The following is a 72,089-nucleotide window of genomic DNA, read 5'->3' as shown; positions in this document are numbered from 1 at the left end:
CTGAAAATCACGTTTTGGCCAAGTATCATAGTTTTCCCTATAACTTAATTTCTAGCACTTAGAATGATGCCAAATGCAAAACTTACTTGGAATGGACGATTTTACACTATATACACAGTAACTATGTGCCTCTGACAGTTTGTTTCGCAGCAGGGGAACATTTCAGTTTTTATTGCCTTAACGTGCGTTTCATGCGCTGAAAATCACGTTTTGGCCAAGTATCATAATTTTCACTATAACTTAATTTCTATCACTTAGAATGATGCCAAATGAAAAACTTACTTGAATTGGACAATTATACACTATATACACAGTAACTATGTGTTGCTGACAGTTTGTTTCGCAGCAGGGGAACATTTCAGTTTTTATTCTTAACGTGCGTTTCAGGCGCTGAAAATCACGTTTTGGCCAAGTATCATAGTTTTCACTATAACTTAATTTCTATCACTTAGAATGATACTAAATGCAAAACTTACTTGAATTGCACGATTTTACATTACATACACAGTAACTATGTGTCTCTGACAGTTTGTTTCGCAGCAGGGGAACATTTCAGTTTTTATTGCCTTAACGTGCGTTTCAGGCGCTGAAAATCACGTTTTGGCCAAGTATCATAGTTTTCACTATAACTTAATTTCTATCACTTAGAATGATGCTAAATGCAAAACTTACTTGAATTGGACGATTTTACACTATATACACAGTAACTATGTGTCTCTGACAGTTTGTTTCGCAGCAGGGGAACATTTCAGTTTTTATTGCCTTAACGTGCGTTTCATGCGCTGAAAATCACGTTTTGGCCAAGTATCATAGTTTTCACTATAACTTAATTTCTAGCACTTAGAAGGATGCCAAATACAAAACTTACTTGAATTGGACTATTTTACACTATATACACAGTAACTATGTGCCTCTGACAGTTTGTTTCGCAGCAGGGGAACATTTCAGTTTTTATTGCCTTAACGTGCGTTTCATGCGCTGAAAATCACGTTTTGGCCAAGTATCATAATTATCACTATAACTTAATTTCTATCACTTAGAATGATGCCAAATGAAAAACTCACTTGAATTGGACAATTATACACTATATACACAGTAACTATGTGTATTTGACAGTTTGTTTCGCAGCAGGGGAACATTTCAGTTTTTATTGCCTTAACGTGCGTTTCAGGCGCTGAAAATCACGTTTTGGCCAAGTATCATAGTTTTCACTATAACTTAATTTCTAACACTTAGAATGATGCTAAATGCAAAACTTACTTGAATTGGACAATTTTACACTATATACACAGTAACTATGTGTCTCTGACAGTTTGTTTCGCAGCAGGGGAACATTTCAGTTTTTATTGCCTTAACGTGCGTTTCATGCGCTGAAAATCACGTTTTGGCCAAGTATCATAGTTTTCCCTATAACTTAATTTCTAGCACTTAGAATGATGCCAAATGCAAAACTTACTTGAATTGGACGATTTTACACTATATACACAGTAACTATGTGCCTCTGACAGTTTGTTTCGCAGCAGGGGAACATTTCAGTTTTTATTGCCTTAACGTGCGTTTCATGCGCTAAAAATCACGTTTTGGCCAAGTATCATAATTTTCAATATAACTTAATTTCTATCACTTAGAATGATGCCAAATGAAAAACTTACTTGAATTGGACAATTATACACTATATACACAGTAACTATGTGTATTTGACAGTTTGTTTCGCAGCAGGGGAACATTTCAGTTTTTATTGCCTTAACGTGCGTTTCATGGGCTGAAAATCACGTTTTGGCCAAGTATCATAGTTTTCACTATAACTTAATTTCTATCACTTAGAATGATGCTAAATGCAAAACTTACTTGAATTGGACAATTATACACTATATACACAGTAACTATGTGTATTTGACAGTTTGTTTCGCAGCGGGGGGACATTTCAGTTTTTAATGCCTTAATGTGCATTTCATGCGCTGAAAATCACGTTTTGGCCAAGTATCATAATTTTACCTATAACTTAATTTCTATCACTTAGAATGATGCCAAATGAAAAACTTACTTGAATTGGACAATTATACACTATATACACAGTAACTATGTGTTGCTGACAGTTTGTTTCGCAGCAGGGGAACATTTCAGTTTTTATTGCCTTAACGTGCGTTTCATGCGCTGAAAATCACGTTTTGGCCAAGTATCATAGTTTTCACTATAACTTAATTTTTATCACTTAGAATGATGCTAAATGCAAAACTTACTTGAATTGGACGATTTTACACTATATACACAGTAACTATGTGTCTCTGACAGTTTGTTTCGCAGCAGGGGAACATTTCAGTTTTTATTGCCTTAACGTGCGTTTCATGCGCTGAAAATCACGTTTTGGCCAAGTATCATAGTTTTCACTATAACTTAATTTCTAGCACTTAGAAGGATGCCAAATGCAAAACTTACTTGAATTGGACGATTTTACACTATATACACAGTAACTATGTGCCTCTGACAGTTTGTTTCGCAGCAGGGGAACATTTCAGTTTTTATTGCCTTAACGTGCGTTTCATGCGCTGAAAATCACGTTTTGGCCAAGTATCATAGTTTTCCCTAATACTTAATTTCTAGCACTTAGAATGATGCCAAATGCAAAACTTACTTGAATTGGACGATTTTACACTATATACACAGTAACTATGTGCCTCTGACAGTTTGTTTCGCAGCAGGGGAACATTTCAGTTTTTATTGCCTTAACGTGCGTTTCATGCGCTGAAAATCACGTTTTGGCCAAGTATCATAATTATCACTATAACTTAATTTCTATCACTTAGAATGATGCCAAATGAAAAACTCACTTGAATTGGACAATTATACACTATATACACAGTAACTATGTGTATTTGACAGTTTGTTTCGCAGCAGGGGAACATTTCAGTTTTTATTGCCTTAACGTGCGTTTCAGGCGCTGAAAATCACGTTTTGGCCAAGTATCATAGTTTTCACTATAACTTAATTTCTAACACTTAGAATGATGCTAAATGCAAAACTTACTTGAATTGGACAATTTTACACTATATACACAGTAACTATGTGTCGCTGACAGTTTGTTTCGCAGCAGGGGAACATTTCAGTTTTTATTGCCTTAACGTGCGTTTCATGCGCTGAAAATCACGTTTTGGCCAAGTATCATAGTTTTCCCTATAACTTAATTTCTAGCACTTAGAATGATGCCAAATGCAAAACTTACTTGAATTGGACGATTTTACACTATATACACAGTAACTATGTGCCTCTGACAATTTGTTTCGCAGCAGGGGAACATTTCAGTTTTTATTGCCTTAACGTGCGTTTCATGCGCTAAAAATCACGTTTTGGCCAAGTATCATAATTTTCAATATAACTTAATTTCTATCACTTAGAATGATGCCAAATGAAAAACTTACTTGAATTGGACAATTATACACTATATACACAGTAACTATGTGTATTTGACAGTTTGTTTCGCAGCAGGGGAACATTTCAGTTTTTATTGCCTTAACGTGCGTTTCATGCGCTGAAAATCACGTTTTGGCCAAGTATCATAGTTTTCACTATAACTTAATTTCTATCACTTAGAATGATGCTAAATGCAAAACTTACTTGAATTGGACAATTATACACTATATACACAGTAACTATGTGTATTTGACAGTTTGTTTCGCAGCGGGGGGACATTTCAGTTTTTAATGCCTTAATGTGCATTTCATGCGCTGAAAATCACGTTTTGGCCAAGTATCATAATTTTACCTATAACTTAATTTCTATCACTTAGAATGATGCCAAATGAAAAACTTACTTGAATTGGACAATTATACACTATATACACAGTAACTATGTGTTGCTGACAGTTTGTTTCGCAGCAGGGGAACATTTCAGTTTTTATTGCCTTAACGTGCGTTTCATGCGCTGAAAATCACGTTTTGGCCAAGTATCATAGTTTTCACTATAACTTAATTTTTATCACTTAGAATGATGCTAAATGCAAAACTTACTTGAATTGGACGATTTTACACTATATACACAGTAACTATGTGTCTCTGACAGTTTGTTTCGCAGCAGGGGAACATTTCAGTTTTTATTGCCTTAACGTGCGTTTCATGCGCTGAAAATCACGTTTTGGCCAAGTATCATAGTTTTCACTATAACTTAATTTCTAGCACTTAGAAGGATGCCAAATGCAAAACTTACTTGAATTGGACGATTTTACACTATATACACAGTAACTATGTGCCTCTGACAGTTTGTTTCGCAGCAGGGGAACATTTCAGTTTTTATTGCCTTAACGTGCGTTTCATGCGCTGAAAATCACGTTTTGGCCAAGTATCATAGTTTTCCCTAATACTTAATTTCTAGCACTTAGAATGATGCCAAATGCAAAACTTACTTGAATTGGACGATTTTACACTATATACACAGTAACTATGTGCCTCTGACAGTTTGTTTCGCAGCAGGGGAACATTTCAGTTTTTATTGCCTTAACGTGCGTTTCATGCGCTGAAAATCAAGTTTTGGCCAAGTATCATAATTTTCAATATAACTTAATTTCTATCACTTAGAATGATGCCAAATGAAAAACTTACTTGAATTGGACAATTATACACTATATACACAGTAACTATGTGTATTTGACAGTTTGTTTCGCAGCAGGGGAACATTTCAGTTTTTATTGCCTTAACGTGCGTTTCATGCGCTGAAAATCACGTTTTGGCCAACTATCATAGTTTTCACTATAACTTAATTTTTATCACTTAGAATGATGCCAAATGCAAAACTTACTCGAATTGGACAATTTTACACTACATACACAGTAACTATGTGTCGTTGACAGTTTGTTTCGCAGCAGGGGAACATTTCAATTTTTATTGCCTTAACGTGCGTTTCAGGCGCTGAAAATCACGTTTTGGCCAAGTATCATAGTTTTCACTATAACTTAATTTCTAGCACTTAGAAGGATGCCAAATGCAAAACTTACTTGAATTGGACGATTTTACACTATATACACAGTAACTATGTGCCTCTGACAGTTTGTTTCGCAGCAGGGGAACATTTCAGTTTTTATTGCCTTAACGTGCGTTTCATGCGCTGAAAATCACGTTTTGGCCAAGTATCATAATTATCACTATAACTTAATTTCTATCACTTAGAATGATGCCAAATGAAAAACTTACTTGAATTGGACAATTATACACTATATACACAGTAACTATGTGTATTTGACAGTTTTTTTCGCAGCAGGGGAACATTTCAGTTTTTATTGCCTTAACGTGCGTTTCATGCGCTGAAAATCACGTTTTGGCCAAGTATCATAGTTTTCCCTATAACTTAATTTCTAGCACTTAGAATGATGCCAAATGCAAAACTTACTTGGAATGGACGATTTTACACTATATACACAGTAACTATGTGCCTCTGACAGTTTGTTTCGCAGCAGGGGAACATTTCAGTTTTTATTGCCTTAACGTGCGTTTCATGCGCTGAAAATCACGTTTTGGCCAAGTATCATAATTTTCACTATAACTTAATTTCTATCACTTAGAATGATGCCAAATGAAAAACTTACTTGAATTGGACAATTATACACTATATACACAGTAACTATGTGTTGCTGACAGTTTGTTTCGCAGCAGGGGAACATTTCAGTTTTTATTGCCTTAACGTGCGTTTCAGGCGCTGAAAATCACGTTTTGGCCAAGTATCATAGTTTTCACTATAACTTAATTTCTATCACTTAGAATGATGCTAAATGCAAAACTTACTTGAATTGGACAATTATACACTATATACACAGTAACTATGTGTATTTGACAGTTTGTTTCGCAGCGGGGGGGACATTTCAGTTTTTAATGCCTTAATGTGCATTTCATGCGCTGAAAATCACGTTTTGGCCAAGTATCATAATTTTACCTATAACTTAATTTCTATCACTTAGAATGATGCCAAATGAAAAACTTACTTGAATTGGACAATTATACACTATATACACAGTAACTATGTGTTGCTGACAGTTTGTTTCGCAGCAGGGGAACATTTCAGTTTTTATTGCCTTAACGTGCGTTTCAGGCGCTGAAAATCACGTTTTGGCCAAGTATCATAGTTTTCACTATAACTTAATTTCTATCACTTAGAATGATACTAAATGCAAAACTTACTTGAATTGCACGATTTTACATTACATACACAGTAACTATGTGTCTCTGACAGTTTGTTTCGCAGCAGGGGAACATTTCAGTTTTTATTGCCTTAACGTGCGTTTCATGCGCTGAAAATCACGTTTTGGCCAAGTATCATAGTTTTCACTATAACTTAATTTCTAGCACTTAGAATGATGCCAAATGAAAAACTTACTTGAATTGGACAATTTTACACTACATACACAGTAACTATGTGTCGCTGACAGTTTGTTTCGCAGCAGGGGAACATTTCAGTTTTTATTGCCTTAACGTGCGTTTCAGGCGCTGAAAATCACGTTTTGGCCAAGTATCATAGTTTTCACTATAACTTAATTTCTATCACTTAGAATGATGCTAAATGCAAAACTTACTTGAATTGGACGATTTTACACTATATACACAGTAACTATGTGTCTCTGACAGTTTGTTTCGCAGCAGGGGAACATTTCAGTTTTTATTGCCTTAACGTGCGTTTCATGCGCTGAAAATCACGTTTTGGCCAAGTATCATAGTTTTCACTATAACTTAATTTCTAGCACTTAGAAGGATGCCAAATACAAAACTTACTTGAATTGGACTATTTTACACTATATACACAGTAACTATGTGCCTCTGACAGTTTGTTTCGCAGCAGGGGAACATTTCAGTTTTTATTGCCTTAACGTGCGTTTCATGCGCTGAAAATCACGTTTTGGCCAAGTATCATAATTATCACTATAACTTAATTTCTATCACTTAGAATGATGCCAAATGAAAAACTCACTTGAATTGGACAATTATACACTATATACACAGTAACTTTGTGTATTTGACAGTTTGTTTCGCAGCAGGGGAACATTTCAGTTTTTATTGCCTTAACGTGCGTTTCAGGCGCTGAAAATCACGTTTTGGCCAAGTATCATAGTTTTCACTATAACTTAATTTCTAACACTTAGAATGATGCTAAATGCAAAACTTACTTGAATTGGACAATTTTACACTATATACACAGTAACTATGTGTCGCTGACAGTTTGTTTCGCAGCAGGGGAACATTTCAGTTTTTATTGCCTTAACGTGCGTTTCATGCGCTGAAAATCACGTTTTGGCCAAGTATCATAGTTTTCCCTATAACTTAATTTCTAGCACTTAGAATGATGCCAAATGCAAAACTTACTTGAATTGGACGATTTTACACTATATACACAGTAACTATGTGCCTCTGACAATTTGTTTCGCAGCAGGGGAACATTTCAGTTTTTATTGCCTTAACGTGCGTTTCATGCGCTAAAAATCACGTTTTGGCCAAGTATCATAATTTTCAATATAACTTAATTTCTATCACTTAGAATGATGCCAAATGAAAAACTTACTTGAATTGGACAATTATACACTATATACACAGTAACTATGTGTATTTGACAGTTTGTTTCGCAGCAGGGGAACATTTCAGTTTTTATTGCCTTAACGTGCGTTTCATGCGCTGAAAATCACGTTTTGGCCAAGTATCATAGTTTTCACTATAACTTAATTTCTATCACTTAGAATGATGCTAAATGCAAAACTTACTTGAATTGGACAATTATACACTATATACACAGTAACTATGTGTATTTGACAGTTTGTTTCGCAGCGGGGGGACATTTCAGTTTTTAATGCCTTAATGTGCATTTCATGCGCTGAAAATCACGTTTTGGCCAAGTATCATAATTTTACCTATAACTTAATTTCTATCACTTAGAATGATGCCAAATGAAAAACTTACTTGAATTGGACAATTATACACTATATACACAGTAACTATGTGTTGCTGACAGTTTGTTTCGCAGCAGGGGAACATTTCAGTTTTTATTGCCTTAACGTGCGTTTCATGCGCTGAAAATCACGTTTTGGCCAAGTATCATAGTTTTCACTATAACTTAATTTTTATCACTTAGAATGATGCTAAATGCAAAACTTACTTGAATTGGACGATTTTACACTATATACACAGTAACTATGTGTCTCTGACAGTTTGTTTCGCAGCAAGGGAACATTTCAGTTTTTATTGCCTTAACGTGCGTTTCATGCGCTGAAAATCACGTTTTGGCCAAGTATCATAGTTTTCACTATAACTTAATTTCTAGCACTTAGAAGGATGCCAAATGCAAAACTTACTTGAATTGGACGATTTTACACTATATACACAGTAACTATGTGCCTCTGACAGTTTGTTTCGCAGCAGGGGAACATTTCAGTTTTTATTGCCTTAACGTGCGTTTCATGCGCTGAAAATCAAGTTTTGGCCAAGTATCATAATTTTCAATATAACTTAATTTCTATCACTTAGAATGATGCCAAATGAAAAACTTACTTGAATTGGACAATTATACACTATATACACAGTAACTATGTGTATTTGACAGTTTGTTTCGCAGCAGGGGAACATTTCAGTTTTTATTGCCTTAACGTGCGTTTCATGCGCTGAAAATCACGTTTTGGCCAACTATCATAGTTTTCACTATAACTTAATTTTTATCACTTAGAATGATGCCAAATGCAAAACTTACTCGAATTGGACAATTTTACACTATATACACAGTAACTATGTGTCGTTGACAGTTTGTTTCGCAGCAGGGGAACATTTCAATTTTTATTGCCTTAACGTGCGTTTCAGGCGCTGAAAATCACGTTTTGGCCAAGTATCATAGTTTTCACTATAACTTAATTTCTAGCACTTAGAAGGATGCCAAATGCAAAACTTACTTGAATTGGACGATTTTACACTATATACACAGTAACTATGTGCCTCTGACAGTTTGTTTCGCAGCAGGGGAACATTTCAGTTTTTATTGCCTTAACGTGCGTTTCATGCGCTGAAAATCACGTTTTGGCCAAGTATCATAATTATCACTATAACTTAATTTCTATCACTTAGAATGATGCCAAATGAAAAACTTACTTGAATTGGACAATTATACACTATATACACAGTAACTATGTGTATTTGACAGTTTTTTTCGCAGCAGGGGATCATTTCAGTTTTTATTGCCTTAACGTGCGTTTCATGCGCTGAAAATCACGTTTTGGCCAAGTATCATAGTTTTCCCTATAACTTAATTTCTAGCACTTAGAATGATGCCAAATGCAAAACTTACTTGGAATGGACGATTTTACACTATATACACAGTAACTATGTGCCTCTGACAGTTTGTTTCGCAGCAGGGGAACATTTCAGTTTTTATTGCCTTAACGTGCGTTTCATGCGCTGAAAATCACGTTTTGGCCAAGTATCATAATTTTCACTATAACTTAATTTCTATCACTTAGAATGATGCCAAATGAAAAACTTACTTGAATTGGACAATTATACACTATATACACAGTAACTATGTGTTGCTGACAGTTTGTTTCGCAGCAGGGGAACATTTCAGTTTTTATTCTTAACGTGCGTTTCAGGCGCTGAAAATCACGTTTTGGCCAAGTATCATAGTTTTCACTATAACTTAATTTCTATCACTTAGAATGATACTAAATGCAAAACTTACTTGAATTGCACGATTTTACATTACATACACAGTAACTATGTGTCTCTGACAGTTTGTTTCGCAGCAGGGGAACATTTCAGTTTTTATTGCCTTAACGTGCGTTTCAGGCGCTGAAAATCACGTTTTGGCCAAGTATCATAGTTTTCACTATAACTTAATTTCTATCACTTAGAATGATGCTAAATGCAAAACTTACTTGAATTGGACGATTTTACACTATATACACAGTAACTATGTGTCTCTGACAGTTTGTTTCGCAGCAGGGGAACATTTCAGTTTTTATTGCCTTAACGTGCGTTTCATGCGCTGAAAATCACGTTTTGGCCAAGTATCATAGTTTTCACTATAACTTAATTTCTAGCACTTAGAAGGATGCCAAATACAAAACTTACTTGAATTGGACTATTTTACACTATATACACAGTAACTATGTGCCTCTGACAGTTTGTTTCGCAGCAGGGGAACATTTCAGTTTTTATTGCCTTAACGTGCGTTTCATGCGCTGAAAATCACGTTTTGGCCAAGTATCATAATTATCACTATAACTTAATTTCTATCACTTAGAATGATGCCAAATGAAAAACTCACTTGAATTGGACAATTATACACTATATACACAGTAACTATGTGTATTTGACAGTTTGTTTCGCAGCAGGGGAACATTTCAGTTTTTATTGCCTTAACGTGCGTTTCAGGCGCTGAAAATCACGTTTTGGCCAAGTATCATAGTTTTCACTATAACTTAATTTCTAACACTTAGAATGATGCTAAATGCAAAACTTACTTGAATTGGACAATTTTACACTATATACACAGTAACTATGTGTCTCTGACAGTTTGTTTCGCAGCAGGGGAACATTTCAGTTTTTATTGCCTTAACGTGCGTTTCATGCGCTGAAAATCACGTTTTGGCCAAGTATCATAGTTTTCCCTATAACTTAATTTCTAGCACTTAGAATGATGCCAAATGCAAAACTTACTTGAATTGGACGATTTTACACTATATACACAGTAACTATGTGCCTCTGACAGTTTGTTTCGCAGCAGGGGAACATTTCAGTTTTTATTGCCTTAACGTGCGTTTCATGCGCTAAAAATCACGTTTTGGCCAAGTATCATAATTTTCAATATAACTTAATTTCTATCACTTAGAATGATGCCAAATGAAAAACTTACTTGAATTGGACAATTATACACTATATACACAGTAACTATGTGTATTTGACAGTTTGTTTCGCAGCAGGGGAACATTTCAGTTTTTATTGCCTTAACGTGCGTTTCATGGGCTGAAAATCACGTTTTGGCCAAGTATCATAGTTTTCACTATAACTTAATTTCTATCACTTAGAATGATGCTAAATGCAAAACTTACTTGAATTGGACAATTATACACTATATACACAGTAACTATGTGTATTTGACAGTTTGTTTCGCAGCGGGGGGACATTTCAGTTTTTAATGCCTTAATGTGCATTTCATGCGCTGAAAATCACGTTTTGGCCAAGTATCATAATTTTACCTATAACTTAATTTCTATCACTTAGAATGATGCCAAATGAAAAACTTACTTGAATTGGACAATTATACACTATATACACAGTAACTATGTGTTGCTGACAGTTTGTTTCGCAGCAGGGGAACATTTCAGTTTTTATTGCCTTAACGTGCGTTTCATGCGCTGAAAATCACGTTTTGGCCAAGTATCATAGTTTTCACTATAACTTAATTTTTATCACTTAGAATGATGCTAAATGCAAAACTTACTTGAATTGGACGATTTTACACTATATACACAGTAACTATGTGTCTCTGACAGTTTGTTTCGCAGCAGGGGAACATTTCAGTTTTTATTGCCTTAACGTGCGTTTCATGCGCTGAAAATCACGTTTTGGCCAAGTATCATAGTTTTCACTATAACTTAATTTCTAGCACTTAGAAGGATGCCAAATGCAAAACTTACTTGAATTGGACGATTTTACACTATATACACAGTAACTATGTGCCTCTGACAGTTTGTTTCGCAGCAGGGGAACATTTCAGTTTTTATTGCCTTAACGTGCGTTTCATGCGCTGAAAATCACGTTTTGGCCAAGTATCATAGTTTTCCCTAATACTTAATTTCTAGCACTTAGAATGATGCCAAATGCAAAACTTACTTGAATTGGACGATTTTACACTATATACACAGTAACTATGTGCCTCTGACAGTTTGTTTCGCAGCAGGGGAACATTTCAGTTTTTATTGCCTTAACGTGCGTTTCATGCGCTGAAAATCAAGTTTTGGCCAAGTATCATAATTTTCAATATAACTTAATTTCTATCACTTAGAATGATGCCAAATGAAAAACTTACTTGAATTGGACAATTATACACTATATACACAGTAACTATGTGTATTTGACAGTTTGTTTCGCAGCAGGGGAACATTTCAGTTTTTATTGCCTTAACGTGCGTTTCATGCGCTGAAAATCACGTTTTGGCCAACTATCATAGTTTTCACTATAACTTAATTTCTATCACTTAGAATGATGCCAAATGCAAAACTTACTCGAATTGGACAATTTTACACTATATACACAGTAACTATGTGTCGTTGACAGTTTGTTTCGCAGCAGGGGAACATTTCAATTTTTATTGCCTTAACGTGCGTTTCAGGCGCTGAAAATCACGTTTTGGCCAAGTATCATAGTTTTCACTATAACTTAATTTCTAGCACTTAGAAGGATGCCAAATGCAAAACTTACTTGAATTGGACGATTTTACACTATATACACAGTAACTATGTGCCTCTGACAGTTTGTTTCGCAGCAGGGGAACATTTCAGTTTTTATTGCCTTAACGTGCGTTTCATGCGCTGAAAATCACGTTTTGGCCAAGTATCATAATTATCACTATAACTTAATTTCTATCACTTAGAATGATGCCAAATGAAAAACTTACTTGAATTGGACAATTATACACTATATACACAGTAACTATGTGTATTTGACAGTTTTTTTCGCAGCAGGGGAACATTTCAGTTTTTATTGCCTTAACGTGCGTTTCATGCGCTGAAAATCACGTTTTGGCCAAGTATCATAGTTTTCCCTATAACTTAATTTCTAGCACTTAAAATGATGCCAAATGCAAAACTTACTTGGAATGGACGATTTTACACTATATACACAGTAACTATGTGCCTCTGACAGTTTGTTTCGCAGCAGGGGAACATTTCAGTTTTTATTGCCTTAACGTGCGTTTCATGCGCTAAAAATCACGTTTTGGCCAAGTATCATAATTTTCAATATAACTTAATTTCTATCACTTAGAATGATGCCAAATGAAAAACTTACTTGAATTGGACAATTATACACTATATACACAGTAACTATGTGTATTTGACAGTTTGTTTCGCAGCAGGGGAACATTTCAGTTTTTATTGCCTTAACGTGCGTTTCATGCGCTGAAAATCACGTTTTGGCCAAGTATCATAGTTTTCACTATAACTTAATTTCTATCACTTAGAATGATGCTAAATGCAAAACTTACTTGAATTGGACAATTATACACTATATACACAGTAACTATGTGTATTTGACAGTTTGTTTCGCAGCGGGGGGGACATTTCAGTTTTTAATGCCTTAATGTGCATTTCATGCGCTGAAAATCACGTTTTGGCCAAGTATCATAATTTTACCTATAACTTAATTTCTATCACTTAGAATGATGCCAAATGAAAAACTTACTTGAATTGGACAATTATACACTATATACACAGTAACTATGTGTTGCTGACAGTTTGTTTCGCAGCAGGGGAACATTTCAGTTTTTATTGCCTTAACGTGCGTTTCAGGCGCTGAAAATCACGTTTTGGCCAAGTATCATAGTTTTCACTATAACTTAATTTCTATCACTTAGAATGATACTAAATGCAAAACTTACTTGAATTGCACGATTTTACATTACATACACAGTAACTATGTGTCGCTGACAGTTTGTTTCGCAGCAGGGGAACATTTCAGTTTTTATTGCCTTAACGTGCGTTTCAGGCGCTGAAAATCACGTTTTGGCCAAGTATCATAGTTTTCACTATAACTTAATTTCTATCACTTAGAATGATGCTAAATGCAAAACTTACTTGAATTGGACGATTTTACACTATATACACAGTAACTATGTGTCTCTGACAGTTTGTTTCGCAGCAGGGGAACATTTCAGTTTTTATTGCCTTAACGTGCGTTTCATGCGCTGAAAATCACGTTTTGGCCAAGTATCATAGTTTTCACTATAACTTAATTTCTAGCACTTAGAAGGATGCCAAATACAAAACTTACTTGAATTGGACTATTTGACACTATATACACAGTAACTATGTGCCTCTGACAGTTTGTTTCGCAGCAGGGGAACATTTCAGTTTTTATTGCCTTAACGTGCGTTTCATGCGCTGAAAATCACGTTTTGGCCAAGTATCATAATTATCACTATAACTTAATTTCTATCACTTAGAATGATGCCAAATGAAAAACTCACTTGAATTGGACAATTATACACTATATACACAGTAACTATGTGTATTTGACAATTTGTTTCGCAGCAGGGGAACATTTCAGTTTTTATTGCCTTAACGTGTGTTTCAGGCGCTGAAAATCACGTTTTGGCCAAGTATCATAGTTTTCACTATAACTTAATTTCTAACACTTAGAATGATGCTAAATGCAAAACTTACTTGAATTGGACAATTTTACACTATATACACAGTAACTATGTGTCGCTGACAGTTTGTTTCGCAGCAGGGGAACATTTCAGTTTTTATTGCCTTAACGTGCGTTTCATGCGCTGAAAATCACGTTTTGGCCAAGTATCATAGTTTTCCCTATAACTTAATTTCTAGCACTTAGAATGATGCCAAATGCAAAACTTACTTGAATTGGACGATTTTACACTATATACACAGTAACTATGTGCCTCTGACAGTTTGTTTCGCAGCAGGGGAACATTTCAGTTTTTATTGCCTTAACGTGCGTTTCATGCGCTAAAAATCACGTTTTGGCCAAGTATCATAATTTTCAATATATCTTAATTTCTATCACTTAGAATGATGCCAAATGAAAAACTTACTTTAATTGGACAATTATACACTATATACACAGTAACTATGTGTATTTGACAGTTTGTTTCGCAGCAGGGGAACATTTCAGTTTTTATTGCCTTAACGTGCGTTTCATGCGCTGAAAATCACGTTTTGGCCAAGTATCATAGTTTTCACTATAACTTAATTTCTATCACTTAGATTGATGCTAAATGCAAAACTTACTTGAATTGGACAATTATACACTATATACACAGTAACTATGTGTATTTGACAGTTTGTTTTGCAGCGGGGGGACATTTCAGTTTTTATTGCCTTAACGTGCGTTTCATGCGCTGAAAATCCCGTTTTGGCCAAGTATCATAGTTTTCACTATAACTTAATTTCTAGCACTTAGAAGGATGCCAAATGCAAAACTTACTTGAATTGGACGATTTTACACTATATACACAGTAACTATGTGCCTCTGACAGTTTGTTTCGCAGCAGGGGAACATTTCAGTTTTTATTGCCTTAACGTGCGTTTCATGCGCTGAAAATCACGTTTTGGCCAAGTATCATAGTTTTCACTATAACTTAATTTCTATCACTTAGAATGATGCTAAATGCAAAACTTACTTGAATTGGACAATTATACACTATATACACAGTAACTATGTGTATTTGACAGTTTGTTTCGCAGCGGGGGGGACATTTCAGTTTTTAATGCCTTAATGTGCATTTCATGCGCTGAAAATCACGTTTTGGCCAAGTATCATAATTTTACCTATAACTTAATTTCTATCACTTAGAATGATGCCAAATGAAAAACTTACTTGAATTGGACAATTATACACTATATACACAGTAACTATGTGTTGCTGACAGTTTGTTTCGCAGCAGGGGAACATTTCAGTTTTTATTGCCTTAACGTGCGTTTCAGGCGCTGAAAATCACGTTTTGGCCAAGTATCATAGTTTTCACTATAACTTAATTTCTATCACTTAGAATGATACTAAATGCAAAACTTACTTGAATTGCACGATTTTACATTACATACACAGTAACTATGTGTCTCTGACAGTTTGTTTCGCAGCAGGGGAACATTTCAGTTTTTATTGCCTTAACGTGCGTTTCATGCGCTGAAAATCACGTTTTGGCCAAGTATCATAGTTTTCACTATAACTTAATTTCTAGCACTTAGAATGATGCCAAATGAAAAACTTACTTGAATTGGACAATTTTACACTACATACACAGTAACTATGTGTCGCTGACAGTTTGTTTCGCAGCAGGGGAACATTTCAGTTTTTATTGCCTTAACGTGCGTTCAGGCGCTGAAAATCACGTTTTGGCCAAGTATCATAGTTTTCACTATAACTTAATTTCTATCACTTAGAATGATGCTAAATGCAAAACTTACTTGAATTGGACGATTTTACACTATATACACAGTAACTATGTGTCTCTGACAGTTTGTTTCGCAGCAGGGGAACATTTCAGTTTTTATTGCCTTAACGTGCGTTTCATGCGCTGAAAATCACGTTTTGGCCAAGTATCATAGTTTTCACTATAACTTAATTTCTAGCACTTAGAAGGATGCCAAATACAAAACTTACTTGAATTGGACTATTTTACACTATATACACAGTAACTATGTGCCTCTGACAGTTTGTTTCGCAGCAGGGGAACATTTCAGTTTTTATTGCCTTAACGTGCGTTTCATGCGCTGAAAATCACGTTTTGGCCAAGTATCATAATTATCACTATAACTTAATTTCTATCACTTAGAATGATGCCAAATGAAAAACTCACTTGAATTGGACAATTATACACTATATACACAGTAACTATGTGTTTTTGACAGTTTGTTTCGCAGCAGGGGAACATTTCAGTTTTTATTGCCTTAACGTGCGTTTCAGGCGCTGAAAATCACGTTTTGGCCAAGTATCATAGTTTTCACTATAACTTAATTTCTAACACTTAGAATGATGCTAAATGCAAAACTTACTTGAATTGGACAATTTTACACTATATACACAGTAACTATGTGTCGCTGACAGTTTGTTTCGCAGCAGGGGAACATTTCAGTTTTTATTGCCTTAACGTGCGTTTCATGCGCTGAAAATCACGTTTTGGCCAAGTATCATAGTTTTCCCTATAACTTAATTTCTAGCACTTAGAATGATGCCAAATGCAAAACTTACTTGAATTGGACGATTTTACACTATATACACAGTAACTATGTGCCTCTGACAATTTGTTTCGCAGCAGGGGAACATTTCAGTTTTTATTGCCTTAACGTGCGTTTCATGCGCTAAAAATCACGTTTTGGCCAAGTATCATAATTTTCAATATAACTTAATTTCTATCACTTAGAATGATGCCAAATGAAAAACTTACTTGAATTGGACAATTATACACTATATACACAGTAACTATGTGTATTTGACAGTTTGTTTCGCAGCAGGGGAACATTTCAGTTTTTATTGCCTTAACGTGCGTTTCATGCGCTGAAAATCACGTTTTGGCCAAGTATCATAGTTTTCACTATAACTTAATTTCTATCACTTAGAATGATGCTAAATGCAAAACTTACTTGAATTGGACAATTATACACTATATACACAGTAACTATGTGTATTTGACAGTTTGTTTCGCAGCGGGGGGACATTTCAGTTTTTAATGCCTTAATGTGCATTTCATGCGCTGAAAATCACGTTTTGGCCAAGTATCATAATTTTACCTATAACTTAATTTCTATCACTTAGAATGATGCCAAATGAAAAACTTACTTGAATTGGACAATTATACACTATATACACAGTAACTATGTGTTGCTGACAGTTTGTTTCGCAGCAGGGGAACATTTCAGTTTTTATTGCCTTAACGTGCGTTTCATGCGCTGAAAATCACGTTTTGGCCAAGTATCATAGTTTTCACTATAACTTAATTTTTATCACTTAGAATGATGCTAAATGCAAAACTTACTTGAATTGGACGATTTTACACTATATACACAGTAACTATGTGTCTCTGACAGTTTGTTTCGCAGCAGGGGAACATTTCAGTTTTTATTGCCTTAACGTGCGTTTCATGCGCTGAAAATCACGTTTTGGCCAAGTATCATAGTTTTCACTATAACTTAATTTCTAGCACTTAGAAGGATGCCAAATGCAAAACTTACTTGAATTGGACGATTTTACACTATATACACAGTAACTATGTGCCTCTGACAGTTTGTTTCGCAGCAGGGGAACATTTCAGTTTTTATTGCCTTAACGTGCGTTTCATGCGCTGAAAATCACGTTTTGGCCAAGTATCATAGTTTTCCCTAATACTTAATTTCTAGCACTTAGAATGATGCCAAATGCAAAACTTACTTGAATTGGACGATTTTACACTATATACACAGTAACTATGTGCCTCTGACAGTTTGTTTCGCAGCAGGGGAACATTTCAGTTTTTATTGCCTTAACGTGCGTTTCATGCGCTGAAAATCAAGTTTTGGCCAAGTATCATAATTTTCAATATAACTTAATTTCTATCACTTAGAATGATGCCAAATGAAAAACTTACTTGAATTGGACAATTATACACTATATACACAGTAACTATGTGTATTTGACAGTTTGTTTCGCAGCAGGGGAACATTTCAGTTTTTATTGCCTTAACGTGCGTTTCATGCGCTGAAAATCACGTTTTGGCCAACTATCATAGTTTTCACTATAACTTAATTTTTATCACTTAGAATGATGCCAAATGCAAAACTTACTCGAATTGGACAATTTTACACTATATACACAGTAACTATGTGTCGTTGACAGTTTGTTTCGCAGCAGGGGAACATTTCAATTTTTATTGCCTTAACGTGCGTTTCAGGCGCTGAAAATCACGTTTTGGCCAAGTATCATAGTTTTCACTATAACTTAATTTCTAGCACTTAGAAGGATGCCAAATGCAAAACTTACTTGAATTGGACGATTTTACACTATATACACAGTAACTATGTGCCTCTGACAGTTTGTTTCGCAGCAGGGGAACATTTCAGTTTTTATTGCCTTAACGTGCGTTTCATGCGCTGAAAATCACGTTTTGGCCAAGTATCATAATTATCACTATAACTTAATTTCTATCACTTAGAATGATGCCAAATGAAAAACTTACTTGAATTGGACAATTATACACTATATACACAGTAACTATGTGTATTTGACAGTTTTTTTCGCAGCAGGGGAACATTTCAGTTTTTATTGCCTTAACGTGCGTTTCATGCGCTGAAAATCACGTTTTGGCCAAGTATCATAGTTTTCCCTATAACTTAATTTCTAGCACTTAGAATGATGCCAAATGCAAAACTTACTTGGAATGGACGATTTTACACTATATACACAGTAACTATGTGCCTCTGACAGTTTGTTTCGCAGCAGGGGAACATTTCAGTTTTTATTGCCTTAACGTGCGTTTCATGCGCTGAAAATCACGTTTTGGCCAAGTATCATAATTTTCACTATAACTTAATTTCTATCACTTAGAATGATGCCAAATGAAAAACTTACTTGAATTGGACAATTATACACTATATACACAGTAACTATGTGTTGCTGACAGTTTGTTTCGCAGCAGGGGAACATTTCAGTTTTTATTGCCTTAACGTGCGTTTCAGGCGCTGAAAATCACGTTTTGGCCAAGTATCATAGTTTTCACTATAACTTAATTTCTATCACTTAGAATGATGCTAAATGCAAAACTTACTTGAATTGGACAATTATACACTATATACACAGTAACTATGTGTATTTGACAGTTTGTTTCGCAGCGGGGGAGACATTTCAGTTTTTAATGCCTTAATGTGCATTTCATGCGCTGAAAATCACGTTTTGGCCAAGTATCATAATTTTACCTATAACTTAATTTCTATCACTTAGAATGATGCCAAATGAAAAACTTACTTGAATTGGACAATTATACACTATATACACAGTAACTATGTGTTGCTGACAGTTTGTTTCGCAGCAGGGGAACATTTCAGTTTTTATTGCCTTAACGTGCGTTTCAGGCGCTGAAAATCACGTTTTGGCCAAGTATCATAGTTTTCACTATAACTTAATTTCTATCACTTAGAATGATACTAAATGCAAAACTTACTTGAATTGCACGATTTTACATTACATACACAGTAACTATGTGTCTCTGACAGTTTGTTTCGCAGCAGGGGAACATTTCAGTTTTTATTGCCTTAACGTGCGTTTCATGCGCTGAAAATCACGTTTTGGCCAAGTATCATAGTTTTCACTATAACTTAATTTCTAGCACTTAGAATGATGCCAAATGAAAAACTTACTTGAATTGGACAATTTTACACTACATACACAGTAACTATGTGTCGCTGACAGTTTGTTTCGCAGCAGGGGAACATTTCAGTTTTTATTGCCTTAACGTGCGTTTCAGGCGCTGAAAATCACGTTTTGGCCAAGTATCATAGTTTTCACTATAACTTAATTTCTATCACTTAGAATGATGCTAAATGCAAAACTTACTTGAATTGGACGATTTTACACTATATACACAGTAACTATGTGTCTCTGACAGTTTGTTTCGCAGCAGGGGAACATTTCAGTTTTTATTGCCTTAACGTGCGTTTCATGCGCTGAAAATCACGTTTTGGCCAAGTATCATAGTTTTCACTATAACTTAATTTCTAGCACTTAGAAGGATGCCAAATACAAAACTTACTTGAATTGGACTATTTTACACTATATACACAGTAACTATGTGCCTCTGACAGTTTGTTTCGCAGCAGGGGAACATTTCAGTTTTTATTGCCTTAACGTGCGTTTCATGCGCTGAAAATCACGTTTTGGCCAAGTATCATAATTATCACTATAACTTAATTTCTATCACTTAGAATGATGCCAAATGAAAAACTCACTTGAATTGGACAATTATACACTATATACACAGTAACTATGTGTATTTGACAGTTTGTTTCGCAGCAGGGGAACATTTCAGTTTTTATTGCCTTAACGTGCGTTTCAGGCGCTGAAAATCACGTTTTGGCCAAGTATCATAGTTTTCACTATAACTTAATTTCTAACACTTAGAATGATGCTAAATGCAAAACTTACTTGAATTGGACAATTTTACACTATATACACAGTAACTATGTGTCGCTGACAGTTTGTTTCGCAGCAGGGGAACATTTCAGTTTTTATTGCCTTAACGTGCGTTTCATGCGCTGAAAATCACGTTTTGGCCAAGTATCATAGTTTTTCCTATAACTTAATTTCTAGCACTTAGAATGATGCCAAATGCAAAACTTACTTGAATTGGACGATTTTACACTATATACACAGTAACTATGTGCCTCTGACAATTTGTTTCGCAGCAGGGGAACATTTCAGTTTTTATTGCCTTAACGTGCGTTTCATGCGCTAAAAATCACGTTTTGGCCAAGTATCATAATTTTCAATATAACTTAATTTCTATCACTTAGAATGATGCCAAATGAAAAACTTACTTGAATTGGACAATTATACACTATATACACAGTAACTATGTGTATTTGACAGTTTGTTTCGCAGCAGGGGAACATTTCAGTTTTTATTGCCTTAACGTGCGTTTCATGCGCTGAAAATCACGTTTTGGCCAAGTATCATAGTTTTCACTATAACTTAATTTCTATCACTTAGAATGATGCTAAATGCAAAACTTACTTGAATTGGACAATTATACACTATATACACAGTAACTATGTGTATTTGACAGTTTGTTTCGCAGCGGGGGGACATTTCAGTTTTTAATGCCTTAATGTGCATTTCATGCGCTGAAAATCACGTTTTGGCCAAGTATCATAATTTTACCTATAACTTAATTTCTATCACTTAGAATGATGCCAAATGAAAAACTTACTTGAATTGGACAATTATACACTATATACACAGTAACTATGTGTTGCTGACAGTTTGTTTCGCAGCAGGGGAACATTTCAGTTTTTATTGCCTTAACGTGCGTTTCATGCGCTGAAAATCACGTTTTGGCCAAGTATCATAGTTTTCACTATAACTTAATTTTTATCACTTAGAATGATGCTAAATGCAAAACTTACTTGAATTGGACGATTTTACACTATATACACAGTAACTATGTGTCTCTGACAGTTTGTTTCGCAGCAGGGGAACATTTCAGTTTTTATTGCCTTAACGTGCGTTTCATGCGCTGAAAATCACGTTTTGGCCAAGTATCATAGTGTTCACTATAACTTAATTTCTAGCACTTAGAAGGATGCCAAATGCAAAACTTACTTGAAATGGACGATTTTACACTATATACACAGTAACTATGTGCCTCTGACAGTTTGTTTCGCAGCAGGGGAACATTTCAGTTTTTATTGCCTTAACGTGCGTTTCATGCGCTGAAAATCACGTTTTGGCCAAGTATCATAGTTTTCCCTAATACTTAATTTCTAGCACTTAGAATGATGCCAAATGCAAAACTTACTTGAATTGGACGATTTTACACTATATACACAGTAACTATGTGCCTCTGACAGTTTGTTTCGCAGCAGGGGAACATTTCAGTTTTTATTGCCTTAACGTGCGTTTCATGCGCTGAAAATCAAGTTTTGGCCAAGTATCATAATTTTCAATATAACTTAATTTCTATCACTTAGAATGATGCCAAATGAAAAACTTACTTGAATTGGACAATTATACACTATATACACAGTAACTATGTGTATTTGACAGTTTGTTTCGCAGCAGGGGAACATTTCAGTTTTTATTGCCTTAACGTGCGTTTCATGCGCTGAAAATCACGTTTTGGCCAACTATCATAGTTTTCACTATAACTTAATTTTTATCACTTAGAATGATGCCAAATGCAAAACTTACTCGAATTGGACAATTTTACACTATATACACAGTAACTATGTGTCGTTGACAGTTTGTTTCGCAGCAGGGGAACATTTCAATTTTTATTGCCTTAACGTGCGTTTCAGGCGCTGAAAATCACGTTTTGGCCAAGTATCATAGTTTTCACTATAACTTAATTTCTAGCACTTAGAAGGATGCCAAATGCAAAACTTACTTGAATTGGACGATTTTACACTATATACACAGTAACTATGTGCCTCTGACAGTTTGTTTCGCAGCAGGGGAACATTTCAGTTTTTATTGCCTTAACGTGCGTTTCATGCGCTGAAAATCACGTTTTGGCCAAGTATCATAATTATCACTATAACTTAATTTCTATCACTTAGAATGATGCCAAATGAAAAACTTACTTGAATTGGACAATTATACACTATATACACAGTAACTATGTGTATTTGACAGTTTTTTTCGCAGCAGGGGAACATTTCAGTTTTTATTGCCTTAACGTGCGTTTCATGCGCTGAAAATCACGTTTTGGCCAAGTATCATAGTTTTCCCTATAACTTAATTTCTAGCACTTAGAATGATGCCAAATGCAAAACTTACTTGGAATGGACGATTTTACACTATATACACAGTAACTATGTGCCTCTGACAGTTTGTTTCGCAGCAGGGGAACATTTCAGTTTTTATTGCCTTAACGTGCGTTTCATGCGCTGAAAATCACGTTTTGGCCAAGTATCATAATTTTCACTATAACTTAATTTCTATCACTTAGAATGATGCCAAATGAAAAACTTACTTGAATTGGACAATTATACACTATATACACAGTAACTATGTGTTGCTGACAGTTTGTTTCGCAGCAGGGGAACATTTCAGTTTTTATTGCCTTAACGTGCGTTTCAGGCGCTGAAAATCACGTTTTGGCCAAGTATCATAGTTTTCACTATAACTTAATTTCTATCACTTAGAATGATACTAAATGCAAAACTTACTTGAATTGCACGATTTTACATTACATACACAGTAACTATGTGTCTCTGACAGTTTGTTTCGCAGCAGGGGAACATTTCAGTTTTTATTGCCTTAACGTGCGTTTCAGGCGCTGAAAATCACGTTTTGGCCAAGTATCATAGTTTTCACTATAACTTAATTTCTATCACTTAGAATGATGCTAAATGCAAAACTTACTTGAATTGGACGATTTTACACTATATACACAGTAACTATGTGTCTCTGACAGTTTGTTTCGCAGCAGGGGAACATTTCAGTTTTTATTGCCTTAACATGCGTTTCATGCGCTGAAAATCACGTTTTGGCCAAGTATCATAGTTTTCACTATAACTTAATTTCTAGCACTTAGAAGGATGCCAAATACAAAACTTACTTGAATTGGACTATTTTACACTATATACACAGTAACTATGTGCCTCTGACAGTTTGTTTCGCAGCAGGGGAACATTTCAGTTTTTATTGCCTTAACGTGCGTTTCATGCGCTGAAAATCACGTTTTGGCCAAGTATCATAATTATCACTATAACTTAATTTCTATCACTTAGAATGATGCCAAATGAAAAACTCACTTGAATTGGACAATTATACACTATATACACAGTAACTATGTGTATTTGACAGTTTGTTTCGCAGCAGGGGAACATTTCAGTTTTTATTGCCTTAACGTGCGTTTCAGGCGCTGAAAATCACGTTTTGGCCAAGTATCATAGTTTTCACTATAACTTAATTTCTAACACTTAGAATGATGCTAAATGCAAAACTTACTTGAATTGGACAATTTTACACTATATACACAGTAACTATGTGTCTCTGACAGTTTGTTTCGCAGCAGGGGAACATTTCAGTTTTTATTGCCTTAACGTGCGTTTCATGCGCTGAAAATCACGTTTTGGCCAAGTATCATAGTTTTCCCTATAACTTAATTTCTAGCACTTAGAATGATGCCAAATGCAAAACTTACTTGAATTGGACGATTTTACACTATATACACAGTAACTATGTGCCTCTGACAGTTTGTTTCGCAGCAGGGGAACATTTCAGTTTTTATTGCCTTAACGTGCGTTTCATGCGCTAAAAATCACGTTTTGGCCAAGTATCATAATTTTCAATATAACTTAATTTCTATCACTTAGAATGATGCCAAATGAAAAACTTACTTGAATTGGACAATTATACACTATATACACAGTAACTATGTGTATTTGACAGTTTGTTTCGCAGCAGGGGAACATTTCAGTTTTTATTGCCTTAACGTGCGTTTCATGCGCTGAAAATCACGTTTTGGCCAAGTATCATAGTTTTCACTATAACTTAATTTCTATCACTTAGAATGATGCTAAATGCAAAACTTACTTGAATTGGACAATTATACACTATATACACAGTAACTATGTGTATTTGACAGTTTGTTTCGCAGCGGGGGGACATTTCAGTTTTTAATGCCTTAATGTGCATTTCATGCGCTGAAAATCACGTTTTGGCCAAGTATCATAATTTTACCTATAACTTAATTTCTATCACTTAGAATGATGCCAAATGAAAAACTTACTTGAATTGGACAATTATACACTATATACACAGTAACTATGTGTTGCTGACAGTTTGTTTCGCAGCAGGGGAACATTTCAGTTTTTATTGCCTTAACGTGCGTTTCATGCGCTGAAAATCACGTTTTGGCCAAGTATCATAGTTTTCACTATAACTTAATTTTTATCACTTAGAATGATGCTAAATGCAAAACTTACTTGAATTGGACGATTTTACACTATATACACAGTAACTATGTGTCTCTGACAGTTTGTTTCGCAGCAGGGGAACATTTCAGTTTTTATTGCTTAACGTGCGTTTCATGCGCTGAAAATCACGTTTTGGCCAAGTATCATAGTTTTCACTATAACTTAATTTCTAGCACTTAGAAGGATGCCAAATGCAAAACTTACTTGAATTGGACGATTTTACACTATATACACAGTAACTATGTGCCTCTGACAGTTTGTTTCGCAGCAGGGGAACATTTCAGTTTTTATTGCCTTAACGTGCGTTTCATGCGCTGAAAATCACGTTTTGGCCAAGTATCATAGTTTTCCCTAATACTTAATTTCTAGCACTTAGAATGATGCCAAATGCAAAACTTACTTGAATTGGACGATTTTACACTATATACACAGTAACTATGTGCCTCTGACAGTTTGTTTCGCAGCAGGGGAACATTTCAGTTTTTATTGCCTTAACGTGCGTTTCATGCGCTGAAAATCAAGTTTTGGCCAAGTATCATAATTTTCAATATAACTTAATTTCTATCACTTAGAATGATGCCAAATGAAAAACTTACTTGAATTGGACAATTATACACTATATACACAGTAACTATGTGTATTTGACAGTTTGTTTCGCAGCAGGGGAACATTTCAGTTTTTATTGCCTTAACGTGCGTTTCATGCGCTGAAAATCACGTTTTGGCCAACTATCATAGTTTTCACTATAACTTAATTTCTATCACTTAGAATGATGCCAAATGCAAAACTTACTCGAATTGGACAATTTTACACTATATACACAGTAACTATGTGTCGTTGACAGTTTGTTTCGCAGCAGGGGAACATTTCAATTTTTATTGCCTTAACGTGCGTTTCAGGCGCTGAAAATCACGTTTTGGCCAAGTATCATAGTTTTCACTATAACTTAATTTCTAGCACTTAGAAGGATGCCAAATGCAAAACTTACTTGAATTGGACGATTTTACACTATATACACAGTAACTATGTGCCTCTGACAGTTTGTTTCGCAGCAGGGGAACATTTCAGTTTTTATTGCCTTAACGTGCGTTTCATGCGCTGAAAATCACGTTTTGGCCAAGTATCATAATTATCACTATAACTTAATTTCTATCACTTAGAATGATGCCAAATGAAAAACTTACTTGAATTGGACAATTATACACTATATACACAGTAACTATGTGTATTTGACAGTTTTTTTCGCAGCAGGGGAACATTTCAGTTTTTATTGCCTTAACGTGCGTTTCATGCGCTGAAAATCACGTTTTGGCCAAGTATCATAGTTTTCCCTATAACTTAATTTCTAGCACTTAGAATGATGCCAAATGCAAAACTTACTTGGAATGGACGATTTTACACTATATACACAGTAACTATGTGCCTCTGACAGTTTGTTTCGCAGCAGGGGAACATTTCAGTTTTTATTGCCTTAACGTGCGTTTCATGCGCTGAAAATCACGTTTTGGCCAAGTATCATAATTTTCACTATAACTTAATTTCTATCACTTAGAATGATGCCAAATGAAAAACTTACTTGAATTGGACAATTATACACTATATACACAGTAACTATGTGTATTTGACAGTTTGTTTCGCAGTAGGGGAACATTTCAGTTTTTATTGCCTTAACGTGCGTTTCAGGCGCTGAAAATCACGTTTTGGCCAAGTATCATAGTTTTCACTATAACTTAATTTCTATCACTTAGAATGATACTAAATGCAAAACTTACTTGAATTGGACGATTTTACACTATATACACAGTAACTATGTGTCTCTGACAGTTTGTTTCGCAGCAGGGGAACATTTCAGTTTTTATTGCCTTAACGTGCGTTTCATGCGCTGAAAATCACGTTTTGGCCAAGTTACATAGTTTTCACTATAACTTAATTTCTAGCACTTAGAATGATGCCAAATGAAAAACTTACTTGAATTGGACAATTTTACACTACATACACAGTAACTATGTGTCGCTGACAGTTTGTTTCGCAGCAGGGGAACATTTCAGTTTTTATTGCCTTAACGTGCGTTTCAGGCGCTGAAAATCACGTTTTGGCCAAGTATCATAGTTTTCACTATAACTTAATTTCTATCACTTAGAATGATGCTAAATGCAAAACTTACTTGAATTGGACGATTTTACACTATATACACAGTAACTATGTGTCTCTGACAGTTTGTTTCGCAGCAGGGGAACATTTCAGTTTTTTTTGCCTTAACGTGCGTTTCATGCGCTGAAAATCACGTTTTGGCCAAGTATCATAGTTTTCACTATAACTTAATTTCTAGCACTTAGAAGGATGCCAAATGCAAAACTTACTTGAATTGGACGATTATACACTATATACACAGTAACTATGTGCCTCTGACAGTTTGTTTCGCAGCAGGGGAACATTTCAGTTTTTATTGCCTTAACGTGCGTTTCATGCGCTGAAAATCACGTTTTGGCCAAGTATCATAATTTTCACTATAACTTAATTTCTATCACTTAGAATGATGCTAAATGCAAAACTTACTTGAATTGGACAATTTTACACTATATACACAGTAACTATGTGTCGCTGACAGTTTGTTTCGCAGCAGGGGAACATTTCAGTTTTTATTGCCTTAACGTGCGTTTCATGCGCTGAAAATCACGTTTTGGCCAAGTATCATAGTTTTCCCTAATACTTAATTTCTAGCACTTAGAATGATGCCAAATGCAAAACTTACTTGAATTGGACGATTTTACACTATATACACAGTAACTATGTGCCTCTGACAGTTTGTTTCGCAGCAGGGGAACATTTCAGTTTTTATTGCCTTAACGTGCGTTTTATGCGCTGAAAATCAAGTTTTGGCCAAGTATCATAATTTTCAATATAACTTAATTTCTATCACTTAGAATGATGCCAAATGAAAAACTTACTTGAATTGGACAATTATACACTATATACACAGTAACTATGTGTATTTGACAGTTTGTTTCGCAGCAGGGGAACATTTCAGTTTTTATTGCCTTAACGTGCGTTTCAGGCGCTGAAAATCACGTTTTGGCCAAGTATCATAGTTTTCACTATAACTTAATTTCTAGCACTTAGAAGGATGCCAAATGCAAAACTTACTTGAATTGGACGATTTTACACTATATACACAGTAACTATGTGCCTCTGACAGTTTGTTTCGCAGCAGGGGAACATTTCAGTTTTTATTGCCTTAACGTGCGTTTCATGCGCTGAAAATCACGTTTTGGCCAAGTATCATAATTATCACTATAACTTAATTTCTATCACTTAGAATGACGCCAAATGAAAAACTTACTTGAATTGGACAATTATACACTATATACACAGTAACTATGTGTATTTGACAGTTTTTTTCGCAGCAGGGGAACATTTCAGTTTTTATTGCCTTAACGTGCGTTTCATGCGCTGAAAATCACGTTTTGGCCAAGTATCATAGTTTTCCCTATAACTTAATTTCTAGCACTTAGAATGATGCCAAATGCAAAACTTACTTGAAATGGACGATTTTACACTATATACACAGTAACTATGTGCCTCTGACAGTTTGTTTCGCAGCAGGGGAACATTTCAGTTTTTATTGCCTTAACGTGCGTTTCATGCGCTGAAAATCACGTTTTGGCCAAGTATCATAATTTTCACTATAACTTAATTTCTATCACTTAGAATGATGCCAAATGAAAAACTTACTTGAATTGGACAATTATACACTATATACACAGTAACTATGTGTATTTGACAGTTTGTTTCGCAGTAGGGGAACATTTCAGTTTTTATTGCCTTAACGTGCGTTTCAGGCGCTGAAAATCACGTTTTGGCCAAGTATCATAGTTTTCACTATAACTTAATTTCTATCACTCAGAATGATACTAAATGCAAAACTTACTTGAATTGGACGATTTTACACTATATACACAGTAACTATGTGTCTCTGACAGTTTGTTTCGCAGCAGGGGAACATTTCAGTTTTTATTGCCTTAACGTGCGTTTCATGCGCTGAAAATCACGTTTTGGCCAAGTATCATAGTTTTCACTATAACTTAATTTCTAGCACTTAGAAGGATGCCAAATGCAAAACTTACTTGAATTGGACGATTATACACTATATACACAGTAACTATGTGCCTCTGACAGTTTGTTTCGCAGCAGGGGAACATTTCAGTTTTTATTGCCTTAACGTGCGTTTCATGCGCTGAAAATCACGTTTTGGCCAAGTATCATAATTTTCACTATAACTTAATTTCTATCACTTAGAATGATGCTAAATGCAAAACTTACTTGAATTGGACAATTTTACACTATATACACAGTAACTATGTGTCGCTGACAGTTTGTTTCGCAGCAGGGGAACATTTCAGTTTTTATTGCCTTAACGTGCGTTTCATGCGCTGAAAATCACGTTTTGGCCAAGTATCATAGTTTTCCCTAATACTTAATTTCTAGCACTTAGAATGATGCCAAATGCAAAACTTACTTGAATTGGACGATTTTACACTATATACACAGTAACTATGTGCCTCTGACAGTTTGTTTCGCAGCAGGGGAACATTTCAGTTTTTATTGCCTTAACGTGCGTTTTATGCGCTGAAAATCAAGTTTTGGCCAAGTATCATAATTTTCAATATAACTTAATTTCTATCACTTAGAATGATGCCAAATGAAAAACTTACTTGAATTGGACAATTATACACTATATACACAGTAACTATGTGTATTTGACAGTTTGTTTCGCAGCAGGGGAACATTTCAGTTTTTATTGCCTTAACGTGCGTTTCAGGCGCTGAAAATCACGTTTTGGCCAAGTATCATAGTTTTCACTATAACTTAATTTCTAGCACTTAGAAGGATGCCAAATGCAAAACTTACTTGAATTGGACGATTTTACACTATATACACAGTAACTATGTGCCTCTGACAGTTTGTTTCGCAGCAGGGGAACATTTCAGTTTTTATTGCCTTAACGTGCGTTTCATGCGCTGAAAATCACGTTTTGGCCAAGTATCATAATTATCACTATAACTTAATTTCTATCACTTAGAATGACGCCAAATGAAAAACTTACTTGAATTGGACAATTATACACTATATACACAGTAACTATGTGTATTTGACAGTTTTTTTCGCAGCAGGGGAACATTTCAGTTTTTATTGCCTTAACGTGCGTTTCATGCGCTGAAAATCACGTTTTGGCCAAGTATCATAGTTTTCCCTATAACTTAATTTCTAGCACTTAGAATGATGCCAAATGCAAAACTTACTTGAAATGGACGATTTTACACTATATACACAGTAACTATGTGCCTCTGACAGTTTGTTTCGCAGCAGGGGAACATTTCAGTTTTTATTGCCTTAACGTGCGTTTCATGCGCTGAAAATCACGTTTTGGCCAAGTATCATAATTTTCACTATAACTTAATTTCTATCACTTAGAATGATGCCAAATGAAAAACTTACTTGAATTGGACAATTATACACTATATACACAGTAACTATGTGTATTTGACAGTTTGTTTCGCAGTAGGGGAACATTTCAGTTTTTATTGCCTTAACGTGCGTTTCAGGCGCTGAAAATCACGTTTTGGCCAAGTATCATAGTTTTCACTATAACTTAATTTCTATCACTCAGAATGATACTAAATGCAAAACTTACTTGAATTGGACGATTTTACACTATATACACAGTAACTATGTGTCTCTGACAGTTTGTTTCGCAGCAGGGGAACATTTCAGTTTTTATTGCCTTAACGTGCGTTTCATGCGCTGAAAATCACGTTTTGGCCAAGTTACATAGTTTTCACTATAACTTATTTTCTAGCACTTAGAATGATGCCAAATGAAAAACTTACTTGAATTGGACAATTTTACACTACATACACAGTAACTATGTGTCGCTGACAGTTTGTTTCGCAGCAGGGGAACATTTCAGTTTTTATTGCCTTAACGTGCGTTTCAGGCGCTGAAAATCACGTTTTGGCCAAGTATCATAGTTTTCACTATAACTTAATTTCTATCACTTAGAATGATGCTAAATGCAAAACTTACTTGAATTGGACGATTTTACACTATATACACAGTAACTATGTGTCTCTGACAGTTTGTTTCGCAGCAGGGGAACATTTCAGTTTTTATTGCCTTAACGTGCGTTTCATGCGCTGAAAATCACGTTTTGGCCAAGGATCATAGTTTTCACTATAACTTAATTTCTAGCACTTAGAAGGATGCCAAATGCAAAACTTACTTGAATTGGACGATTATACACTATATACACAGTAACTATGTGCCTCTGACAGTTTGTTTCGCAGCAGGGGAACATTTCAGTTTTTATTGCCTTAACGTGCGTTTCATGCGCTGAAAATCACGTTTTGGCCAAGTATCATAATTTTCACTATAACTTAATTTCTATCACTTAGAATGATGCCAAATGAAAAACTTACTTAAACTGGACAATTATACACTATATACACAGTAACTATGTGTATTTGACAGTTTTTTTCGCAGCAGGGGAACATTTCAGTTTTTATTGCCTTAACGTGCGTTTCATGCGCTGAAAATCACGTTTTGGCCAAGTATCATAGTTTTCCCTATAACTTAATTTCTAGCACTTAGAATGATGCCAAATGCAAAACTTACTTGAAATGGACGATTTTACACTATATACACAGTAACTATGTGCCTCTGACAGTTTGTTTCGCAGCAGGGGAACATTTCAGTTTTTATTGCCTTAACGTGCGTTTCATGCGCTGAAAATCACGTTTTGGCCAAGTATCATAATTTTCACTATAACTTAATTTCTATCACTTAGAATGATGCCAAATGAAAAACTTACTTGAATTGGACAATTATACACTATATACACAGTAACTATGTGTATTTGACAGTTTGTTTCGCAGTAGGGGAACATTTCAGTTTTTATTGCCTTAACGTGCGTTTCAGGCGCTGAAAATCACGTTTTGGCCAAGTATCATAGTTTTCACTATAACTTAATTTCTATCACTCAGAATGATACTAAATGCAAAACTTACTTGAATTGGACGATTTTACACTATATACACAGTAACTTTGTGTCTCTGACAGTTTGTTTCGCAGCAGGGGAACATTTCAGTTTTTATTGCCTTAACGTGCGTTTCATGCGCTGAAAATCACGTTTTGGCCAAGTTACATAGTTTTCACTATAACTTAATTTCTAGCACTTAGAATGATGCCAAATGAAAAACTTACTTGAATTGGACAATTTTACACTACATACACAGTAACTATGTGTCGCTGACAGTTTGTTTCGCAGCAGGGGAACATTTCAGTTTTTATTGCCTTAACGTGCGTTTCAGGCGCTGAAAATCACGTTTTGGCCAAGTATCATAGTTTTCACTATAACTTAATTTCTATCACTTAGAATGATGCCAAATGCAAAACTTACTTGAATTGGACGATTATACACTATATACACAGTAACTATGTGCCTCTGACAGTTTGTTTCGCAGCAGGGGAACATTTCAGTTTTTATTGCCTTAACGTGCGTTTCATGCGCTGAAAATCACGTTTTGGCCAAGTATCATAATTTTCACTATAACTTAATTTCTATCACTTAGAATGATGCCAAATGAAAAACTTACTTAAACTGGACAATTATACACTATATACACAGTAACTATGTGTATTTGACAGTTTTTTTCGCAGCAGGGGAACATTTCAGTTTTTATTGCCTTAACGTGCGTTTCATGCTCTGAAAATCACGTTTTGGCCAAGTATCATAGTTTTCACTATAACTTAATTTCTATCACCTAGAATGATGCTAAATGCAAAACTTACTTGAATTGGACAATTTAACACTATACACACAGTAACTATGTGTATTTGACAGTTTGTTTCGCAGCAGGGGAACATTTCAGTTTTTATTGCCTTAACGTGCGTTTCATGCGCTGAAAATCACGTTTTGGCCAAGTATCATAGTTTTCACTATAACTTAATTTCTATCACTTAGAATGATGCTAAATGCAAAACTTACTTGAATTGGACAATTATACACTATATACACAGTAACTATGTGTATTTGACAGTTTGTTTCGCAGCAGGGGAACATTTCAGTTTTTATTGCCTTAACGTGCGTTTCATGCGCTGAAAATCACGTTTTGGCCAACTATCATAGTTTTCACTATAACTTAATTTCTATCACTTAGAATGATGCTAAATGCAAAACTTACTCGAATTGGACAATTTTACACTATATACACAGTAACTATGTGTCGTTGACAGTTTGTTTCGCAGCAGGGGAACATTTCAGTTTTTATTGCCTTAACGTGCGTTTCAGGCGCTGAAAATCACGTTTTGGCCAAGTATCATAGTTTTCACTATAACTTAATTTCTAGCACTTAGAATGATGCCAAATGAAAAACTTACTTGAATTGGACAATTTTACACTACATACACAGTAACTATGTGTCGCTGACAGTTTGTTTCGCAGCAGGGGAACATTTCAGTTTTTATTGCCTTAACGTGCGTTTCAGGCGCTGAAAATCACGTTTTGGCCAAGTATCATAGTTTTCACTATAACTTAATTTCTATCACTTAGAATGATGCCAAATGAAAAACTTACTTAAACTGGACAATTATACACTATATACACAGTAACTATGTGTCTCTGACAGTTTGTTTCGCAGCAGGGGAACATTTCAGTTTTTATTGCCTTAACGTGCGTTTCATGCGCGAAAATCACGTTTTGGCCAAGTATCATAAATTTCACTATAACTTAATTTCTAGCACTTAGAATGATGCCAAATGCAAAACTTACTTGAATTAGATGATTTTACACTATATACACAGTAACTATGTGCCTCTGACCGTTTGTTTCGCAGCAGGGGAACATTTCAGTTTTTATTGCCTTAACGTGCGTTTCATGCGCTGAAAATCACGTTTTGGCCAAGTATCATAATTTTCCCTATAACTTAATTTCTATCACTTAGAATGATGCTAAATGCAAAACCTACTTGAATTGGACGATTTTACACTATATGCACAGTAACTATGTGCCTCTGACAGTTTGTTTCGCAGCAGGGAAACATTTCAGTTTTTATTGCCTTAACGTGCGTTTCATGCGCTGAAAATAACGTTTTGGCCAAGTATCATAATTTTCAATATAACTTAATTTCTATCACTTAGAATGATGCTAAATGCAAAACTTACTTGAATTGGACGATTTTACACTATATACACAGTAACTATGTGCCTCTGACAGTTTGTTTCGCAGCAGGGGAACATTTCAGTTTTTATTGCCTTAACGTGCGTTTCATGCGCTGAAAATCACGTTTTGGCCAAGTATCATAGTTTTCACTATAACTTAATTTCTAGCACTTAGAATGATGCTAAATGCAAAACTTACTTGAATTGGATGATTTTACACTATATACACAGTAACTATGTGCCTCTGACAGTTTGTTTCGCAGCAGGGGAACATTTCAGTTTTTATTGCCTTAACGTGCGTTTCATGTGCTGAAAATCACGTTTTGGCCAAGTATCATAATTTTCACTATAACTCAATTTATATCACTGACAATGATGCTAAATGCAAAACTTACTTGAATTGGACGATTTTACACTATATACACAGTAACTATGTGCCTCTGACAGTTTGTTTCGCAGCAGGGGAACATTTCAGTTTTTATTGCCTTAACGTGCGTTTCATGCGCTGAAAATCACGTTTTGGCCAAGTATCATAGTTTTCACTATAACTTAATTTCTAGCACTTAGAATGATGCTAAATGCAAAACTTACTTGAATTGGATGATTTTACACTATATACACTGTAACTATGTGCCTCTGACAGTTTGTTTCGCAGCAGGGGAACATTTCAGTTTTTATTGCCTTAACGTGCGTTTCATGCGCTGAAAATCACGTTTTGGCCAAGTATCATAATTTTCCCTATAACTTAATTTCTATCACTTAGAATGATGCTAAATGCAAAACCTACTTGAATTGGACGATTTTACACTATATGCACAGTAACTATGTGCCTCTGACAGTTTGTTTCGCAGCAGGGAAACATTTCAGTTTTTATTGCCTTAACGTGCGTTTCATGCGCTGAAAATAACGTTTTGGCCAAGTATCATAATTTTCAATATAACTTAATTTCTATCACTTAGAATGATGCTAAATGCAAAACTTACTTGAATTGGACGATTTTACACTATATACACAGTAACTATGTGCCTCTGACAGTTTGTTTCGCAGCAGGGGAACATTTCAGTTTTTATTGCCTTAACGTGCGTTTCATGCGCTGAAAATCACGTTTTGGCCAAGTATCATAGTTTTCACTATAACTTAATTTCTAGCACTTAGAATGATGCTAAATGCAAAACTTACTTGAATTGGATGATTTTACACTATATACACAGTAACTATGTGCCTCTGACAGTTTGTTTCGCAGCAGGGGAACATTTCAGTTTTTATTGCCTTAACGTGCGTTTCATGTGCTGAAAATCACGTTTTGGCCAAGTATCATAATTTTCACTATAACTCAATTTATATCACTGACAATGATGCTAAATGCAAAACTTACTTGAATTGGACGATTTTACACTATATACACAGTAACTATGTGCCTCTGACAGTTTGTTTCGCAGCAGGGGAACATTTCAGTTTTTATTGCCTTAACGTGCGTTTCATGCGCTGAAAATCACGTTTTGGCCAAGTATCATAGTTTTCACTATAACTTAATTTCTAGCACTTAGAATGATGCTAAATGCAAAACTTACTTGAATTGGATGATTTTACACTATATACACTGTAACTATGTGCCTCTGACAGTTTGTTTCGCAGCAGGGGAACATTTCAGTTTTTATTGCCTTAACGTGCGTTTCATGTGCTGAAAATCACGTTTTGGCCAAGTATCATAATTTTCACTATAACTCAATTTATATCACTTAGAATGATGCTAAATGCAAAACTTACTTGAATTGGACGATTTTACACTATATACACAGTAACTATGTGTCTCTGACAGTTTGTTTCGCAGGAGGGGAACATTTCAGTTTTTATTGCCTTAACGTGCGTTTCATGCGCTGAAAATCACGTTTTGGCCAAGTATCATAATTTTCACTATAACTTAATTTCTATCACTTTGAATGATGCTAAATGCAAAACTCACTTGAATTGGACGATTTAACACTATATTCACAGTAACTATGTGCCTCTGACAGTTTGTTTCGCAGAAGGGGAACATTTCAGTTTTTATTGCCTTAACGTGCGTTTCATGCGCTGAAAATCACGTTTTGGCCAAGTATCATAGTTTTAACTATAACTTAATTTCTAGCAGTGAGAATGATGCCAAATGAAAAACTTACTTGAATTGGACCATTATACACTATATACACCGTAACTATGTGTCTCTGACAGTTTGTTTCGCAGCAGGGGTACATTTCAGTTTTTATTGCCTTAACGTGCGTTTCATGCGCGGAAAATCACGTTTTGGCCAAGTATCATAATTTTCACTATAACTTAATTTCTATCACTTAGAATGAATGATGGTTAATGCAAAACCTACTTGAATTGGACGATTTTACACTATATACACAGTAACTTTGTGCATCTGACAGTTTGTTTCGCAGCAGGGGAACATTTCAGTTTTTATTGCCTTAACGTGCGTTTCATGCGCTGAAAATCAAGTTTTGGCCAAGTATCATAGTTTTCACTATAACTTAATTTCTAGCACTTAGAATGGTGCTAAATGCAAAACTTACTTGAATTGGATGATTTTACACTAATTACACAGTAAAAATGTGCCTCTGACAGTTTGTTTCGCAGCAGGGGAACATTTCAGTTTTTATTGCCTTAACGTGCGTTTCATGTGCTGAAAATCACGTTTTGGCCAAGTATCACAATTTTCACTATAACTTAATTTCTAGAATTTAGAATGATGCCAAATGAAAAACTTACTTGAATTGGACCATTATACACTATATTCACAGTAAATATGTGCCTCTGACAGTTTGTTTCGCAGCAGGGGAACATTTCAGTTTTTATTGCCTTAACGTGCGTTTCATGCGCTGAAAATCACGTTTTGGCCAAGTATCATAATTATCACTATAACTTAATTTCTATCACTTAGAATGACGCCAAATGAAAAACTTACTTGAATTGGACAATTATACACTATATACACAGTAACTATGTGTATTTGACAGTTTTTTTCGCAGCAGGGGAACATTTCAGTTTTTATTGCCTTAACGTGCGTTTCATGCGCTGAAAATCACGTTTTGGCCAAGTATCATAGTTTTCCCTATAACTTAATTTCTAGCACTTAGAATGATGCCAAATGCAAAACTTACTTGAAATGGACGATTTTACACTATATACACAGTAACTATGTGCCTCTGACAGTTTGTTTCGCAGCAGGGGAACATTTCAGTTTTTATTGCCTTAACGTGCGTTTCATGCGCTGAAAATCACGTTTTGGCCAAGTATCATAATTTTCACTATAACTTAATTTCTATCACTTAGAATGATGCCAAATGAAAAACTTACTTGAATTGGACAATTATACACTATATACACAGTAACTATGTGTATTTGACAGTTTGTTTCGCAGTAGGGGAACATTTCAGTTTTTATTGCCTTAACGTGCGTTTCAGGCGCTGAAAATCACGTTTTGGCCAAGTATCATAGTTTTCACTATAACTTAATTTCTATCACTCAGAATGATACTAAATGCAAAACTTACTTGAATTGGACGATTTTACACTATATACACAGTAACTATGTGTCTCTGACAGTTTGTTTCGCAGCAGGGGAACATTTCAGTTTTTATTGCCTTAACGTGCGTTTCATGCGCTGAAAATCACGTTTTGGCCAAGTTACATAGTTTTCACTATAACTTATTTTCTAGCACTTAGAATGATGCCAAATGAAAAACTTACTTGAATTGGACAATTTTACACTACATACACAGTAACTATGTGTCGCTGACAGTTTGTTTCGCAGCAGGGGAACATTTCAGTTTTTATTGCCTTAACGTGCGTTTCAGGCGCTGAAAATCACGTTTTGGCCAAGTATCATAGTTTTCACTATAACTTAATTTCTATCACTTAGAATGATGCTAAATGCAAAACTTACTTGAATTGGACGATTTTACACTATATACACAGTAACTATGTGTCTCTGACAGTTTGTTTCGCAGCAGGGGAACATTTCAGTTTTTATTGCCTTAACGTGCGTTTCATGCGCTGAAAATCACGTTTTGGCCAAGGATCATAGTTTTCACTATAACTTAATTTCTAGCACTTAGAAGGATGCCAAATGCAAAACTTACTTGAATTGGACGATTATACACTATATACACAGTAACTATGTGCCTCTGACAGTTTGTTTCGCAGCAGGGGAACATTTCAGTTTTTATTGCCTTAACGTGCGTTTCATGCGCTGAAAATCACGTTTTGGCCAAGTATCATAATTTTCACTATAACTTAATTTCTATCACTTAGAATGATGCCAAATGAAAAACTTACTTAAACTGGACAATTATACACTATATACACAGTAACTATGTGTATTTGACAGTTTTTTTCGCAGCAGGGGAACATTTCAGTTTTTATTGCCTTAACGTGCGTTTCATGCGCTGAAAATCACGTTTTGGCCAAGTATCATAGTTTTCCCTATAACTTAATTTCTAGCACTTAGAATGATGCCAAATGCAAAACTTACTTGAAATGGACGATTTTACACTATATACACAGTAACTATGTGCCTCTGACAGTTTGTTTCGCAGCAGGGGAACATTTCAGTTTTTATTGCCTTAACGTGCGTTTCATGCGCTGAAAATCACGTTTTGGCCAAGTATCATAATTTTCACTATAACTTAATTTCTATCACTTAGAATGATGCCAAATGAAAAACTTACTTGAATTGGACAATTATACACTATATACACAGTAACTATGTGTATTTGACAGTTTGTTTCGCAGTAGGGGAACATTTCAGTTTTTATTGCCTTAACGTGCGTTTCAGGCGCTGAAAATCACGTTTTGGCCAAGTATCATAGTTTTCACTATAACTTAATTTCTATCACTCAGAATGATACTAAATGCAAAACTTACTTGAATTGGACGATTTTACACTATATACACAGTAACTTTGTGTCTCTGACAGTTTGTTTCGCAGCAGGGGAACATTTCAGTTTTTATTGCCTTAACGTGCGTTTCATGCGCTGAAAATCACGTTTTGGCCAAGTTACATAGTTTTCACTATAACTTAATTTCTAGCACTTAGAATGATGCCAAATGAAAAACTTACTTGAATTGGACAATTTTACACTACATACACAGTAACTATGTGTCGCTGACAGTTTGTTTCGCAGCAGGGGAACATTTCAGTTTTTATTGCCTTAACGTGCGTTTCAGGCGCTGAAAATCACGTTTTGGCCAAGTATCATAGTTTTCACTATAACTTAATTTCTATCACTTAGAATGATGCCAAATGCAAAACTTACTTGAATTGGACGATTATACACTATATACACAGTAACTATGTGCCTCTGACAGTTTGTTTCGCAGCAGGGGAACATTTCAGTTTTTATTGCCTTAACGTGCGTTTCATGCGCTGAAAATCACGTTTTGGCCAAGTATCATAATTTTCACTATAACTTAATTTCTATCACTTAGAATGATGCCAAATGAAAAACTTACTTAAACTGGACAATTATACACTATATACACAGTAACTATGTGTATTTGACAGTTTTTTTCGCAGCAGGGGAACATTTCAGTTTTTATTGCCTTAACGTGCGTTTCATGCTCTGAAAATCACGTTTTGGCCAAGTATCATAGTTTTCACTATAACTTAATTTCTATCACCTAGAATGATGCTAAATGCAAAACTTACTTGAATTGGACAATTTAACACTATACACACAGTAACTATGTGTATTTGACAGTTTGTTTCGCAGCAGGGGAACATTTCAGTTTTTATTGCCTTAACGTGCGTTTCATGCGCTGAAAATCACGTTTTGGCCAAGTATCATAGTTTTCACTATAACTTAATTTCTATCACTTAGAATGATGCTAAATGCAAAACTTACTTGAATTGGACAATTATACACTATATACACAGTAACTATGTGTATTTGACAGTTTGTTTCGCAGCAGGGGAACATTTCAGTTTTTATTGCCTTAACGTGCGTTTCATGCGCTGAAAATCACGTTTTGGCCAACTATCATAGTTTTCACTATAACTTAATTTCTATCACTTAGAATGATGCTAAATGCAAAACTTACTCGAATTGGACAATTTTACACTATATACACAGTAACTATGTGTCGTTGACAGTTTGTTTCGCAGCAGGGGAACATTTCAGTTTTTATTGCCTTAACGTGCGTTTCAGGCGCTGAAAATCACGTTTTGGCCAAGTATCATAGTTTTCACTATAACTTAATTTCTAGCACTTAGAATGATGCCAAATGAAAAACTTACTTGAATTGGACAATTTTACACTACATACACAGTAACTATGTGTCGCTGACAGTTTGTTTCGCAGCAGGGGAACATTTCAGTTTTTATTGCCTTAACGTGCGTTTCAGGCGCTGAAAATCACGTTTTGGCCAAGTATCATAGTTTTCACTATAACTTAATTTCTATCACTTAGAATGATGCTAAATGCAAAACTTACTTGAATTGGACGATTTTACACTATATACACAGTAACTATGTGTCTCTGACAGTTTGTTTCGCAGCAGGGGAACATTTCAGTTTTTATTGCCTTAACGTGCGTTTCATGCGCTGAAAATCACGTTTTGGCCAAGTATCATAGTTTTCACTATAACTTAATTTCTAGCACTTAGAAGGATGCCAAATACAAAACTTACTTGAATTGGACTATTTTACACTATATACACAGTAACTATGTGCCTCTGACAGTTTGTTTCGCAGCAGGGGAACATTTCAGTTTTTATTGCCTTAACGTGCGTTTCATGCGCTGAAAATCACGTTTTGGCCAAGTATCATAATTATCACTATAACTTAATTTCTATCACTTAGAATGATGCCAAATGAAAAACTCACTTGAATTGGACAATTATACACTATATACACAGTAACTATGTGTATTTGACAGTTTGTTTCGCAGCAGGGGAACATTTCAGTTTTTATTGCCTTAACGTGCGTTTCAGGCGCTGAAAATCACGTTTTGGCCAAGTATCATAGTTTTCACTATAACTTAATTTCTAACACTTAGAATGATGCTAAATGCAAAACTTACTTGAATTGGACAATTTTACACTATATACACAGTAACTATGTGTCGCTGACAGTTTGTTTCGCAGCAGGGGAACATTTCAGTTTTTATTGCCTTAACGTGCGTTTCATGCGCTGAAAATCACGTTTTGGCCAAGTATCATAGTTTTCCCTATAACTTAATTTCTAGCACTTAGAATGATGCCAAATGCAAAACTTACTTGAATTGGACGATTTTACACTATATACACAGTAACTATGTGCCTCTGACAGTTTGTTTCGCAGCAGGGGAACATTTCAGTTTTTATTGCCTTAACGTGCGTTTCATGCGCTAAAAATCACGTTTTGGCCAAGTATCATAATTTTCAATATAACTTAATTTCTATCACTTAGAATGATGCCAAATGAAAAACTTACTTGAATTGGACAATTATACACTATATACACAGTAACTATGTGTATTTGACAGTTTGTTTCGCAGCAGGGGAACATTTCAGTTTTTATTGCCTTAACGTGCGTTTCATGCGCTGAAAATCACGTTTTGGCCAAGTATCATAGTTTTCACTATAACTTAATTTCTATCACTTAGAATGATGCTAAATGCAAAACTTACTTGAATTGGACAATTATACACTATATCAGGGGTGGCCAACCCGCGGCTCGCGAGCCGCATGCGGCTCTTTGCCCGGTTTCATGCGGCTCTTACGTCCATATCAAAGTTTGTATTTGTGTTTTATTTTTTTTTGCGTGTGCGCTTCGCTTGAGTTCAATACGGTATTTTCGTCCAATGCGCATGTGCTCGGGATGAAAATACCTCAAAGTTTCCCAGTAGGAGCAAGGTCATTTGAGTAAACGTTTTTAACAGAGTGGGAGAGCTCCCGTGAACCAGAAGCGACAATGAACGGCGTCGCGCACACAAAAAGTATCCCAAAGATCGAGCGTCGGCTGAAAAAGCCACACCCCCTGCGAGGCAGACCAAGGCGAGAGTGCTCAGCCGGGAGCAGCCAATAGGAGAGCGAGGTGTACACCCACGTGGTGGGCGCGCTAGTTTGCCCACCACGTGGGTGTACACCTCGCTCTCCTATTGGCTGCTCCCGGCTGAGCACTCTCGCCTTGGTCTGCCTCGCATGAACATTGTGTGTGCACTGTCTCACACAGACAAACTCTCAGTTCAACCAAGTCCACAAACAAAAATATAATAATTTACAATAGCGTTTTTCTTTTTCTATGCATGTTACTTAGTGGGACTTCTGTCATAAAATCAGCGCCTATTTTTGCGCAACATTCGCTCCTTGTGAGCTGTCATTTATTATGAATGGCTTTTAACTAGCGAAAAGCCATTCATAATAAATGACAGCTCACAAGGAGCGAATGTTGCGCAAAAATAGGCGCTGATTTTATGACAGAAGTCCCACTAAGTAACATGCATAGAAAAAGAAAAACGCTATTGTAAATTATTATATTTTTGTTTGTGGACTTGGTTGAACTGAGAGTTTGTCTGTGTGAGACAGTGCACACACAATGTTCATTGTTGATAATGACTGGCCTGTGCTGTTAGTACTGTAGGAGTCAATTTATGTCATTACTATGCTGGTGTGTGACATTTACAATAAATCTGTGTGATGTGGCTCTTTGCGGTAACACAGTAAAAAATGTGGCTCTTTGCGGTAACACGGTAAAAAATGTGGCTCTTGGTCTCTGACTGGTTGGCCACCCCTGCACTATATACACAGTAACTATGTGTATTTGACAGTTTGTTTCGCAGCGGGGGGACATTTCAGTTTTTAATGCCTTAATGTGCATTTCATGCGCTGAAAATCACGTTTTGGCCAAGTATCATAATTTTACCTATAACTTAATTTCTATCACTTAGAATGATGCCAAATGAAAAACTTACTTGAATTGGACAATTATACACTATATACACAGTAACTATGTGTTGCTGACAGTTTGTTTCGCAGCAGGGGAACATTTCAGTTTTTATTGCCTTAACGTGCGTTTCATGCGCTGAAAATCACGTTTTGGCCAAGTATCATAGTTTTCACTATAACTTAATTTTTATCACTTAGAATGATGCTAAATGCAAAACTTACTTGAATTGGACGATTTTACACTATATACACAGTAACTATGTGTCTCTGACAGTTTGTTTCGCAGCAGGGGAACATTTCAGTTTTTATTGCCTTAACGTGCGTTTCAGGCGCTGAAAATCACGTTTTGGCCAAGTATCATAGTTTTCACTATAACTTAATTTCTATCACTTAGAATGATGCTAAATGCAAAACTTACTTGAATTGGACGATTTTACACTATATACACAGTAACTATGTGTCTCTGACAGTTTGTTTCGCAGCAGGGGAACATTTCAGTTTTTATTGCCTTAACGTGCGTTTCATGCGCTGAAAATCACGTTTTGGCCAAGGATCATAGTTTTCACTATAACTTAATTTCTAGCACTTAGAAGGATGCCAAATGCAAAACTTACTTGAATTGGACGATTATACACTATATACACAGTAACTATGTGCCTCTGACAGTTTGTTTCGCAGCAGGGGAACATTTCAGTTTTTATTGCCTTAACGTGCGTTTCATGCGCTGAAAATCACGTTTTGGCCAAGTATCATAATTTTCACTATAACTTAATTTCTATCACTTAGAATGATGCCAAATGAAAAACTTACTTAAACTGGACAATTATACACTATATACACAGTAACTATGTGTATTTGACAGTTTTTTTCGCAGCAGGGGAACATTTCAGTTTTTATTGCCTTAACGTGCGTTTCATGCTCTGAAAATCACGTTTTGGCCAAGTATCATAGTTTTCACTATAACTTAATTTCTATCACCTAGAATGATGCTAAATGCAAAACTTACTTGAATTGGACAATTTAACACTATACACACAGTAACTATGTGTATTTGACAGTTTGTTTCGCAGCAGGGGAACATTTCAGTTTTTATTGCCTTAACGTGCGTTTCATGCGCTGAAAATCACGTTTTGGCCAAGTATCATAGTTTTCACTATAACTTAATTTCTATCACTTAGAATGATGCTAAATGCAAAACTTACTTGAATTGGACAATTATACACTATATACACAGTAACTATGTGTATTTGACAGTTTGTTTCGCAGCAGGGGAACATTTCAGTTTTTATTGCCTTAACGTGCGTTTCATGCGCTGAAAATCACGTTTTGGCCAACTATCATAGTTTTCACTATAACTTAATTTCTATCACTTAGAATGATGCTAAATGCAAAACTTACTCGAATTGGACAATTTTACACTATATACACAGTAACTATGTGTCGTTGACAGTTTGTTTCGCAGCAGGGGAACATTTCAGTTTTTATTGCCTTAACGTGCGTTTCAGGCGCTGAAAATCACGTTTTGGCCAAGTATCATAGTTTTCACTATAACTTAATTTCTAGCACTTAGAATGATGCCAAATGAAAAACTTACTTGAATTGGACAATTTTACACTACATACACAGTAACTATGTGTCGCTGACAGTTTGTTTCGCAGCAGGGGAACATTTCAGTTTTTATTGCCTTAACGTGCGTTTCAGGCGCTGAAAATCACGTTTTGGCCAAGTATCATAGTTTTCACTATAACTTAATTTCTATCACTTAGAATGATGCTAAATGCAAAACTTACTTGAATTGGACGATTTTACACTATATACACAGTAACTATGTGTCTCTGACAGTTTGTTTCGCAGCAGGGGAACATTTCAGTTTTTATTGCCTTAACGTGCGTTTCATGCGCTGAAAATCACGTTTTGGCCAAGTATCATAGTTTTCACTATAACTTAATTTCTAGCACTTAGAAGGATGCCAAATACAAAACTTACTTGAATTGGACTATTTTACACTATATACACAGTAACTATGTGCCTCTGACAGTTTGTTTCGCAGCAGGGGAACATTTCAGTTTTTATTGCCTTAACGTGCGTTTCATGCGCTGAAAATCACGTTTTGGCCAAGTATCATAATTATCACTATAACTTAATTTCTATCACTTAGAATGATGCCAAATGAAAAACTCACTTGAATTGGACAATTATACACTATATACACAGTAACTATGTGTATTTGACAGTTTGTTTCGCAGCAGGGGAACATTTCAGTTTTTATTGCCTTAACGTGCGTTTCAGGCGCTGAAAATCACGTTTTGGCCAAGTATCATAGTTTTCACTATAACTTAATTTCTAACACTTAGAATGATGCTAAATGCAAAACTTACTTGAATTGGACAATTTTACACTATATACACAGTAACTATGTGTCGCTGACAGTTTGTTTCGCAGCAGGGGAACATTTCAGTTTTTATTGCCTTAACGTGCGTTTCATGCGCTGAAAATCACGTTTTGGCCAAGTATCATAGTTTTCCCTATAACTTAATTTCTAGCACTTAGAATGATGCCAAATGCAAAACTTACTTGAATTGGACGATTTTACACTATATACACAGTAACTATGTGCCTCTGACAGTTTGTTTCGCAGCAGGGGAACATTTCAGTTTTTATTGCCTTAACGTGCGTTTCATGCGCTAAAAATCACGTTTTGGCCAAGTATCATAATTTTCAATATAACTTAATTTCTATCACTTAGAATGATGCCAAATGAAAAACTTACTTGAATTGGACAATTATACACTATATACACAGTAACTATGTGTATTTGACAGTTTGTTTCGCAGCAGGGGAACATTTCAGTTTTTATTGCCTTAACGTGCGTTTCATGCGCTGAAAATCACGTTTTGGCCAAGTATCATAGTTTTCACTATAACTTAATTTCTATCACTTAGAATGATGCTAAATGCAAAACTTACTTGAATTGGACAATTATACACTATATCAGGGGTGGCCAACCCGCGGCTCGCGAGCCGCATGCGGCTCTTTGCCCGGTTTCATGCGGCTCTTACGTCCATATCAAAGTTTGTATTTGTGTTTTATTTTTTTTTGCGTGTGCGCTTCGCTTGAGTTCAATACGGTATTTTCGTCCAATGCGCATGTGCTCGGGATGAAAATACCTCAAAGTTTCCCAGTAGGAGCAAGGTCATTTGAGTAAACGTTTTTAACAGAGTGGGAGAGCTCCCGTGAACCAGAAGCGACAATGAACGGCGTCGCGCACACAAAAAGTATCCCAAAGATCGAGCGTCGGCTGAAAAAGCCACACCCCCTGCGAGGCAGACCAAGGCGAGAGTGCTCAGCCGGGAGCAGCCAATAGGAGAGCGAGGTGTACACCCACGTGGTGGGCGCGCTAGTTCGCCCACCACGTGGGTGTACACCTCGCTCTCCTATTGGCTGCTCCCGGCTGAGCACTCTCGCCTTGGTCTGCCTCGCATGAACATTGTGTGTGCACTGTCTCACACAGACAAACTCTCAGTTCAACCAAGTCCACAAACAAAAATATAATAATTTACAATAGCGTTTTTCTTTTTCTATGCATGTTACTTAGTGGGACTTCTGTCATAAAATCAGCGCCTATTTTTGCGCAACATTCGCTCCTTGTGAGCTGTCATTTATTATGAATGGCTTTTAACTAGCGAAAAGCCATTCATAATAAATGACAGCTCACAAGGAGCGAATGTTGCGCAAAAATAGGCGCTGATTTTATGACAGAAGTCCCACTAAGTAACATGCATAGAAAAAGAAAAACGCTATTGTAAATTATTATATTTTTGTTTGTGGACTTGGTTGAACTGAGAGTTTGTCTGTGTGAGACAGTGCACACACAATGTTCATTGTTGATAATGACTGGCCTGTGCTGTTAGTACTGTAGGAGTCAATTTATGTCATTACTATGCTGGTGTGTGACATTTACAATAAATCTGTGTGATGTGGCTCTTTGCGGTAACACAGTAAAAAATGTGGCTCTTTGCGGTAACACGGTAAAAAATGTGGCTCTTGGTCTCTGACTGGTTGGCCACCCCTGCACTATATACACAGTAACTATGTGTATTTGACAGTTTGTTTCGCAGCGGGGGGACATTTCAGTTTTTAATGCCTTAATGTGCATTTCATGCGCTGAAAATCACGTTTTGGCCAAGTATCATAATTTTACCTATAACTTAATTTCTATCACTTAGAATGATGCCAAATGAAAAACTTACTTGAATTGGACAATTATACACTATATACACAGTAACTATGTGTTGCTGACAGTTTGTTTCGCAGCAGGGGAACATTTCAGTTTTTATTGCCTTAACGTGCGTTTCATGCGCTGAAAATCACGTTTTGGCCAAGTATCATAGTTTTCACTATAACTTAATTTTTATCACTTAGAATGATGCTAAATGCAAAACTTACTTGAATTGGACGATTTTACACTATATACACAGTAACTATGTGTCTCTGACAGTTTGTTTCGCAGCAGGGGAACATTTCAGTTTTTATTGCCTTAACGTGCGTTTCATGCGCTGAAAATCACGTTTTGGCCAAGTATCATAGTTTTCACTATAACTTAATTTCTAGCACTTAGAAGGATGCCAAATGCAAAACTTACTTGAATTGGACGATTTTACACTATATACACAGTAACTATGTGCCTCTGACAGTTTGTTTCGCAGCAGGGGAACATTTCAGTTTTTATTGCCTTAACGTGCGTTTCATGCGCTGAAAATCACGTTTTGGCCAAGTATCATAGTTTTCCCTAATACTTAATTTCTAGCACTTAGAATGATGCCAAACGCAAAACTTACTTGAATTGGACGATTTTACACTATATACACAGTAACTATGTGTATTTGACAGTTTGTTTCGCAGCAGGGGAACATTTCAGTTTTTATTGCCTTAACGTGCGTTTCATGCGCTGAAAATCACGTTTTGGCCAACTATCATAGTTTTCACTATAACTTAATTTCTATCACTTAGAATGATGCCAAATGCAAAACTTACTCGAATTGGACAATTTTACACTATATACACAGTAACTATGTGTCGTTGACAGTTTGTTTCGCAGCAGGGGAACATTTCAGTTTTTATTGCCTTAACGTGCGTTTCAGGCGCTGAAAATCACGTTTTGGCCAAGTATCATAGTTTTCACTATAACTTAATTTCTAGCACTTAGAAGGATGCCAAATGCAAAACTTACTTGAATTGGACGATTTTACACTATATACACAGTAACTATGTGCCTCTGACAGTTTGTTTCGCAGCAGGGGAACATTTCAGTTTTTATTGCCTTAACGTGCGTTTCATGCGCTGAAAATCACGTTTTGGCCAAGTATCATAATTATCACTATAACTTAATTTCTATCACTTAGAATGACGCCAAATGAAAAACTTACTTGAATTGGACAATTATACACTATATACACAGTAACTATGTGTATTTGACAGTTTTTTTCGCAGCAGGGGAACATTTCAGTTTTTATTGCCTTAACGTGCGTTTCATGCGCTGAAAATCACGTTTTGGCCAAGTATCATAATTTTCCCTATAACTTAATTTCTAGCACTTAGAATGATGCCAAATGCAAAACTTACTTGGAATGGACGATTTTACACTATATACACAGTAACTATGTGCCTCTGACAGTTTGTTTCGCAGCAGGGGAACATTTCAGTTTTTATTGCCTTAACGTGCGTTTCATGCGCTGAAAATCACGTTTTGGCCAAGTATCATAATTTTCACTATAACTTAATTTCTATCACTTAGAATGATGCCAAATGAAAAACTTACTTGAATTGGACAATTATACACTATATACACAGTAACTATGTGTATTTGACAGTTTGTTTCGCAGTAGGGGAACATTTCAGTTTTTATTGCCTTAACGTGCGTTTCAGGCGCTGAAAATCACGTTTTGGCCAAGTATCATAGTTTTCACTATAACTTAATTTCTATCACTTAGAATGATACTAAATGCAAAACTTACTTGAATTGGACGATTTTACACTATATACACAGTAACTATGTGTCTCTGACAGTTTGTTTCGCAGCAGGGGAACATTTCAGTTTTTATTGCCTTAACGTGCGTTTCATGCGCTGAAAATCACGTTTTGGCCAAGTTACATAGTTTTCACTATAACTTAATTTCTAGCACTTAGAATGATGCCAAATGAAAAACTTACTTGAATTGGACAATTTTACACTACATACACAGTAACTATGTGTCGCTGACAGTTTGTTTCGCAGCAGGGGAACATTTCAGTTTTTATTGCCTTAACGTGCGTTTCAGGCGCTGAAAATCACGTTTTGGCCAAGTATCATAGTTTTCACTATAACTTAATTTCTATCACTTAGAATGATGCTAAATGCAAAACTTACTTGAATTGGACGATTTTACACTATATACACAGTAACTATGTGTATTTGACAGTTTGTTTCGCAGCAGGGGAACATTTCAGTTTTTATTGCCTTAACGTGCGTTTCATGCGCTGAAAATCACGTTTTGGCCAAGTATCATAGTTTTCACTATAACTTAATTTCTATCACTTAGAATGATGCTAAATGCAAAACTTACTTGAATTGGACAATTATACACTATATACACAGTAACTATGTGTATTTGACAGTTTGTTTCGCAGCAGGGGAACATTTCAGTTTTTATTGCCTTAACGTGCGTTTCATGCGCTGAAAATCACGTTTTGGCCAACTATCATAGTTTTCACTATAACTTAATTTCTATCACTTAGAATGATGCTAAATGCAAAACTTACTCGAATTGGACAATTTTACACTATATACACAGTAACTATGTGTCGTTGACAGTTTGTTTCGCAGCAGGGGAACATTTCAGTTTTTATTGCCTTAACGTGCGTTTCAGGCGCTGAAAATCACGTTTTGGCCAAGTATCATAGTTTTCACTATAACTTAATTTCTAGCACTTAGAATGATGCCAAATGAAAAACTTACTTGAATTGGACAATTTTACACTACATACACAGTAACTATGTGTCGCTGACAGTTTGTTTCGCAGCAGGGGAACATTTCAGTTTTTATTGCCTTAACGTGCGTTTCAGGCGCTGAAAATCACGTTTTGGCCAAGTATCATAGTTTTCACTATAACTTAATTTCTATCACTTAGAATGATGCTAAATGCAAAACTTACTTGAATTGGACGATTTTACACTATATACACAGTAACTATGTGTCTCTGACAGTTTGTTTCGCAGCAGGGGAACATTTCAGTTTTTATTGCCTTAACGTGCGTTTCATGCGCTGAAAATCACGTTTTGGCCAAGTATCATAGTTTTCACTATAACTTAATTTCTAGCACTTAGAAGGATGCCAAATACAAAACTTACTTGAATTGGACTATTTTACACTATATACACAGTAACTATGTGCCTCTGACAGTTTGTTTCGCAGCAGGGGAACATTTCAGTTTTTATTGCCTTAACGTGCGTTTCATGCGCTGAAAATCACGTTTTGGCCAAGTATCATAATTATCACTATAACTTAATTTCTATCACTTAGAATGATGCCAAATGAAAAACTCACTTGAATTGGACAATTATACACTATATACACAGTAACTATGTGTATTTGACAGTTTGTTTCGCAGCAGGGGAACATTTCAGTTTTTATTGCCTTAACGTGCGTTTCAGGCGCTGAAAATCACGTTTTGGCCAAGTATCATAGTTTTCACTATAACTTAATTTCTAACACTTAGAATGATGCTAAATGCAAAACTTACTTGAATTGGACAATTTTACACTATATACACAGTAACTATGTGTCGCTGACAGTTTGTTTCGCAGCAGGGGAACATTTCAGTTTTTATTGCCTTAACGTGCGTTTCATGCGCTGAAAATCACGTTTTGGCCAAGTATCATAGTTTTCCCTATAACTTAATTTCTAGCACTTAGAATGATGCCAAATGCAAAACTTACTTGAATTGGACGATTTTACACTATATACACAGTAACTATGTGCCTCTGACAGTTTGTTTCGCAGCAGGGGAACATTTCAGTTTTTATTGCCTTAACGTGCGTTTCATGCGCTAAAAATCACGTTTTGGCCAAGTATCATAATTTTCAATATAACTTAATTTCTATCACTTAGAATGATGCCAAATGAAAAACTTACTTGAATTGGACAATTATACACTATATACACAGTAACTATGTGTATTTGACAGTTTGTTTCGCAGCAGGGGAACATTTCAGTTTTTATTGCCTTAACGTGCGTTTCATGCGCTGAAAATCACGTTTTGGCCAAGTATCATAGTTTTCACTATAACTTAATTTCTATCACTTAGAATGATGCTAAATGCAAAACTTACTTGAATTGGACAATTATACACTATATACACAGTAACTATGTGTATTTGACAGTTTGTTTCGCAGCGGGGGGACATTTCAGTTTTTAATGCCTTAATGTGCATTTCATGCGCTGAAAATCACGTTTTGGCCAAGTATCATAATTTTACCTATAACTTAATTTCTATCACTTAGAATGATGCCAAATGAAAAACTTACTTGAATTGGACAATTATACACTATATACACAGTAACTATGTGTTGCTGACAGTTTGTTTCGCAGCAGGGGAACATTTCAGTTTTTATTGCCTTAACGTGCGTTTCATGCGCTGAAAATCACGTTTTGGCCAAGTATCATAGTTTTCACTATAACTTAATTTTTATCACTTAGAATGATGCTAAATGCAAAACTTACTTGAATTGGACGATTTTACACTATATACACAGTAACTATGTGTCTCTGACAGTTTGTTTCGCAGCAGGGGAACATTTCAGTTTTTATTGCCTTAACGTGCGTTTCATGCGCTGAAAATCACGTTTTGGCCAAGTATCATAGTTTTCACTATAACTTAATTTCTAGCACTTAGAAGGATGCCAAATGCAAAACTTACTTGAATTGGACGATTTTACACTATATACACAGTAACTATGTGCCTCTGACAGTTTGTTTCGCAGCAGGGGAACATTTCAGTTTTTATTGCCTTAACGTGCGTTTCATGCGCTGAAAATCACGTTTTGGCCAAGTATCATAGTTTTCCCTAATACTTAATTTCTAGCACTTAGAATGATGCCAAACGCAAAACTTACTTGAATTGGACGATTTTACACTATATACACAGTAACTATGTGTATTTGACAGTTTGTTTCGCAGCAGGGGAACATTTCAGTTTTTATTGCCTTAACGTGCGTTTCATGCGCTGAAAATCACGTTTTGGCCAACTATCATAGTTTTCACTATAACTTAATTTCTATCACTTAGAATGATGCCAAATGCAAAACTTACTCGAATTGGACAATTTTACACTATATACACAGTAACTATGTGTCGTTGACAGTTTGTTTCGCAGCAGGGGAACATTTCAGTTTTTATTGCCTTAACGTGCGTTTCAGGCGCTGAAAATCACGTTTTGGCCAAGTATCATAGTTTTCACTATAACTTAATTTCTAGCACTTAGAAGGATGCCAAATGCAAAACTTACTTGAATTGGACGATTTTACACTATATACACAGTAACTATGTGCCTCTGACAGTTTGTTTCGCAGCAGGGGAACATTTCAGTTTTTATTGCCTTAACGTGCGTTTCATGCGCTGAAAATCACGTTTTGGCCAAGTATCATAATTATCACTATAACTTAATTTCTATCACTTAGAATGACGCCAAATGAAAAACTTACTTGAATTGGACAATTATACACTATATACACAGTAACTATGTGTATTTGACAGTTTTTTTCGCAGCAGGGGAACATTTCAGTTTTTATTGCCTTAACGTGCGTTTCATGCGCTGAAAATCACGTTTTGGCCAAGTATCATAATTTTCCCTATAACTTAATTTCTAGCACTTAGAATGATGCCAAATGCAAAACTTACTTGGAATGGACGATTTTACACTATATACACAGTAACTATGTGCCTCTGACAGTTTGTTTCGCAGCAGGGGAACATTTCAGTTTTTATTGCCTTAACGTGCGTTTCATGCGCTGAAAATCACGTTTTGGCCAAGTATCATAATTTTCACTATAACTTAATTTCTATCACTTAGAATGATGCCAAATGAAAAACTTACTTGAATTGGACAATTATACACTATATACACAGTAACTATGTGTATTTGACAGTTTGTTTCGCAGTAGGGGAACATTTCAGTTTTTATTGCCTTAACGTGCGTTTCAGGCGCTGAAAATCACGTTTTGGCCAAGTATCATAGTTTTCACTATAACTTAATTTCTATCACTTAGAATGATACTAAATGCAAAACTTACTTGAATTGGACGATTTTACACTATATACACAGTAACTATGTGTCTCTGACAGTTTGTTTCGCAGCAGGGGAACATTTCAGTTTTTATTGCCTTAACGTGCGTTTCATGCGCTGAAAATCACGTTTTGGCCAAGTTACATAGTTTTCACTATAACTTAATTTCTAGCACTTAGAATGATGCCAAATGAAAAACTTACTTGAATTGGACAATTTTACACTACATACACAGTAACTATGTGTCGCTGACAGTTTGTTTCGCAGCAGGGGAACATTTCAGTTTTTATTGCCTTAACGTGCGTTTCAGGCGCTGAAAATCACGTTTTGGCCAAGTATCATAGTTTTCACTATAACTTAATTTCTATCACTTAGAATGATGCTAAATGCAAAACTTACTTGAATTGGACGATTTTACACTATATACACAGTAACTATGTGTCTCTGACAGTTTGTTTCGCAGCAGGGGAACATTTCAGTTTTTATTGCCTTAACGTGCGTTTCATGCGCTGAAAATCACGTTTTGGCCAAGTATCATAGTTTTCACTATAACTTAATTTCTAGCACTTAGAAGGATGCCAAATGCAAAACTTACTTGAATTGGACGATTATACACTATATACACAGTAACTATGTGCCTCTGACAGTTTGTTTCGCAGCAGGGGAACATTTCAGTTTTTATTGCCTTAACGTGCGTTTCATGCGCTGAAAATCACGTTTTGGCCAAGTATCATAATTTTCACTATAACTTAATTTCTATCACTTAGAATGATGCCAAATGAAAAACTTACTTAAATTGGACAATTATACACTATATACACAGTAACTATGTGTATTTGACAGTTTTTTTCGCAGCAGGGGAACATTTCAGTTTTTATTGCCTTAACGTGCGTTTCAGGCGCTGAAAATCACGTTTTGGCCAAGTATCATAGTTTTCACTATAACTTAATTTCTATCACTTAGAATGATACTAAATGCAAAACTTACTTGAATTGCACGATTTTACATTACATACACAGTAACTATGTGTCTCTGACAGTTTGTTTCGCAGCAGGGGAACATTTCAGTTTTTATTGCCTTAACGTGCGTTTCATGCGCTGAAAATCACGTTTTGGCCAAGTATCATAGTTTTCACTATAACTTAATTTCTAGCACTTAGAATGATGCCAAATGAAAAACTTACTTGAATTGGACAATTTTACACTACATACACAGTAACTATGTGTCGCTGACAGTTTGTTTCGCAGCAGGGGAACATTTCAGTTTTTATTGCCTTAACGTGCGTTTCAGGCGCTGAAAATCACGTTTTGGCCAAGTATCATAGTTTTCACTATAACTTAATTTCTATCACTTAGAATGATGCTAAATGCAAAACTTACTTGAATTGGACAATTTTACACTATATACACAGTAACTATGTGTCGCTGACAGTTTGTTTCGCAGCAGGGGAACATTTCAGTTTTTATTGCCTTAACGTGCGTTTCATGCGCTGAAAATCACGTTTTGGCCAAGTATCATAGTTTTCCCTATAACTTAATTTCTAGCACTTAGAATGATGCCAAATGCAAAACTTACTTGAATTGGACGATTTTACACTATATACACAGTAACTATGTGCCTCTGACAGTTTGTTTCGCAGCAGGGGAACATTTCAGTTTTTATTGCCTTAACGTGCGTTTCATGCGCTAAAAATCACGTTTTGGCCAAGTATCATAATTTTCAATATAACTTAATTTCTATCACTTAGAATGATGCCAAATGAAAAACTTACTTGAATTGGACAATTATACACTATATACACAGTAACTATGTGTATTTGACAGTTTGTTTCGCAGCGGGGGGACATTTCAGTTTTTAATGCCTTAATGTGCATTTCATGCGCTGAAAATCACGTTTTGGCCAAGTATCATAATTTTACCTATAACTTAATTTCTATCACTTAGAATGATGCCAAATGAAAAACTTACTTGAATTGGACAATTATACACTATATACACAGTAACTATGTGTTGCTGACAGTTTGTTTCGCAGCAGGGGAACATTTCAGTTTTTATTGCCTTAACGTGCGTTTCATGCGCTGAAAATCACGTTTTGGCCAAGTATCATAGTTTTCACTATAACTTAATTTTTATCACTTAGAATGATGCTAAATGCAAAACTTACTTGAATTGGACGATTTTACACTATATACACAGTAACTATGTGTCTCTGACAGTTTGTTTCGCAGCAGGGGAACATTTCAGTTTTTATTGCCTTAACGTGCGTTTCATGCGCTGAAAATCACGTTTTGGCCAAGTTACATAGTTTTCACTATAACTTAATTTCTAGCACTTAGAATGATGCCAAATGAAAAACTTACTTGAATTGGACAATTTTACACTACATACACAGTAACTATGTGTCGCTGACAGTTTGTTTCGCAGCAGGGGAACATTTCAGTTTTTATTGCCTTAACGTGCGTTTCAGGCGCTGAAAATCACGTTTTGGCCAAGTATCATAGTTTTCACTATAACTTAATTTCTATCACTTAGAATGATGCTAAATGCAAAACTTACTTGAATTGGACGATTTTACACTATATACACAGTAACTATGTGTATTTGACAGTTTGTTTCGCAGCAGGGGAACATTTCAGTTTTTATTGCCTTAACGTGCGTTTCATGCGCTGAAAATCACGTTTTGGCCAAGTATCATAGTTTTCACTATAACTTAATTTCTATCACTTAGAATGATGCTAAATGCAAAACTTACTTGAATTGGACAATTATACACTATATACACAGTAACTATGTGTATTTGACAGTTTGTTTCGCAGCAGGGGAACATTTCAGTTTTTATTGCCTTAACGTGCGTTTCATGCGCTGAAAATCACGTTTTGGCCAACTATCATAGTTTTCACTATAACTTAATTTCTATCACTTAGAATGATGCTAAATGCAAAACTTACTCGAATTGGACAATTTTACACTATATACACAGTAACTATGTGTCGTTGACAGTTTGTTTCGCAGCAGGGGAACATTTCAGTTTTTATTGCCTTAACGTGCGTTTCAGGCGCTGAAAATCACGTTTTGGCCAAGTATCATAGTTTTCACTATAACTTAATTTCTAGCACTTAGAATGATGCCAAATGAAAAACTTACTTGAATTGGACAATTTTACACTACATACACAGTAACTATGTGTCGCTGACAGTTTGTTTCGCAGCAGGGGAACATTTCAGTTTTTATTGCCTTAACGTGCGTTTCAGGCGCTGAAAATCACGTTTTGGCCAAGTATCATAGTTTTCACTATAACTTAATTTCTATCACTTAGAATGATGCTAAATGCAAAACTTACTTGAATTGGACGATTTTACACTATATACACAGTAACTATGTGTCTCTGACAGTTTGTTTCGCAGCAGGGGAACATTTCAGTTTTTATTGCCTTAACGTGCGTTTCATGCGCTGAAAATCACGTTTTGGCCAAGTATCATAGTTTTCACTATAACTTAATTTCTAGCACTTAGAAGGATGCCAAATACAAAACTTACTTGAATTGGACTATTTTACACTATATACACAGTAACTATGTGCCTCTGACAGTTTGTTTCGCAGCAGGGGAACATTTCAGTTTTTATTGCCTTAACGTGCGTTTCATGCGCTGAAAATCACGTTTTGGCCAAGTATCATAATTATCACTATAACTTAATTTCTATCACTTAGAATGATGCCAAATGAAAAACTCACTTGAATTGGACAATTATACACTATATACACAGTAACCATGTGTATTTGACAGTTTGTTTCGCAGCAGGGGAACATTTCAGTTTTTATTGCCTTAACGTGCGTTTCAGGCGCTGAAAATCACGTTTTGGCCAAGTATCATAGTTTTCACTATAACTTAATTTCTAACACTTAGAATGATGCTAAATGCAAAACTTACTTGAATTGGACAATTTTACACTATATACACAGTAACTATGTGTCGCTGACAGTTTGTTTCGCAGCAGGGGAACATTTCAGTTTTTATTGCCTTAACGTGCGTTTCATGCGCTGAAAATCACGTTTTGGCCAAGTATCATAGTTTTCCCTATAACTTAATTTCTAGCACTTAGAATGATGCCAAATGCAAAACTTACTTGAATTGGACGATTTTACACTATATACACAGTAACTATGTGCCTCTGACAGTTTGTTTCGCAGCAGGGGAACATTTCAGTTTTTATTGCCTTAACGTGCGTTTCATGCGCTAAAAATCACGTTTTGGCCAAGTATCATAATTTTCAATATAACTTAATTTCTATCACTTAGAATGATGCCAAATGAAAAACTTACTTGAATTGGACAATTATACACTATATACACAGTAACTATGTGTATTTGACAGTTTGTTTCGCAGCAGGGGAACATTTCAGTTTTTATTGCCTTAACGTGCGTTTCATGCGCTGAAAATCACGTTTTGGCCAAGTATCATAGTTTTCACTATAACTTAATTTCTATCACTTAGAATGATGCTAAATGCAAAACTTACTTGAATTGGACAATTATACACTATATACACAGTAACTATGTGTATTTGACAGTTTGTTTCGCAGCGGGGGGACATTTCAGTTTTTAATGCCTTAATGTGCATTTCATGCGCTGAAAATCACGTTTTGGCCAAGTATCATAATTTTACCTATAACTTAATTTCTATCACTTAGAATGATGCCAAATGAAAAACTTACTTGAATTGGACAATTATACACTATATACACAGTAACTATGTGTTGCTGACAGTTTGTTTCGCAGCAGGGGAACATTTCAGTTTTTATTGCCTTAACGTGCGTTTCATGCGCTGAAAATCACGTTTTGGCCAAGTATCATAGTTTTCACTATAACTTAATTTTTATCACTTAGAATGATGCTAAATGCAAAACTTACTTGAATTGGACGATTTTACACTATATACACAGTAACTATGTGTCTCTGACAGTTTGTTTCGCAGCAGGGGAACATTTCAGTTTTTATTGCCTTAACGTGCGTTTCATGCGCTGAAAATCACGTTTTGGCCAAGTATCATAGTTTTCACTATAACTTAATTTCTAGCACTTAGAAGGATGCCAAATGCAAAACTTACTTGAATTGGACGATTTTACACTATATACACAGTAACTATGTGCCTCTGACAGTTTGTTTCGCAGCAGGGGAACATTTCAGTTTTTATTGCCTTAACGTGCGTTTCATGCGCTGAAAATCACGTTTTGGCCAAGTATCATAGTTTTCCCTAATACTTAATTTCTAGCACTTAGAATGATGCCAAACGCAAAACTTACTTGAATTGGACGATTTTACACTATATACACAGTAACTATGTGTATTTGACAGTTTGTTTCGCAGCAGGGGAACATTTCAGTTTTTATTGCCTTAACGTGCGTTTCATGCGCTGAAAATCACGTTTTGGCCAACTATCATAGTTTTCACTATAACTTAATTTCTATCACTTAGAATGATGCCAAATGCAAAACTTACTCGAATTGGACAATTTTACACTATATACACAGTAACTATGTGTCGTTGACAGTTTGTTTCGCAGCAGGGGAACATTTCAGTTTTTATTGCCTTAACGTGCGTTTCAGGCGCTGAAAATCACGTTTTGGCCAAGTATCATAGTTTTCACTATAACTTAATTTCTAGCACTTAGAAGGATGCCAAATGCAAAACTTACTTGAATTGGACGATTTTACACTATATACACAGTAACTATGTGCCTCTGACAGTTTGTTTCGCAGCAGGGGAACATTTCAGTTTTTATTGCCTTAACGTGCGTTTCATGCGCTGAAAATCACGTTTTGGCCAAGTATCATAATTATCACTATAACTTAATTTCTATCACTTAGAATGACGCCAAATGAAAAACTTACTTGAATTGGACAATTATACACTATATACACAGTAACTATGTGTATTTGACAGTTTTTTTCGCAGCAGGGGAACATTTCAGTTTTTATTGCCTTAACGTGCGTTTCATGCGCTGAAAATCACGTTTTGGCCAAGTATCATAATTTTCCCTATAACTTAATTTCTAGCACTTAGAATGATGCCAAATGCAAAACTTACTTGGAATGGACGATTTTACACTATATACACAGTAACTATGTGCCTCTGACAGTTTGTTTCGCAGCAGGGGAACATTTCAGTTTTTATTGCCTTAACGTGCGTTTCATGCGCTGAAAATCACGTTTTGGCCAAGTATCATAATTTTCACTATAACTTAATTTCTATCACTTAGAATGATGCCAAATGAAAAACTTACTTGAATTGGACAATTATACACTATATACACAGTAACTATGTGTATTTGACAGTTTGTTTCGCAGTAGGGGAACATTTCAGTTTTTATTGCCTTAACGTGCGTTTCAGGCGCTGAAAATCACGTTTTGGCCAAGTATCATAGTTTTCACTATAACTTAATTTCTATCACTTAGAATGATACTAAATGCAAAACTTACTTGAATTGGACGATTTTACACTATATACACAGTAACTATGTGTCTCTGACAGTTTGTTTCGCAGCAGGGGAACATTTCAGTTTTTATTGCCTTAACGTGCGTTTCATGCGCTGAAAATCACGTTTTGGCCAAGTTACATAGTTTTCACTATAACTTAATTTCTAGCACTTAGAATGATGCCAAATGAAAAACTTACTTGAATTGGACAATTTTACACTACATACACAGTAACTATGTGTCGCTGACAGTTTGTTTCGCAGCAGGGGAACATTTCAGTTTTTATTGCCTTAACGTGCGTTTCAGGCGCTGAAAATCACGTTTTGGCCAAGTATCATAGTTTTCACTATAACTTAATTTCTATCACTTAGAATGATGCTAAATGCAAAACTTACTTGAATTGGACGATTTTACACTATATACACAGTAACTATGTGTCTCTGACAGTTTGTTTCGCAGCAGGGGAACATTTCAGTTTTTATTGCCTTAACGTGCGTTTCATGCGCTGAAAATCACGTTTTGGCCAAGTATCATAGTTTTCACTATAACTTAATTTCTAGCACTTAGAAGGATGCCAAATGCAAAACTTACTTGAATTGGACGATTATACACTATATACACAGTAACTATGTGCCTCTGACAGTTTGTTTCGCAGCAGGGGAACATTTCAGTTTTTATTGCCTTAACGTGCGTTTCATGCGCTGAAAATCACGTTTTGGCCAAGTATCATAATTTTCACTATAACTTAATTTCTATCACTTAGAATGATGCCAAATGAAAAACTTACTTAAATTGGACAATTATACACTATATACACAGTAACTATGTGTATTTGACAGTTTTTTTCGCAGCAGGGGAACATTTCAGTTTTTATTGCCTTAACGTGCGTTTCAGGCGCTGAAAATCACGTTTTGGCCAAGTATCATAGTTTTCACTATAACTTAATTTCTATCACTTAGAATGATACTAAATGCAAAACTTACTTGAATTGCACGATTTTACATTACATACACAGTAACTATGTGTCTCTGACAGTTTGTTTCGCAGCAGGGGAACATTTCAGTTTTTATTGCCTTAACGTGCGTTTCATGCGCTGAAAATCACGTTTTGGCCAAGTATCATAGTTTTCACTATAACTTAATTTCTAGCACTTAGAATGATGCCAAATGAAAAACTTACTTGAATTGGACAATTTTACACTACATACACAGTAACTATGTGTCGCTGACAGTTTGTTTCGCAGCAGGGGAACATTTCAGTTTTTATTGCCTTAACGTGCGTTTCAGGCGCTGAAAATCACGTTTTGGCCAAGTATCATAGTTTTCACTATAACTTAATTTCTATCACTTAGAATGATGCTAAATGCAAAACTTACTTGAATTGGACAATTTTACACTATATACACAGTAACTATGTGTCGCTGACAGTTTGTTTCGCAGCAGGGGAACATTTCAGTTTTTATTGCCTTAACGTGCGTTTCATGCGCTGAAAATCACGTTTTGGCCAAGTATCATAGTTTTCCCTATAACTTAATTTCTAGCACTTAGAATGATGCCAAATGCAAAACTTACTTGAATTGGACGATTTTACACTATATACACAGTAACTATGTGCCTCTGACAGTTTGTTTCGCAGCAGGGGAACATTTCAGTTTTTATTGCCTTAACGTGCGTTTCATGCGCTAAAAATCACGTTTTGGCCAAGTATCATAATTTTCAATATAACTTAATTTCTATCACTTAGAATGATGCCAAATGAAAAACTTACTTGAATTGGACAATTATACACTATATACACAGTAACTATGTGTATTTGACAGTTTGTTTCGCAGCAGGGGAACATTTCAGTTTTTATTGCCTTAACGTGCGTTTCATGCGCTGAAAATCACGTTTTGGCCAAGTATCATAGTTTTCACTATAACTTAATTTCTATCACTTAGAATGATGCTAAATGCAAAACTTACTTGAATTGGACAATTATACACTATATACACAGTAACTATGTGTATTTGACAGTTTGTTTCGCAGCGGGGGGACATTTCAGTTTTTAATGCCTTAATGTGCATTTCATGCGCTGAAAATCACGTTTTGGCCAAGTATCATAATTTTACCTATAACTTAATTTCTATCACTTAGAATGATGCCAAATGAAAAACTTACTTGAATTGGACAATTATACACTATATACACAGTAACTATGTGTTGCTGACAGTTTGTTTCGCAGCAGGGGAACATTTCAGTTTTTATTGCCTTAACGTGCGTTTCATGCGCTGAAAATCACGTTTTGGCCAAGTATCATAGTTTTCACTATAACTTAATTTTTATCACTTAGAATGATGCTAAATGCAAAACTTACTTGAATTGGACGATTTTACACTATATACACAGTAACTATGTGTCTCTGACAGTTTGTTTCGCAGCAGGGGAACATTTCAGTTTTTATTGCCTTAACGTGCGTTTCATGCGCTGAAAATCACGTTTTGGCCAAGTATCATAGTTTTCACTATAACTTAATTTCTAGCACTTAGAAGGATGCCAAATGCAAAACTTACTTGAATTGGACGATTTTACACTATATACACAGTAACTATGTGCCTCTGACAGTTTGTTTCGCAGCAGGGGAACATTTCAGTTTTTATTGCCTTAACGTGCGTTTCATGCGCTGAAAATCACGTTTTGGCCAAGTATCATAGTTTTCCCTAATACTTAATTTCTAGCACTTAGAATGATGCCAAACGCAAAACTTACTTGAATTGGACGATTTTACACTATATACACAGTAACTATGTGTATTTGACAGTTTGTTTCGCAGCAGGGGAACATTTCAGTTTTTATTGCCTTAACGTGCGTTTCATGCGCTGAAAATCACGTTTTGGCCAACTATCATAGTTTTCACTATAACTTAATTTCTATCACTTAGAATGATGCCAAATGCAAAACTTACTCGAATTGGACAATTTTACACTATATACACAGTAACTATGTGTCGTTGACAGTTTGTTTCGCAGCAGGGGAACATTTCAGTTTTTATTGCCTTAACGTGCGTTTCAGGCGCTGAAAATCACGTTTTGGCCAAGTATCATAGTTTTCACTATAACTTAATTTCTAGCACTTAGAAGGATGCCAAATGCAAAACTTACTTGAATTGGACGATTTTACACTATATACACAGTAACTATGTGCCTCTGACAGTTTGTTTCGCAGCAGGGGAACATTTCAGTTTTTATTGCCTTAACGTGCGTTTCATGCGCTGAAAATCACGTTTTGGCCAAGTATCATAATTATCACTATAACTTAATTTCTATCACTTAGAATGACGCCAAATGAAAAACTTACTTGAATTGGACAATTATACACTATATACACAGTAACTATGTGTATTTGACAGTTTTTTTCGCAGCAGGGGAACATTTCAGTTTTTATTGCCTTAACGTGCGTTTCATGCGCTGAAAATCACGTTTTGGCCAAGTATCATAATTTTCCCTATAACTTAATTTCTAGCACTTAGAATGATGCCAAATGCAAAACTTACTTGGAATGGACGATTTTACACTATATACACAGTAACTATGTGCCTCTGACAGTTTGTTTCGCAGCAGGGGAACATTTCAGTTTTTATTGCCTTAACGTGCGTTTCATGCGCTGAAAATCACGTTTTGGCCAAGTATCATAATTTTCACTATAACTTAATTTCTATCACTTAGAATGATGCCAAATGAAAAACTTACTTGAATTGGACAATTATACACTATATACACAGTAACTATGTGTATTTGACAGTTTGTTTCGCAGTAGGGGTACATTTCAGTTTTTATTGCCTTAACGTGCGTTTCAGGCGCTGAAAATCACGTTTTGGCCAAGTATCATAGTTTTCACTATAACTTAATTTCTATCACTTAGAATGATACTAAATGCAAAACTTACTTGAATTGGACGATTTTACACTATATACACAGTAACTATGTGTCTCTGACAGTTTGTTTCGCAGCAGGGGAACATTTCAGTTTTTATTGCCTTAACGTGCGTTTCATGCGCTGAAAATCACGTTTTGGCCAAGTTACATAGTTTTCACTATAACTTAATTTCTAGCACTTAGAATGATGCCAAATGAAAAACTTACTTGAATTGGACAATTTTACACTACATACACAGTAACTATGTGTCGCTGACAGTTTGTTTCGCAGCAGGGGAACATTTCAGTTTTTATTGCCTTAACGTGCGTTTCAGGCGCTGAAAATCACGTTTTGGCCAAGTATCATAGTTTTCACTATAACTTAATTTCTATCACTTAGAATGATGCTAAATGCAAAACTTACTTGAATTGGACGATTTTACACTATATACACAGTAACTATGTGTATTTGACAGTTTGTTTCGCAGCAGGGGAACATTTCAGTTTTTATTGCCTTAACGTGCGTTTCATGCGCTGAAAATCACGTTTTGGCCAAGTATCATAGTTTTCACTATAACTTAATTTCTAGCACTTAGAAGGATGCCAAATGCAAAACTTACTTGAATTGGACGATTATACACTATATACACAGTAACTATGTGCCTCTGACAGTTTGTTTCGCAGCAGGGGAACATTTCAGTTTTTATTGCCTTAACGTGCGTTTCATGCGCTGAAAATCACGTTTTGGCCAAGTATCATAATTTTCACTATAACTTAATTTCTATCACTTAGAATGATGCTAAATGCAAAACTTACTTGAATTGGACAATTTTACACTATATACACAGTAACTATGTGTCGCTGACAGTTTGTTTCGCAGCAGGGGAACATTTCAGTTTTTATTGCCTTAACGTGCGTTTCATGCGCTGAAAATCACGTTTTGGCCAAGTATCATAGTTTTCCCTAATACTTAATTTCTAGCACTTAGAATGATGCCAAATGCAAAACTTACTTGAATTGGACGATTTTACACTATATACACAGTAACTATGTGCCTCTGACAGTTTGTTTCGCAGCAGGGGAACATTTCAGTTTTTATTGCCTTAACGTGCGTTTTATGCGCTGAAAATCAAGTTTTGGCCAAGTATCATAATTTTCAATATAACTTAATTTCTATCACTTAGAATGATGCCAAATGAAAAACTTACTTGAATTGGACAATTATACACTATATACACAGTAACTATGTGTATTTGACAGTTTGTTTCGCAGCAGGGGAACATTTCAGTTTTTATTGCCTTAACGTGCGTTTCAGGCGCTGAAAATCACGTTTTGGCCAAGTATCATAGTTTTCACTATAACTTAATTTCTAGCACTTAGAAGGATGCCAAATGCAAAACTTACTTGAATTGGACGATTTTACACTATATACACAGTAACTATGTGCCTCTGACAGTTTGTTTCGCAGCAGGGGAACATTTCAGTTTTTATTGCCTTAACGTGCGTTTCATGCGCTGAAAATCACGTTTTGGCCAAGTATCATAATTATCACTATAACTTAATTTCTATCACTTAGAATGACGCCAAATGAAAAACTTACTTGAATTGGACAATTATACACTATATACACAGTAACTATGTGTATTTGACAGTTTTTTTCGCAGCAGGGGAACATTTCAGTTTTTATTGCCTTAACGTGCGTTTCATGCGCTGAAAATCACGTTTTGGCCAAGTATCATAGTTTTCCCTATAACTTAATTTCTAGCACTTAGAATGATGCCAAATGCAAAACTTACTTGAAATGGACGATTTTACACTATATACACAGTAACTATGTGCCTCTGACAGTTTGTTTCGCAGCAGGGGAACATTTCAGTTTTTATTGCCTTAACGTGCGTTTCATGCGCTGAAAATCACGTTTTGGCCAAGTATCATAATTTTCACTATAACTTAATTTCTATCACTTAGAATGATGCCAAATGAAAAACTTACTTGAATTGGACAATTATACACTATATACACAGTAACTATGTGTATTTGACAGTTTGTTTCGCAGTAGGGGAACATTTCAGTTTTTATTGCCTTAACGTGCGTTTCAGGCGCTGAAAATCACGTTTTGGCCAAGTATCATAGTTTTCACTATAACTTAATTTCTAGCACTTAGAAGGATGCCAAATGCAAAACTTACTTGAATTGGACGATTATACACTATATACACAGTAACTATGTGCCTCTGACAGTTTGTTTCGCAGCAGGGGAACATTTCAGTTTTTATTGCCTTAACGTGCGTTTCATGCGCTGAAAATCACGTTTTGGCCAAGTATCATAATTTTCACTATAACTTAATTTCTATCACTTAGAATGATGCCAAATGAAAAACTTACTTAAATTGGACAATTATACACTATATACACAGTAACTATGTGTATTTGACAGTTTTTTTCGCAGCAGGGGAACATTTCAGTTTTTATTGCCTTAACGTGCGTTTCAGGCGCTGAAAATCACGTTTTGGCCAAGTATCATAGTTTTCACTATAACTTAATTTCTATCACTTAGAATGATACTAAATGCAAAACTTACTTGAATTGCACGATTTTACATTACATACACAGTAACTATGTGTCTCTGACAGTTTGTTTCGCAGCAGGGGAACATTTCAGTTTTTATTGCCTTAACGTGCGTTTCATGCGCTGAAAATCACGTTTTGGCCAAGTATCATAGTTTTCACTATAACTTAATTTCTAGCACTTAGAATGATGCCAAATGAAAAACTTACTTGAATTGGACAATTTTACACTACATACACAGTAACTATGTGTCGCTGACAGTTTGTTTCGCAGCAGGGGAACATTTCAGTTTTTATTGCCTTAACGTGCGTTTCAGGCGCTGAAAATCACGTTTTGGCCAAGTATCATAGTTTTCACTATAACTTAATTTCTATCACTTAGAATGATGCTAAATGCAAAACTTACTTGAATTGGACAATTTTACACTATATACACAGTAACTATGTGTCGCTGACAGTTTGTTTCGCAGCAGGGGAACATTTCAGTTTTTATTGCCTTAACGTGCGTTTCATGCGCTGAAAATCACGTTTTGGCCAAGTATCATAGTTTTCCCTATAACTTAATTTCTAGCACTTAGAATGATGCCAAATGCAAAACTTACTTGAATTGGACGATTTTACACTATATACACAGTAACTATGTGCCTCTGACAGTTTGTTTCGCAGCAGGGGAACATTTCAGTTTTTATTGCCTTAACGTGCGTTTCATGCGCTAAAAATCACGTTTTGGCCAAGTATCATAATTTTCAATATAACTTAATTTCTATCACTTAGAATGATGCCAAATGAAAAACTTACTTGAATTGGACAATTATACACTATATACACAGTAACTATGTGTATTTGACAGTTTGTTTCGCAGCAGGGGAACATTTCAGTTTTTATTGCCTTAACGTGCGTTTCATGCGCTGAAAATCACGTTTTGGCCAAGTATCATAGTTTTCACTATAACTTAATTTCTATCACTTAGAATGATGCTAAATGCAAAACTTACTTGAATTGGACAATTATACACTATATACACAGTAACTATGTGTATTTGACAGTTTGTTTCGCAGCGGGGGGACATTTCAGTTTTTAATGCCTTAACGTGCATTTCATGCGCTGAAAATCACGTTTTGGCCAAGTATCATAGTTTTCACTATAACTTAATTTCTAGCACTTAGAAGGATGCCAAATGCAAAACTTACTTGAATTGGACGATTTTACACTATATACACAGTAACTATGTGCCTCTGACAGTTTGTTTCGCAGCAGGGGAACATTTCAGTTTTTATTGCCTTAACGTGCGTTTCAGGCGCTGAAAATCACGTTTTGGCCAAGTATCATAGTTTTCCCTAATACTTAATTTCTAGCACTTAGAATGATGCCAAATGCAAAACTTACTTGAATTGGACGATTTTACACTATATACACAGTAACTATGTGCCTCTGACAGTTTGTTTCGCAGCAGGGGAACATTTCAGTTTTTATTGCCTTAACGTGCGTTTCATGCGCTGAAAATCACGTTTTGGCCAACTATCATAGTTTTCACTATAACTTAATTTCTATCACTTAGAATGATGCCAAATGCAAAACTTACTCGAATTGGACAATTTTACACTATATACACAGTAACTATGTGCCTCTGACAGTTTGTTTCGCAGCAGGGGAACATTTCAGTTTTTATTGCCTTAACGTGCGTTTCAGGCGCTGAAAATCACGTTTTGGCCAAGTATCATAGTTTTCACTATACTTAATTTCTAGCACTTAGAAGGATGCCAAATGCAAAACTTACTTGAATTGGACGATTTTACACTATATACACAGTAACTATGTGCCTCTGACAGTTTGTTTCGCAGCAGGGGAACATTTCAGTTTTTATTGCCTTAACGTGCGTTTCATGCGCTGAAAATCAAGTTTTGGCCAAGTATCATAATTTTCAATATAACTTAATTTCTATCACTTAGAATGATGCCAAATGAAAAACTTACTTGAATTGGACAATTATACACTATATACACAGTAACTATGTGTATTTGACAGTTTGTTTCGCAGCAGGGGAACATTTCAGTTTTTATTGCCTTAACGTGCGTTTCATGCGCTGAAAATCACGTTTTGGCCAACTATCATAGTTTTCACTATAACTTAATTTCTATCACTTAGAATGATGCCAAATGCAAAACTTACTCGAATTGGACAATTTTACACTATATACACAGTAACTATGTGTCGTTGACAGTTTGTTTCGCAGCAGGGGAACATTTCAATTTTTATTGCCTTAACGTGCGTTTCAGGCGCTGAAAATCACGTTTTGGCCAAGTATCATAGTTTTCACTATAACTTAATTTCTAGCACTTAGAAGGATGCCAAATGCAAAACTTACTTGAATTGGACGATTTTACACTATATACACAGTAACTATGTGCCTCTGACAGTTTGTTTCGCAGCAGGGGAACATTTCAGTTTTTATTGCCTTAACGTGCGTTTCATGCGCTGAAAATCACGTTTTGGCCAAGTATCATAATTATCACTATAACTTAATTTCTATCACTTAGAATGATGCCAAATGAAAAACTTACTTGAATTGGACAATTATACACTATATACACAGTAACTATGTGTATTTGACAGTTTTTTTCGCAGCAGGGGAACATTTCAGTTTTTATTGCCTTAACGTGCGTTTCATGCGCTGAAAATCACGTTTTGGCCAAGTATCATAGTTTTCCCTATAACTTAATTTCTAGCACTTAGAATGATGCCAAATGCAAAACTTACTTGGAATGGACGATTTTACACTATATACACAGTAACTATGTGCCTCTGACAGTTTGTTTCGCAGCAGGGGAACATTTCAGTTTTTATTGCCTTAACGTGCGTTTCATGCGCTGAAAATCACGTTTTGGCCAAGTATCATAATTTTCACTATAACTTAATTTCTATCACTTAGAATGATGCCAAATGAAAAACTTACTTGAATTGGACAATTATACACTATATACACAGTAACTATGTGTATTTGACAGTTTGTTTCGCAGTAGGGGAACATTTCAGTTTTTATTGCCTTAACGTGCGTTTCAGGCGCTGAAAATCACGTTTTGGCCAAGTATCATAGTTTTCACTATAACTTAATTTCTATCACTTAGAATGATACTAAATGCAAAACTTACTTGAATTGGACGATTTTACACTATATACACAGTAACTATGTGTCTCTGACAGTTTGTTTCGCAGCAGGGGAACATTTCAGTTTTTATTGCCTTAACGTGCGTTTCATGCGCTGAAAATCACGTTTTGGCCAAGTTACATAGTTTTCACTATAACTTAATTTCTAGCACTTAGAATGATGCCAAATGAAAAACTTACTTGAATTGGACAATTTTACACTACATACACAGTAACTATGTGTCGCTGACAGTTTGTTTCGCAGCAGGGGAACATTTCAGTTTTTATTGCCTTAACGTGCGTTTCAGGCGCTGAAAATCACGTTTTGGCCAAGTATCATAGTTTTCACTATAACTTAATTTCTATCACTTAGAATGATGCTAAATGCAAAACTTACTTGAATTGGACGATTTTACACTATATACACAGTAACTATGTGTCTCTGACAGTTTGTTTCGCAGCAGGGGAACATTTCAGTTTTTATTGCCTTAACGTGCGTTTCATGCGCTGAAAATCACGTTTTGGCCAAGTATCATAGTTTTCACTATAACTTAATTTCTAGCACTTAGAAGGATGCCAAATGCAAAACTTACTTGAATTGGACGATTATACACTATATACACAGTAACTATGTGCCTCTGACAGTTTGTTTCGCAGCAGGGGAACATTTCAGTTTTTATTGCCTTAACGTGCGTTTCATGCGCTGAAAATCACGTTTTGGCCAAGTATCATAATTTTCACTATAACTTAATTTCTATCACTTAGAATGATGCCAAATGAAAAACTTACTTAAATTGGACAATTATACACTATATACACAGTAACTATGTGTATTTGACAGTTTTTTTCGCAGCAGGGGAACATTTCAGTTTTTATTGCCTTAACGTGCGTTTCAGGCGCTGAAAATCACGTTTTGGCCAAGTATCATAGTTTTCACTATAACTTAATTTCTATCACTTAGAATGATACTAAATGCAAAACTTACTTGAATTGCACGATTTTACATTACATACACAGTAACTATGTGTCTCTGACAGTTTGTTTCGCAGCAGGGGAACATTTCAGTTTTTATTGCCTTAACGTGCGTTTCATGCGCTGAAAATCACGTTTTGGCCAAGTATCATAGTTTTCACTATAACTTAATTTCTAGCACTTAGAATGATGCCAAATGAAAAACTTACTTGAATTGGACAATTTTACACTACATACACAGTAACTATGTGTCGCTGACAGTTTGTTTCGCAGCAGGGGAACATTTCAGTTTTTATTGCCTTAACGTGCGTTTCAGGCGCTGAAAATCACGTTTTGGCCAAGTATCATAGTTTTCACTATAACTTAATTTCTATCACTTAGAATGATGCTAAATGCAAAACTTACTTGAATTGGACAATTTTACACTATATACACAGTAACTATGTGTCGCTGACAGTTTGTTTCGCAGCAGGGGAACATTTCAGTTTTTATTGCCTTAACGTGCGTTTCATGCGCTGAAAATCACGTTTTGGCCAAGTATCATAGTTTTCACTATAACTTAATTTTTATCACTTAGAATGATGCTAAATGCAAAACTTACTTGAATTGGACGATTTTACACTATATACACAGTAACTATGTGCCTCTGACAGTTTGTTTCGCAGCAGGGGAACATTTCAGTTTTTATTGCCTTAACGTGCGTTTCATGCGCTAAAAATCACGTTTTGGCCAAGTATCATAATTTTCAATATAACTTAATTTCTATCACTTAGAATGATGCCAAATGAAAAACTTACTTGAATTGGACAATTATACACTATATACACAGTAACTATGTGTATTTGACAGTTTGTTTCGCAGCAGGGGAACATTTCAGTTTTTATTGCCTTAACGTGCGTTTCATGCGCTGAAAATCACGTTTTGGCCAAGTATCATAGTTTTCACTATAACTTAATTTCTATCACTTAGAATGATGCTAAATGCAAAATTTACTTGAATTGGACAATTATACACTATATACACAGTAACTATGTGTATTTGACAGTTTGTTTCGCAGCGGGGGGACATTTCAGTTTTTAATGCCTTAATGTGCATTTCATGCGCTGAAAATCACGTTTTGGCCAAGTATCATAATTTTACCTATAACTTAATTTCTATCACTTAGAATGATGCCAAATGAAAAACTTACTTGAATTGGACAATTATACACTATATACACAGTAACTATGTGTTGCTGACA

This window comes from Stigmatopora nigra, chromosome 4, assembly GCF_051989575.1.
Source record: "Stigmatopora nigra isolate UIUO_SnigA chromosome 4, RoL_Snig_1.1, whole genome shotgun sequence".
Lineage (NCBI taxonomy): Eukaryota > Metazoa > Chordata > Actinopteri > Syngnathiformes > Syngnathidae > Stigmatopora > Stigmatopora nigra.
This window is presented reverse-complemented; position numbering follows the sequence as displayed.